The sequence below is a fragment of the Patiria miniata genome, unplaced genomic scaffold (genome assembly GCF_015706575.1).
Source record: "Patiria miniata isolate m_02_andy unplaced genomic scaffold, ASM1570657v1 HiC_scaffold_20, whole genome shotgun sequence".
In the NCBI taxonomy this organism is placed as follows: Eukaryota; Metazoa; Echinodermata; class Asteroidea; order Valvatida; family Asterinidae; genus Patiria; species Patiria miniata.
The window spans coordinates 29,685,002-29,757,090 of record NW_024037059.1 but is presented as its reverse complement, the minus strand read 5'-3'; the positions used below and the strand labels follow the sequence as shown (position 1 = coordinate 29,757,090).

The window sequence follows — 72,089 nt, the reverse complement described above, 5'->3', positions numbered from 1 at the left end:
TGTTTGTTGAAATTTCCAGGAATGGCGGGTTCCCTCGGCAGCTAACCTCGGCTCCTTGCTCTATAGGTCCCGATGACCTATTTTTTTGCCCTCTTTTATCTAATCGCTGTAAGATGTGTTTTGATCATATTTTGAGAGGGTCGGCTTGTTGTTGTTAATCATCAAGGCTCGTGTATGAGAAGTTGGCCCGCATTTTTGCGTGAAGTAGGTCTGAGCTAGCTTATCTTAGTAGTTTTGTTTTGATTGATAGACTGAGAACGCCTTAATTTCGTTTTGTATTTTACACCTGTCATTTATTGTACGGTTTTAATACCTCAGATACAGACGACCCAGCTTACTTTTTAGATAGTTTTCTCTTGTGAGACTCGTCCCCTTTGCCCTATAGTTGTGCACTGTTAAAAATCCCTGGTCACATTTCGGATCTGTTTTGAAAACACCCCCCTCTGTGTCTAACTGACAACTTTTCGTGTAAATACGACACTTTTCTTGGTCGCATTAACAGTTTTTGTGTTGCAATAACACTTTCTGGATCAAAACGCTTGGAAAAGTGACTCGGAAAGTGTCATTTTGACCCGTAAAAGTGACAGTCAAGTCTGGATTTTGGTCGAATCTGACCCGTGTCTTTTCAGAGTGTGATCACCTCTAACTTTCTTTGGACTCTGATTGGACAGATTTGACTTGTGAACCGAGGTCAGCACTCTAACGCGCATGCGTCAATGGTTTGCAATTCCTTTACAATATTAAAGGGCCCATGACTGAGATAAGTTTTTCTTAGGAACACATGTTGTGCAACTTTTTACTCCTCTTAAATGTATGAAAACTATTTAACATCCCTTTTTGGTTACTTGAAAAGTGCACTTCTTTAAACATTTCAAATTGTCCATGCGTTCCCGACAACTTGAGGGCGCTGTTGCTGTGATGTCATTTCAGGAAGACACTGTTCAGTTTAGGAGTTTTGTGTTCAAATTGTGAACCCAAAAAAATTGCTCATTTAAAACATTTGTGAGAAAAATTGGCTCATTGGCTTACTGTTATGTACTGACACAACAACGAATCACCAAAAAATAACACCAAAAGTTACAACAAAATATCCAACATTTACAACAAAATATCCAAAAATCTGGCAGTGGTGCTAAAATAACTGTAACAGTGAGGTTTCTGCCTGAAATGACTTCACACTTTTGCTCTTGAATATGAAAATTGCCATAAGCATAAAAACCGAAAAAGCACCAAAATACCCTCGAAAATGGGAAAAAGAAAATTGAAAATAAGGCTAAATCGGACACAAAGGTACATTTCGATATTACATTTATAAACATTACATTGCATGAGCCCTCTTTATTAGGAAGAGATATACGCTTGGATATGCCGTCGGGTATGTACGAGTATAGAAAGCGTCATCCATTAAATCATTCAGCTTGGCTTGAGTTGAACATGATTGATGTTAAACGACAACTGTTGTATGAACAAATAGTAGTAACTAGCTTTAAAAAAAAGCCCGAGAATCGACATGTTAATAAAAGGGCACCATCACTGCAAACTATTAAAATGTATTAAATGTACTACTATACTCACAATATAAACTGGCTCGTTTTTGTCGTTGCATTTTATGTTTACCTTTGTTACTTTTAGCTTTTGGTTCTTTTTTTCACTGACTGACACAAAATAGTGTCAGTATCATGTTTTCATTGAAAGAAATACGAAATATCTATGTCGTTTCACATTGTCTGGAATTCTGTGGGGTTTTTTTTTCTCCACTTGTCAGACTAAGTTGGAGTCAAAAGTACTTGAGCAGTCAATCATGCATGTTTAAATGGATCATATAACCCGTTCCAAAAATTTTGAGTTCTTGTACCAAATTAAAAACCATCTTAGTTGCCTCTTTGTAAGGTTCCCCTCTGCTCAGTTGAACTATAATGTATATCCAGGCCGTCATAAACTGCTTGGACATGACGTTTGGTTTACTATTTCTAAAATGAAGTGTGGTTTGGTGAATCGTGAATCGACGCGTACAAGAATCACAGGTTAAGTGCGGTTAACCACGAGGTCAATCTCTGGTCATTTTAGTTTATTTAGTAGATCCCCACTCACATAATAAGCGTAGCACCCCTACTTCTACCAAAAGGTCAATCTTCGGTCAATTCAATTTCTAAAGTAGATTTCTGTACTCACAATGTGAAGTTGGCGTCACGCCCCTACGTCTGCCTTTGCATCTCCTGATTGGTTTACACCCGTGTGACGTAAGCTAGCCAAGTCAGTTTCTGACCCCCGATTGGTCTAATCTTTTCTGACGTATGTCAGTCACGCTAGATTCCTGCCGCGTATTCTCGGTGGAACCGCAATAGCGCGCCTCAACTTTGAAGATGCAGGGTGGTGCAAAAAGAAGGAAAGCCACTTTTGACAGCAATTTTCACTTACTTGTTGAGTATATTACAAAAATTCGATTTAATGGTATTAAAATATTGATCTTTAAAAACTAAGTGACAAAAAAAATGATTGCAAAAGCATATTTTGTCGTGTGCCCGGCAGAAGGGCATATGTGCATATGCCCTTATGCAATAGCGCGCAATGACCAAAATGTTCCCAGCAAAAGGGCATATGCAGAAAACTGCCGCCATCGGAAATTTAAACATTTTCGTCAGAAATTAATACCAGTTGTTCCAAAACTTATGATCCATACATGTGACAATTTTTAAACTCATACGATATATATTACGTGTGGGGGAACATTGGATACAAAATGTGCGCGGGGGAACAATGGAACCTTTCAATGCAATTTTCTTGAAAATGATTTTTTACGTCAAAATGCTCATATGGCCTTCTGCCGGGCACCTGATGATTTAGTCTCTGAGACATGGTAGTTTAAAAATTTAATGTGCCAAACCTGTTTGGCCGCGGACGGGTTTATTCCATTCGCTTTGTAAGGTCGTTGAATTGTAAGGTGAGGGAACCAGGCTAGCTTGCTTGCACCCGTTCACAGATGTGTAACCGATTGCAAACAAAATATGGACCTAGCTAAATTTGGTAAATTGGGGGGGGGGGCAGTATTTTGAAAAATATCATTTGTTTCCAACGATGGTCGGCCAACCATCGTTGTAAAATTGGTACAAAAATTCCACTTTTCTTGAAAATGACAGCACACCAGGTGCCATGATTTCGTAGGATGCTTGAAACTATTCTTCACTTACAGTCAAGTAAGTTATTTAATAATAATTGGGTTTTTTTTTTTATGTTTGCAAATGTTGTATATTACCTTTAAAGCAGAAAGTCGAAAATTTCAAGTAGGAAGCAATTTTCAAGATGTCTTTTACTTCGAGGGATTGGCTCAAGACAAAAGTCACAGTGTATCAACCTTTCACACCTTTATTGGCAGATTACAGGGGGCGTTACTTTCCCCCTCCCCTCAATAAATGAAGCCCTCAATGACTCAACTGAACTCAGAGGGTGTAATGTCCTTTGATGGACCCCGTCTCAGCTCCTGTGACGTCACGGACAGCCAGGAAGCGGAGATTGGCCATCCATCTTAACTGTCTCCTCAAGAACCGTTTGCTGGTTTGTGTCTCTGCGGTCGAGGACCTCTTCTCCCCTGATGTCCCGATCGGTTCGGCTAACAATCGTGCTTTATTTTCCCGCGAAGGAGAGCGAGAAAGCTAAAGTGCAGATAGCACAAGGATTTGCACTTTAAGTGTTCAACGGCTGTTGCATGTTTCGCATCATAGTCAACTCAAGACAGTAGTTTTCACGGGTCTCTACTATCAGACGGGGTTTGGGGACAGTCAATAAGGTTAAATCAAAGGAAACAACATTTGCAAACATCAAAAAAAAAAAACTACCAAATTTGTGTGAAATACCTTACTGGACTGTAAGTGAATAATAGTCTCAAGCATCCTGTGACGGTGTACGTGCTGTCATTTTCAAGAAAAGAGAAATTTTGTTTGTATCAATTTCCGACGAGGCCGACCATCATTGGAAAAACTGACTTTTTCAAATCCTGCCCCAATTTACCAAATTCGGTTCGTCCACATGTTGTTTGCAATCGGTTACATATCCATGAACGGGTGCAAGCCAGCTCAGAGTCTGGTTCCCTGACCTGACAATTCACAGTTGTCTATAAATTGCTCCATTCGTCTGAAGTAGGGTCAGGGAACCAAACGACACCAACAGCATTTTTTCCTTCGTTTTTCCTGCATCTATGAATTAACACAAACTTTGAAAAGGTCAGTGCGACAATATTTGCTATAAAATGCAAACCCACAATCCATCCATTTCTGATAATTACAGCAAAAGCAGAAGTTATATATTACCTTTAAACTATAAACGAAACTATTGATTGTTGATTGTGTAAATCCTGTGCTGGTCACTTTTTATTAGGGTAATGAAGGCAATAAAGACATCAATGACAGGAAAATATGATATATAATATAAGAAACAAAGGTTGTAAAAATACTTTTAGATATGATTGAGTTTGTTTCTGCATTCAATAGGGGACGTTGAAAAATCATGACAATAGGGTCCCCAATTCCGGAACAAAACGTATGGGAGGTCTTTCTAAAAAGTTAAAGTACAAACGAAAGAGGGACAATACATGCAACAGGGGTCCCCGATTGTAGGCAAATAGGCCTACACAAGTCTTGTGTGCGTTTAGCGCGTAGAATTTCATCCGGGCATTCTACATTTTTTTGTGGCAAACCGTTTAGTTGAACTTTAATCGACCCCACCAGCTTTTAACACCATATTTCATCCCAGATGGATATGGTATTCGATTCGTTCTGCCACCCTGATAATTTAATCATCGTAATTTGCATGGACTGTCGACAATACATGTCGTCCACCTCCATCGGCCTCGGTGCCGTTACCAACCGCGAGTCACGCGTTCAGTCATCGGGGAGCCATTTTGGTCAAACTCGCTTCATTCCCCTAAACGCCCCTCCACACTCGATCTTGTGTTAGTGCGGAGCGGCCCTTAGCACCCCAGACTACCTGGCTACATCCCAATGCATTACGTTGATGGATGGTCGTGTATCGTCCAGATACAATACTCTTGGGTATGTTTACCGTCGTTAAGTGGAGATTACTTTTCTTCAGTTAATCTGGCAATCTTGAGAGCTATATACAAATATTATTTATAGTAATTGATTTGACATTCTTATAAGATATACGGAGGCCTTGTAAAAATGGTTCAAGTTTCTAATGAATGTCCTCATTCTCTCAAGTAGGGGACGGAAGCTTTGTGTATGAACTGCGGAGCAACGTTAAAGTCGCAGGTAAAACAAAATAACGGAAGAATGAAAAGCGCACAAACCCTTATTCAATTGATTAAGATTTGTCTATATCTATAGAACTTTGTCCAAGACCGGGATGTGTTACCGGTACATGTACACATTGAAGTGACGTCATTATGACGGCATCACATGTCACGTGACGTCACCTTCAATGTGTTTTTTTTCTAAGGCCTATGACTATAGAACTATTTGGTTTAACTTGGTGTGTACCTAAACCGGGACTCTGTGTGATGTGACGTCGTGATGACGTCCATGTGACAAACACATTTCTAGTTATTCATTGGAGTTTGGACGGCTTTCCATGCATCTGATCTAGTACACAGTGGGTCGGATTCGGCCCGTTCAATGGTGTTACTGGGTAATCCTACACGATAGAACTGCGCGGCTCGCTTCACATGTCTACAACCAGTCTAAGTCACAACTGACAGTCAGTCAGTGGTAAAAAGATGACACTGGCCCTCTGGGACCAACGAAAGTACGATGCGAACAAACCGAACACCTTCGGGTGTCCCTATACAACCACCCCACCAGCCTACAATCTCAAGTGACAGTCAGTCAGTCAGTGAGATAGGTACAAAGAAGATACTAGGCTGGCCCTCTAGGTTCGGCAAAAAGTTCGAGCACAACTTTTTTCCCCCCGAGAAGTCGAGATGTAGTGTCAAACTAAAGAGCACAGACTCAAATTCAAGTCTTGTGACTAGTATTATTAGATGTGACTCGGGACTCGGACCGGACAAAATGATAATATACATCCCTCCACGACAAGCATGGGAGGTCGCCTCATTTTCCGCAGTCTATTAAAAAACGAAACAAGCTCCGACACCGCACGGCTCTTTGCCCTCCAAGGTGAGCCGTGGGAGGGTGGTCCGTGTCCTCTCCGCGTGATGGGACGTAACAGCTGACGACGACTCTTCGTACTTCTTCAACTTAAAACGAGGGGACGAAATCGATGCCACTTCACTCGTTAAATGGTGTGATGATCGGAAAACCGTACTACGATTATTAGACAATTAAAGATGTACTGCCATGCTCTGTATACGAATTTGACTTTTCTCTCTTAATGCATTTCAACTTGTATTTTTAACTTTAAAACCGCGCTCATAAAATCTCATAACTCATAACATCGTCCAAATAAAGCCGTCTACTTTTTATACGGTCTCCCTTAGATGACGGTTAAAGATGTACCGTCCCTGCTATTTTGCGAACATCCGGAAAGTGTACTTGTTATTCCCATTTTGCTTGCCATGGTGACGCAAAATAAGACTCTTTATTCCAGAGTGATGCAGAGGTCAACATTAGGGTCAACATTGATAGGGTTTAGAATTCAAGGAAAAAATCAAAGCGACTCGATTGTTTAAAAGGGTACTGTGTTTTTACCCTGTGCAGATGTCCCGGATTCTAATCTAGATTTAGTCTCCAAAATATGTCTATGTTTCCTTTTATTGTGTTCAATGAAAAAGTACTTTTCAGTACTTTTCATTAAAGTATACAGTTAATCATTCTCGGTCCTGTGAAAGAGGTGTGAAACCATTCCGCTGACTGGACAACTGATTCATTAGCGGTATTGGTCAGTGGCCAAAGACTTGTTTGAAAAACAAATTAATATAACTAACATGACAAAAATTTTCACAATTTTGCAAATTTAATTTAATGGCGTAAAACTCACCTTAAAACTCAAGTGTAGTGTACTCGTTGATTCCAAATACAACTGAGATTAAAATCTTATGAATCAAGATTAAAACATTATTTTTACTGTCAGATTTTTTGTTTTGAATATGGGAAACAATTCAACACTTTTTCCCCAGAAATATCGGTGATTTTTTTTCTATTTTCCTTTTCAATCTTTACTTTATTCGTGGAGGCGGGAAAACGTTTTTTTTTCATTATATTTATTAATGGATATTCATCAATTCGTAGACCGTTAAATTGCTGTTAGTGGAGGAAAGCTGAATTTTGTGATCTCTTTATTAAAATAGGCACGACTTGGGAATAGAGAATGCAAATTACGTGAAATGTTCAGAGATACTAATCAATAACATGTTCTTTATCCCAATTATATATTTTTTTTTACAAAAGGGAGGGTGCCATTTCTTTTTCTTTATCATACTGTCACTTTATTTTTGACTTGCCATGTATTCATATTTTCATCTGTGATAAACACAAATTGAGCTACTGCCATAGTCACACAAAAATAGAGTCTAATTGCCTGCCTTGTCTCCTTTCTAAATGTCAATTGCGTTTGCATGAGTCGAGAGACTTTTGTTCCATTAATCGCTAAATGATGTTTACGGCCATCACAATAAACGATTGAAATATTGGCAATATGTTGTACTTGTAAATTACTAAAATATTCAAGTAAATCGCTCGGCATAGTAGCCGATGCGGGTGATACGCTGGTACAAAACACAAATAGGCGTGCGCACGCAGCCATGAATCCTAAAAGTACATCTCGCCCATCACATTCAGTTTGTGACAGCGCCCTTCTATTGTGTCGGCCTTATTCTTAATGGCGATGATGACGGCGGGCAGATTAACAGAAGATAGATCAGGCAAATATGGTTCATCGATCTTCTATAGTGTATGTAATGGTATTGACATTATACACAAATAAAGTGGCATTACATTTCAGCCTAAGCCAGGCCTCTCTGGCGACCACCTCTCAATTTTTGGGTCTACATGTACAAGTCTATATTCCACGACTGAAATTTTAAAAAATAAATCAATATTTTCTTGCTCCAATTTTTTTTTGAACAAGGAGGTCCAATGTAAAATTGAAGCTGCTTTTAAATATCCGTTAGTAGTCATTGCTGAAACCAAGGGGTGGCTGTGGAGTTTAGGGTCCTGTAACAGTTTAGTTTAGTTCCTATAACAGATGAAACATCCACCTTTAACTTTTTACTTTTGTCAAGTTTCAACATTGCAAAAAAATAGTACAAATTGCCGTACTCCTATAAAGTTTAGTTTCTTCATCAGATTGACACTTTATAGTAGTTAAACAATATTATATTTAAAAAAATATGTTTTTAAAAAAGTGGCAACAATATATGGAGTTCATCAAATAAGGTTTTCCCCTTCTTTAAATTAGGTTGTTTCCCTTTTTTAAAATTGATTGGACAATAACAAATTCTGTTGCCATGTTGTAATTTATGGTATGAAGCAAACATGAAGAGCACTCGCATGACATAATTAAGCAGGTACAGGTGATTCCTAGCTTTCAATCACTTCCTTCACATCCCCATCAACATCATCATCTCAAGGACAGACTGTTCAGCTGTAATTAGTGTCTTGTTTTTTTATTTAGATTATTGTTATTTATTATCCGCGGTCTCGGTCTCGGTCTCGGTCTCGGTCTCGGACCATTTCGGTCTCGGTCTCGGTCCGCCTTGAAGGGGTTGGTCTCGGTCTCGGTCTCGCAACTTCAGGTCTCGGTCTTGGTCTCGGTCTCGGACTATCCGGTCTCGACTACAACACTGATTTTGACACACAAAAGCTGACGAACTCGAACTTCTCTTCTCCAAATTGGAAATAAACACAATTACTGTAGCGCTGAACGCTAAAGCGTCTCCCGAGTATTAGATTCTTTGTCAGAAACGATTCCCACCTGTCAATTGTATACAATTGCATGATTAGAATTTGAAGGAGGACCGCTGATTGTTATTAGCTTGTAATTCGGCCACGAATGTGTAATTAAAGATATACTGTTACGTGGTCTCTAACAAATTGGATCGTATCTTGAACGAAATTTCAATTTGTGTGTTTTTGGAGTCTGCAAGTGTTTTTGGAGTCTGCAAGTCTCTGAAAAGGCTTGTACAGGGTGAGTAAAAAAAAAGAAACCCAACTGGCAGAACCAATTTTTGAATGAAGTTTTGCCTGTAGCACCTTTGAAATCTAGGATAATAAAGACCAATTCATAAGCTTTCTTTTAGTACAAGAATCATTCAAATCACTCATGTAATTTTCAAGTTATGGAATTTTGAACACAACCACCGTTTTAACGTCTGTCCACGGATCACGAAAAAAAGTGAAGTGTTCTTTCAGCGAAACGAAAACAATTCACATGCATCCCTATGAGAATTGTTTTCATTTTGCTTAAAGAACATTTACTTTTTTGTGATCCATGCACAGAACTTTAAAAATGGTGTTCCGATGTTCAAAATTTCGTAACTTGAAAAGGACGTAAGTGATGTGAATGATTCTTGTTCTAAAGAAAGCTCATTGACTGGGCTTTCATATCCTAGATTTTGAAAGTACTACAGGCAAAACTTCATTCAAAAATTGGTCCTGCCATTTGGGTTTCCTTTTTTTTGTTTTACTCACCCCGTACATGTATTGTGATTCGCTTAAACTTCTCTAGTGAACTACAAAATTAATGACCAGTTGAGTTATTGTCTGGCCACTATTAATTAATCATTTCCAGTTGACTTTTCAACTTTCGTGTTGACTTATCGAGTTTCGAGTACTTTTCGGACTCTGGAAGTCAACTCGAAACTCGAAAAGTCAATTCGAAACTGGAAAAGTCAACTCGATACTCAAAGAGTCAACTCGATACTCGAAAAGTCAACTCGACACTCGAAAAGTCAACTCGATATTCGAAAAGTCAACTCGATACTCGAAAAGTCAACTCGATACTCGAAAAGTCAACTCGATTATCGATACTCAACAAGTCAACTCGATATTCGAAAAGTCAACTCAAAACTTGAAACGACAACTCGACACTCAAACTAGCCTTGACCAATGCTGTCAAGCCAAGCTTTTTCCCTGAACTGTCCGGCAGCCGTTTTACCCTTCTTGTCACGGCAACGTACGCCGCTCGCAGCCCCCAGCCCCTGGCTAGCTAGCTCCGCTTGCCTGTACTATACTGCGCGCGCGATGTGCTCCTAACACAAATCCGCACACCGGACGTACGTACACGTACATGTACATTGTACATGTACATGTGTACATGTACAGTATACGGTAACCATGCCGTGGGAGTCACACGGAAGACAACTGCGACTGCGTATTGGTTACTGCATGGGGTGCACGTAGTACGTACGTACGTAGGTACTGTATACGTACCGGCAAAGCGCGCGGCGTACGTGTGCCGTGACAAGTACATACAGTACAGGCAAGCGGAGCTAGTCAGGGGGCTGCGAGCGGCGTACGTTGCCGTGACAAGTAGGGTAAAACGGCTGCCGGACAGTTCAGGGAAAAAGCTTGGCTTGACAGCATTGGTCAAGGCTACACTCAAACTAAAAGTCAGCTCAAAATTCGAAATTTGAAAAGTCAACCCGAACTCGAAATGTCAACCCGAAACTCGGAAAGTCAACTCGATACTCGAAAAGTCAACCCGAAACTCGAAAAGTCAACCCGAAACTCGAAAAGTGTACCCGAAACTCGGAAAGTCAGTTCGATACTCTGAAAGTCAACTGGAAACAAACTAGAAAAGGCATGTAACTCGAAAAGTAAACTCGAACAAGCAGCCCTCATTTTTGCCAGGGGACGGGGAGTGCGATGTGTCCAGGGATACGATGCGTGTGTGACAGTCGTTTCGCCCCAGGGTCGTTATGGGGCGGGCAAGCTTGTTGTAGGAGTGTTTAGACTGTGAAACGAGGCGTGAACTGAGCCGCTGACTGATGGGGCACACATTGAACTACTTACGGCAAGGCTAGCTGTGTGAATCACGCTGACATACCATCGGTAGATAACCGGGGAATAGGCACTAGTACTAGTAAAACTTTCGTGAAAAAAAAACACCAAGCGAAACAAACAAACAAATATAAACAAAACTTGAAAATAAATAAAGTCGTTATTTTGATGGAAAAAAAGTCTGGGAGAGCTGTTCCCATAGCGTACAAAATTATATTTGACTTGAAGTCTTTTCATGCATGGAGTCTACAGAATGGGCCAGACTAGCTCATTCATATTCATAAGTGTTACGAGGTACTCCTATACAATAGCACTACCCGGTTCTGTACACCATACAACCAGTCTAAGTCGCCAGTGACAGTCATTTAGTCAGTCAGTCGGCAGTTAGTCAAATACAAAGAGTACACTGGCAATATCATTGCAATATCCGTGAGTACAGCGACATTAGCGTAATTAATACATGTAGATTGGGAAATAATTTGCACCAATTGACTTTGGTAGACTGGTTCCGACTCCCCTAATATGAGGACCGGTAGCTAGTCCCCATTTAAAGCCATTGATTGGATCACATCTGCGCGTGCGCAGTATGATTTTTTTATTTTTCAAAATGATGTTTCAAGCTTAACGCATGAATGACAGTTGAACACATGGCTATCAAAAAACTGACTCTTATACCATATCCAGTAGGCAACATCGCTTGTGTCCCCACGAAGGCAACTTCCAAGCATTTCAACCGCATAGGTTTCAAATATTCAAAAGTAGCGTCCCTCTCTTTATTGATAGTTGCCAGAGATACTTTCGAGTTCAGCGAAAATCGAAACTCATCACCCTACAAACTAGTGGTAGCCTTGTTGCCATTTTGCAATAGGCTGGTTCTGCGCTTACATTGCCGTTGCGATTTTGTATTCAGGGGTCGGTAATCAGACCTAGTTGCATTGTGGGTATATCTCCTTAGTCCTGCATATGATTTGCATACATTAGCAGGAAATAATCTATATACTTGTCCCTATACATTCGAAGTCCGAAGGACAATGGAGGGACCACCGTGAACCAGTCTATTTGGTTAATTCCAGAGTTGACTCGTCCTCAACTTTCCGAAAGTTGAAAATAACAAAGTCATTGAAATGTCAGACAAGGTGGTATGTTTACTCGGCCGTGAGCCTTTCAAATATCGACCATCTTTGATGACACGGTGAGGTTTAATAAATAGAACGAATTGTGAAATCAGCGGTAAAGTAACAGTTTACCACATCATTCCAAAGGACGGCAGAAACATTTTCCTGATTGAAAATTCCACGCACTATTTTCACAGCTGTGTTTGAGTGTCCTCTGCAAGTGTTGTTGCCTTTAATTGTGTTTGATATATAAACAATATCTACATGGTGCCTCGAGTTATAGCTTAAGTGGGGTGGAGGTTGTATTTAGAAAAGCATAATGCACTACTTCACGCAGTGTAAGTCTACATTGACGGTGGTATACGAGTCCCTTTGGGAACGAGTTCCCCAAACTGTCCAAACAAGAGCTGCATTTCGGAGGGTTAATCGGCAAATTAAATCGCAATCAGAAACAATTACAGTTTCTAGAACTCGTTAATTACCGCATTTAGCGGGATTTATGTGTCCCAGTAGGGTACCTTGTTTGGGGAGTGTAATAAAACACACGGTGGTATATACAGACTAACCCTGCTGGATGTACGGACCGTGCGTCCTTCAGCGTGTTTAGCCGAGCATGCACGCGGGGAAATTGAGCGAATTCCCCCCGTGCCATTTGGTGCTAATTTACGGTGGAACAATGTTAATGAAACCAAACAATGACATGTCGTGTGAAACTGACAGCGCCTCAGTGGGGTTACTGGGTGAGAAGAAGGGATCGTGTGAAGATGGTCGGTTATTATGAAGTGACTAACAACTGAAAGTAGCTGACAAATGACAATCTTTGTAAAGATCAATGTGGATAAACATGTAATTCTTGAGGATGGACGTTTTATTCTGTACGATCTTCTAAATTCTGTGCTCACGCGCAGTAAATTTATAACTGAAAGATGCATTGACTTCTAAACTTCCCTAAAATTAATGAACGAAAACGTGATGCTTTGGCACACCAGGTTGCCTACCTTTTGAGATTTGAAAAAATGAAATTAAAACGATCAAAACTTTGAAATCAGCTCCAAAAATAAAATGTTATAAAATATGTATACTGTCCGTACTACTTCTAGTACTACCGAGTTTGATGAGAGAAATGATGGCTCTATCCCATTCAGAGACGCCTCTCCTATAGATTGGCTTGTGAATAAAGAATGTGCGTAAGAACAACACCATTCGATGGTGTGATATTGTGTGGTTCATTTCTTCAATTGAGACACATGAGGGGGTCTCAAAAATTGGGTAGAAATAAGAGGGAGAAATCAATGGAAGTTTTGACCCTGGCCAAGTTTACCCAGGTAGTGGGTACGTGGGTTAGGTTTTACCTGAGGGCAATAGTTTTACCCCGAAATCATGACAACTTTTATTTTATCGCTTTTCCCCCTAAAATATGAAAGTAATGTCAAACGAAACGAAATGGCCGCCCATGTTTAGTTACTTTGAGGTCCGACAATAATTCAAATCAACCAAACAAAAAGCCTTTTTAACAGAGGGATGCAGACGCCCAAAATGGGAAAAATACTCTTTTCATTGAAATAAATAATTACACATAGATGTTTTAGATCAAATCTTTGCATTGTCTTCATCTTGTTCTCTTTTTTCCCCTCCACTTTTTTACCCTTTTTTTCCCTCTTATTTTTGAGAGTGGGGAATACTGATAAATTCAATATCCCCCAAATTCTATTTTCGTTTTGTGTACAGCTACGGGAATAGAACTCCATCGACTCAGGTAACAGCCGTCGTCTGCACAACAACAATCCTTCACTAAACACTGCCATATAACATTAATACCCCCAATTATGTATTAATTATATAAGGCAAGTGCTTCGCTGGGGAGGTTTCTGCTTCGAGGTGATCAGACACGACGCAGCCGGTCGGCCAGGAACTCCCGCATTTCCCGGGGTTTTCGGGCGAAATACACGGGGAAGCTGAGTCACTCGCCACGGTCCTTTGAACTCTTTTCATTCACGAAAGGGGAGTCAGGTTGACGCAGTGGTTACTTTCCTCGCCCTCCACAACTATGGTCCGGGTTCGATTCCTACCAGTGGGGTTTTCAGTCCCTACCTGATTCCGTGGGTTTCCCCAGAATATTCTTCTGGGGTTTTCCTCCCACCTCTAAAACTGTAATTTCTTCTCATTGTCTCCTCTCTACAGGTTTCTTCAGGCTTTCGAGCTAGCTACAGTGCCTAGGACACTTTTGATGAATCCTTGGTTTCATTACCAGAAAGAAATAAAATAAATGTTTCTTTGCGCTACTAGAATCATTTAAATCACTAATGTAATTTTCAAGTTTTGCTGAAAGAACGCACACTTTTTTTGTGATCCGTGGACAGAACCTTAAAACGGTGGTTGTGTTTAAAATTCCATAACTTGAAAAGTACATGCGTCATTTGAATGATTCTTGTACTAAAAGAAAGCTGATGAATTGGGCTTTCATATCCTAGAAAGTGCTACATGCAGAACTGCACTAAAACAATAGTCCCGACATTTGGGTTTCGTGTTTTTGACTCGCCCTGTATGTTTGTGGTGTGATGGGGTGTGAAACCACTTTAAAGTTTCAGACCTCCGTTCCTTCGACCTTTTCACCTGATATTCTTTCCGATGACTTAGAGAAGATTAGCACTGCACACAAGCCAGACTTCCCTACTCCCTGTCAACATTAATGCAGGCAATTTGTTAAGGACTGTCTCTCTACATCACAGTATCCGGAGGAGGATTGGCCAGACACAATGTTCGTGGCAGGTACTTATTAAGTGAAAATCCTGCCTTGCACTGTCCAGTGATAGTGCCTGGGGCATTTTCCCGCAATAGACTGCAAGGTCTGCGTTCGAAGGAAAAAGATGAAATTTTGGCGGTCAATCTGGCGTAAGGATGGACACTTGGCAATGTAACAACTACATGACATTTATAAGTCAATGGTGTAAGTGAGGAGGACGCCCTGCCCCGCCCCCTTTCGAGGCCTGCCCCCCCCCCCCCGTGCCCCCTGCTCAGATTTGTGTAGAAGGCAATTTAAATAAACCCGTTTATTAATAAAAATCCCATTGAGCCCTGTAGCCTAGTTATAGGCCGTCACTGCATTAAGTTAATTTGTAAATTGCTCATCTGTAAATAAAAGGACTTTTGAAATGTTTCGTTAAACCTTTACAATCGACCCACGAGCGCCCGTTTGTGATACAAGCCTCTGTGATACATTATGAGGGTTCGTGGTAACCTTGATTTTGGTGCAAAGTCGAGCTTTTATGAGGTAAATCTGTTTACATTACTTTTTTCCAAATATTGAGCTCCGATACATTTACACTTGTTTTCCTTATTTTGAAAGTTCAATAATCAAGGCACGATAAGAAGGTATATTCACGGATCTTACCGTGATCAGAAGCATAACAGAACGACGAGATGAAACCAAATTGCCCTTAAATCCGATGTTTTCCGGTCGGGAATAATGGCAAAATGTTCAGAGGAGTGCATGCGAATTTCATTCACTGAGCTCGATTAGGCCTTTGCCGGCGAAAGCGACATAGGCCTACATTACATGTACAATGATATCATTGTACTTGAGTGACTTCCAAACGTTCGTAATTACTTTAACCCGAGCAGAGAACCCGTCCCTTTAGCTATTACCCTAACCCAGTGGCATAATTAGGTCCAATTTGCAGGGGGCACTGAAGCCTATTTTCTTGAAGGAAGGGTATACACTCAGAGGTTTTATTCCCCAAAAAGGTATTTTTGGCTTCGTCAAACTCTGAGCCTAGGTCGTGAAGGGTGGGGCAGGCCACTACGGGGAGGAGGGCGGGCTTAGTTCCTCCCCTTGCCCTCAGTTACAACTTACATACATCACTACCCTACCCCAAAAATAAGGCTCACAAAAAATTGATCATTTTACATTTTACCCCCTCCCTAGAATTTCCCAGGCTACAGAGTATTGAAACAATTATACAGTGGTTATACAAAATGAAAGAAGGACGTGTTAAAAATGAACAACGAAAATTGCACTCGGACTTGTAGACATTAAACTCCGATGGGAACGACATTGACCGTGATTATCGGCAGTCAGACAGCGGGGCAATCGACGCTAGCCCTCCCATCAACTTGAGCCGAGCAAACTCGGACAAGCGGAATGGTAGCCTATCAACGCTGCCGCCCGGGGCGAATCGGTGGATTCTATGTATGAAAGCATGGCCGAAATCCAGGACAAATAGGATTGTGTGTCAATCTTATTACACGAAACAAGGAATGAAAGAATTTCAAATAAGTATCAAGTTGAAACTGAGGTAGCGGTGCTCCATTTTGTGGTGAAGATTAAAAAAGAAAAGGTCCCATGTCGTGAAATTCTTGGACTGCATTGAGAGTCTCTGCTTGGCCCTGCTTATTTAAAATGCGTGTTTTGCTGGATAAATTTTGTTCGTTAACCCTTACCGTTGATTATAAGAATCAGATTCTTTTACTTGGCATACAGATTTTGAGTATACGCATACATTGTATCAAGCGAAAGAACCATCCTTAGCCTTCATTTCGTGGGGTTTTTTTTATAATCAAAAGGTTAGAGGCAAAACGAAACTGGCACAAAGTTTTTTGAAGAAAGCTTTGCTTTTTTTTTATTGCTCCATGATTCAATTCTTGAACTTAGATTTGGTTTGAACTTAATTATTTGATTTAAAGGAAAAGAATATTCCAATTACAAAGACATTTCACATATTTTCAGAGAAAAAAAATTAACTGAAGGTCTGTTTTTATCGGCCTTTAGATTGAGTTGATGGATCTTAGAAATGCATTCTGCGTAAAATTAAATTTGCTCAATTGCATGTGCTGCGCTTACTTGTTGATAACCATTTTCGCAGTTTTTAAATTTCAATGAAGCTTTTTGTACAAAAGTCAGAAGATATCCAGCAGATATCATATTGAAACCATATGGAGATATGTCTCCATAAGATTATGAAGAAGGACCATTCTTGTACATGGATGACCATGGAGCTATACTCCATGGGATAACCGAACACCTGAACACAAATTTGGTTGACAAATGAATTCTTTATTTACAACCGAATAGTGGATGCACTAACCTGTCATTAGACCGTTGGTTTCGTAATCTCATTAAAATTATTGTCCCAAGTTATCTTTTGACCGCATTCTGACAACTGATTTACGCAATTATCTGCCCGCAACCATCCATGTTGTTTGTTTATTTTCTCTAACGGAAGGGCAAAGTAAACAGACAGTAGTTTAACGCAACCACACCAGACCCAGATAATCCAATCCTCATAATCAGTCCCTTCCGTCTGGAGACCACTTGTTTGTTTATTTCGACTGCCGTAATCAACAGCAGTGGCTATATAGCCGGCAGCCATGAGGTCTCCAAGGGTGCAAGCAAGTAGGCCCAAAGTTGCCTATACGCGGGCCAAATCATGATTTGTATGCCTTCATTTTGTTATTGGAGCATTTTTATGGGCCATGAACTTTAGGGTTTGTGAAAAAGAAGGGTGGAAGCCGTGCACAGGACTGCGACATTGTATTTCTGTGAAATTTGGATGAAATCAGGCCCTATGAAGTATGATTTGCTCTATTTTGCAGTGGAGCGTAGGCATCATTTTTCAAAAATGGCGATGGGCTTCATGGCTTCTTTTAGGGTTGATCGTCTTTGGATGGATTTTCTCCAAAAGTCATTGGATAACCACCCAAAAATTTAACAGAAAATGAAAGATGATGAAATAAGCTTTAATTTGATGGGTGTCCAAAACTCCTTGGAGAGTTGTGAGTAGTTTTCCTGATCTTGGGAAATGGCGGTATTTATCACTGAGTTCTATGGCAGTTTATTTGTTGGCCTGCAACCCCAATCAAGTGGTTGCAGACCAAATTTTGGATTCTTAAGGCTCTGTGGTGCGATCGTAGACAATTTCTGACCACTTTAAGCAATATTTGTGACCAAAAGATCGTAATTTAAACATCATGATATTTGGAGTCGATGAATCAGCTAAGCTATAGAATCAAATATTTGCTACAATTTTTATTCGGGGACGAAAAAGTGGGAGGCACAGGTAAGTGGGGGGGGGGGGGGGGGGGAGAGCACATTCCCACTGATTGACGCCCATGCATGACTGACACACGACTGACTGACTTTACTGACTGACCGCGCACCAGTTTGCAAGTCCCAAATCCAAATCATCTGCCACTCTTGTAATGACTGACAGAAGCAGAGATAAGAGCTTGTTGCCAGTCAAGATGACACTAATAAAGTGTGAACCACCTTCTCTAATAATTGTTGCCAGACACTTAGCGCCTACGATTTACGCAGGGAACACATCGTGTTTGTTTATTTTGTCCTACAGAACTAACAGACACTCTCAGCGTAGAGCAAGGAAAGGAAGTTTGTGATATGCATATGTAGTAGGTATATGAAAATAGAAAGGGATGTTTTTCTTTAATGTGGGACTCATACCCTAAACTGTACCTGTGTATGAAAATGTATCAGAAAACTCTTGTTGGGTTAAATCTGCAGTGTTCAGTGGGTATTTAGGGTCCAGGGGGCGAGATGCTTCTTATATATAGGGTCTCATTTTCTAGAGGGGTCGCTCAATAATTTTTGCCTTCCCAAATTCTGAGTGGGGACACCAAAAAAAAGGTAGGGGGGGGGGGAGGCCACACGTTTCACAAGCGTTGATTGATGAATAAAAAGGTTACCACCCCAGTGACAAAAGCGGGGCTTCCTACTGGTCGGGAAAAGCGCTTGGTGACGTCACTTATAGTGATGTCAAAGTGTTGTAGGGATTGGCCAAATTTCTTTCGTTTTAGTTGCACAAATTTAGAAAAACGACCAATAAAAACTCGTGTATTATGTATCGAAGGTTTATTCGTGACGTCGATGGTCCGATTGTGATGTGACTTGCCTTCTGGGAAACGGCGTGGTCGACGCTACACGCCGACATACAGAGTGCGCACGGTTGTGATCAGAACTTGGCACTTTTTATCACATTTTTATTAATATTTGAAATGAGTTTAGAGTACATAAAACCCATACAAGTCGGAGCATAGGTCCCTTATCTACAATATTTTATAGAAATCATTGGATGACATGATTGCAGAACGCTAATTTTGTGACACTTTCGGGCCTACCGTTCACAAAATGGACACCGTAATGGTAATGGTATTCCGTAATGAGTACCAGTGGTATTTTTGTCTGTTGAGGTCGAAAAAAGTCTAAATAATTAACAAAGGTGTCAAAGGTGTACTTGTTTACACATTCAAATTGTGGACTTTAAACAATAGAATAGAGGACAATAGGGTTCACGATTGACCGAAGGTCCACGATTGACGATCGTGTACAAAACATATGGGAGGTCTTCCTAAAAAGTACATGTACAAACAAAAGAGAGAGGTCCACGATTGAATATATTTACACAATTGTGTGCTTGTGTATAAAAGCTGTGTTGGTAATTTGTATAACGAGTCAGTATGCTGATATTTTTTCAGTTGAAATTTCAGGTAACAACGAGTTAGAAAATAGTTGAAAGTCAAAAGGACACTCCAGAATTATTTCAATGCTATACAAAAATCACAATTCACTGTGATTCACATTATTCAGAGAAAATGGGTCCACCAAAATCCCTCCTAATTTGATAAATGCTCGCTCAGTGGAGGTGGCAGTTCTGCTTTGTCTCAAGCTATGTACAAGGCTGATCTGTAGGGGGGACCTGTGATGTATCAACTGAAGTCAACGACACGATGTCTGTACATCGCAGACTAAATAAGAGTGCAGTCACAGTGTGAAGCGGAACTGAGATTTTAAGTGTTCCATGAATATAGGCCAAAACTACTTTTTAAATCCTAAGTGCTTGAAATTGAATCTTCTTGGATAGACTCCTGTTCCTAAGTGTTGGATTGAAGGACGGCAACCACTCAAATAAGTCGCCATGATTCGCGATGATGATCGGACTTTGGGTATTTTTAGTAACGTTACACGATTACGAGTTTGTGCTGGAATAATTATAGTTTCAATAAAGGATGATTTAAGGTCGGCTAAGGGCGCAAGCAAGTATAGGTAAAAATAGGTTAAAAATCCGCCCGCCGAGCTCATTAGTAATTGTTATAGATTCAAATTATTTTATATGAGAGATTTCTGAGAGCCATGGAGTTAGGGATTGAAGACATAGGGTACTGTACCTCTGGCCTGGACTTGGGGCTTCCAATTCTGAGCATTTCGGATGCAATTGGGTCCGAAAGTGGCGCTATTTAGCCATGTTGTGGAGGGATCCTTTTTCAAAATGGCTACTCTTCTTGGGAAATATCACATTAAAGCCTGACTATTTCTCAGTCCACTCCTATTTCCCCATTCCATTTGGGTCCCCTGAGATCCAGAAGTACAACCATAAATGGCAGGGTGTAAATTTCACTTGGGCCTCTCTCACGTGGACATATATAGGCATTGAATAGGCATTGAAGTTGGTGAAATCACAGGTGAGAGTGGCCCAAGTAAAATTTACACCCTTTCACTTACACCCCTAATCGATTGTATTTCTGGATCTAGGGACCCAAATAGAACGGGGTAAAAAGGAGTGGATTGAGAAACAGTTAGGTTTTATTGTAATATATAATTTCATTGAAGAAAAAAAAACATTAAACAGTTTTAATTATTATTATTTTTTTTAATGTTGCACTTTTTTGGGCACACTCTATAGAACAACGAGTACTGGTAGCACATAAGACTCGCGAGTACTCGAGTACTCAGCGGTAGTACACACATTAAATGTACAGCGGTAGTACACACATTAAATGTACAGTGTACTTGGAAAGACTTCTTGTCTTGTTGGATATTACTCCGACATTCAAAATACTCCGACATTCAAAATACCATGTTACATGTCCGGTACCTGTCCGTTGTCATTATTAACCCCACTGGCAGATATAGGTCAGCAATTCAACCCCCCCCCCCCCTTCCATGACAGAAGAAAAGGACGGTGTGTAGCACAAGCAGATACGAAGTGTCAAAAGTTGTGACGAGCAAATGTCTCCAGTTTACTTGTCGTGAATCGCGGCCTGGAACGACTGGATCGGATCACCGCTAAGCCCGTAATTTGTCCGTTGATTATGCTGGAGATTTGCGGATTAGTTTTTGACAATGACCACGCTCGGTCGCCCGTGCACATGCAAAGCTGCGACATTGAATTGAACTGTGAAGTTCAACGCTTGGTCTGGTCTCCGAAACACTGCTCGTGGTACCAATACGATCGACGGTGTATCCACTTGAGAAACTATAAATCAAAAAGTTGGATAAAGGAGGGCAGCAGGGGACCGTGTCCTATTTGGAGAGAAGAAAAGTCACGTTGCAATACAAAGTTGCCAAGTTGGTCTGACCATGGTCTGACTAGCTCCCTGTAATTGTAAACACACATCATGCACAGTTCACGCACAGTTCATGCACAGTGATGGTGCAGTCATGTTTGGAAAGCTCATTCCAACTTGGCTAATTAGGGTGCACTGAACTAATTAAAGTGAGAATTTCTACGCTAGCTCATTAGCATAAAAAGTGCCCCCAGAACTTCTTTTGGCTTTAAAAACGGTGGAATTTTGTAAATATACCCAAGGATCAACTCCCTGGTTTTTTGGGCTTCCATCTGAGGGCAAGCTTGATAATGATAAAAATACGGATGAAAAATGGGTCCTATTTGCCTGTGAAAGTGAAAGAATGCCACTTGTAAAAATGGCTACAGCTTGGGAACTATCACTTTTCGGGAGGTGATTTTGTTTGGGTGTGAATATTTAAAAATGTAATTGGCTAATTTACCTAAAATTGAAAAAAAAAGGAAAAGATGAAAGAAAAGACAATAATTAAATTTTTGTTTGAAAAACCCCAGTGATGTTGGCTTGCATGTTATTTGGCCCTGAACTTTGTTGATTTTACACTGTTTTCAATTGGGCTTGAATAAGTACAGTGGATCATATAAGATGCTATTTATAAATCAGTGGTACTCGCGTCTCCAAAGGTATAAGTAAGGTATCGATGGAAAGCTGGTAAACCAACCTTAAAGATGCAACCTGGTGAGTCGGCTTGGCATAGCGGACTGGCGTACTTTCCTCGCCTTCCACCGCTGTGACCCGGTTCGATTCCTGCCCGGGGCAATAACGGATTGGGTTTTCAGTCCCTGCCTGATTCCGTGGGTTTCCCTCAGAATGTGAGTTTTTCCTCCCACATCTAAAACCGTACTTTCTTCACACTGCCTTCTCTTTACTGGGCCCCATGTCAGATCAGTGGATTCCACTGAATGGGCTACCCAGTTAAAATAAGAATTAGAGGAACGTATATATATACAACATTTGTTTTTGCTGTAATTTTCAGAAATAAATGGATTTGGAGGAATAGTATGTTATAGCCAATATTGTTACATTAGCTTGTTTCATGTTTTCGGTTCATAGATGCTGGAAAAACAAAGAAAACCAACCATGTTCTTGTAGTCTGGTTCCCTGACCCCACTTAAGATGAAACGGAGCAATTTATTGACTTTGGGGAATTGTAAGGTCAGAGAATCAGTCTAGCAGGCTTGTACCCCTTCACAGGTGTGTAATCAATTGCAAAGCCAATGCGGAATAATTAAATATGAAAAACAAGGAGCAGGTTTTGAAAAAAGGCCAGTGTTCTCCAACGCTGGTCGGCCGACCAGCGTTGGAAATTGATACAAAAATACCACTTTACTTTAAAATGACAGCACACCAGGAGCCATGATTGTACGGGATGCTTTAGACTGTCATTCCCTAACAGTAACAGTCCAGTAAAGAATTTCGTGATAATTCGATCATTTTGTTTTTCGATGTTTACAAATGTTGTATCTTCCCTTTAAGGAATTAAATCAAAGACCATACACTGGCGTTGTTCAAGTTCATATTTGTCACATCTAACCCGTTATTTTTGGATTAACTTGTTTTGTAGACTCTCTGTACAAAGTTGCCTCGAATGACGACCTTCAGTTACCTGCACACTTGAGAATTCTTCCGTCACAGAAAAAATAGTTTGATGCACAGTCCTTGCCCGAGGCCGAATAGAACAGAAATTATATTCTGGTCCGTTTCACAACAAATCAACTGTTTAGACAATCGTCGATTAGTTTCCGTGGCAACAACTCGGTGCCACTCCGAGGAAAAGTGACGGACGAACTGTGACGGAAATTTGGACACACCATGGACACACTCAAAGGATGGTGAAATATTCCAATTTCATTTCGTTGTAGTTTCTCAAACTTTCGCGACCAAAGGGCCGAATGAAACTTTTCGACTTTCGCATTGCACCATGGGGATGACAAACAAGCAATGCAGTGTATACATAAAGCTATGGGGGCAGTGAACCAGCCAAACTTAAATTGTTTTTTGGGCTGCCGGATAGCAGCCCAACACATCATCATGTCTCTCACTCTTAAAGTCCGTTAGTTAGTAACAAACGTTGGCATTATCTATTGCTACTACATGTTTTGAACGATTTCAACCCAACTTTGTCAAACGTTTCAGTAACTCAGCCCCAACAAGTTACATGACCAAACTGGGGTCAAATGTCATCATGGGGTCACTGATGGGGTCAAAACAATTTCTTTACTCAAAAGTCTACCGGTACTCCTTCCAGAAATTACATGGCACAATCACGTGACTCATGCATGAACATGAATTCGTTGGCCCGCAGCTACCGAGATATTTCCGATTGAGCATATTTTTCTTCAGTAATTTCCTAACATTAACTGATTATAAATTCATGCAAAGAATATAAGAAAATTTAGTTTTTAAAGTCTAGAAGTAAAAGAAGAAATAACCTTGATTTTTTTTCAAGGTACCAGTCGTCAGGCCAAGAGGAACGATTGTGATTGGTCAGTGTTGAAAGCGTGCGCTTCAAATCTTGATTCTGATTGGCTAATATTGGCAGGGATATAGTTCCCCAAAACTTTATTCACTTTGTTTTCTTTATTTCTTCTAAATGACAGAATGTCTTCTTGGAATCATAAATCCCCGCTAAAATGTATAAAAATTGGTGGAAGAATGTTTTCATGTTTACTTGCCGGTGATGTTAGTTGATACGATGGTGTATATGCGACCATAGCTCCATGGTGCAACTAGTAACATGGAACAAACACTAATATTACCTGCTAAAATGTACACTTTCGGGGTTACAGTGCAAAAACCTGCACAATCATCATCAGACCTGCCGTTTTATGTAAAAATGTATCTTTATACTTGTGTAGAAACACAAACAAACCTGTAAAACTCCCTGAAATTAAATCATGTTAGTACGAGAGCGCTATGTCATTATATTATGAGTCTAGCTTTGAAAGCGAGTTTGGCACCCTCAAGGCCAACCCAACCCCTGCTCATAAGTTAACTGAATTACCATGGCACTACTTCGCAAACAAAATAACTTTCCAAATTTCCACAAAGATAAGAGATTGAACTCATGCAGTTCGGACCTAATTAGTTGCAAAACCCCGTAACTTCTGACCACCACTCCAAGGATCAAGCGTTGGCATAGCTCGAGCGCGCTCAGCCGGGCCGTAATTCGGGCTAATTTGTCGGCCGGACGCTCCCTCGGTTGGCCCGCGGTGTACGGTTTCCTCCCCCGGTGTCACTACATATTTGTTGCTTGTCGCATACTTGTTCCGTCCCCGGGCACTGTTAGCAAATCACTCCAAAATGTTTGGGTAGCTAAACAGACATGCTGACATTTTCCTGTCTTCTCCAAGGGTTTACACCTTTCTGTATGCATTCATGTTTGTGTCTGGGCCAAGATATTACCACAAGGAACAGATTGTGCTCCACTAGTGATTACACTTAAATGTGCAATTTCTCCACGAAAAGCAGTTGTAGTACGGTTGTTAGGTGATGGGATTGTGCCGTTGATGATACTACAAGCATGGCATTTGGCACACAGTCAGAGTATGTCATGGGAAAGATATTTGGCTATATAGGGCCATCGCAGATCTGTCTTTTAAAAAATAGACCTGTAGAATAACAAGCAATGGCAGCCATTTTGAAATTTTGAAAATTGCTTGTTATTCTACCTATATTTTTAAAGGACAAATCTGCGATGGCCCTATAGCCAAATATCTTTCTAAAGACATACTCTGACTATGTGCCAAATTCCATGCTTATTTTATCAAAGGCACAATTCCCCATATACTTCCCCTATACGCCCCACTATTGCTTTCGTGTTATTTGCTAGAAAATAACACTTTGAAAGATGTGCATGAGGTTTGAAAACTAAAATGTTCTCATTGTCTTCTTATTGTCTTCTATCTAAGTAGGTGTAATGTTTCCCCGCAGGGATGCTTTACCGACTATAATATACAGACATCAAACCTAAACATATTTAGGATGGAGTAACCTAACTTCACAACTGCATGTCCCAGTAAATGTTAACAAGCCAAACTTGAACGTCAAATTTAGAGTTGGAAGATATACTTGCGAGTTGCATGCAATGTTTCGTTCAGCTGCAAGTAAATTTGAAGCAGAAAATGTAAAACGAACATTGCAGTACTTCATCAGGCCTATAAGTAATTAAAGAGTAACTTACGTGGCACCATTCAATGAATTTTCCTAAAATCCTTTCACCATCTATACATTTGCACGTGAGCAGGAATTTAAACTTATACTTAATATATAACTTATACCAAACCAACTAAGTTATACTAGTAATACTATAATTTGACACGCACTAGTTTTGTACTGAGCCGTAGACCTAATTCCACACAATGTTCTAATGCAATTGAAGTGCCGTTACGTACAAAGTAGTGTCGCAAAATCTCACCAATGTTAACTGACTAGAATTAAAACATTCTAGACTGCAAATTCATCTGAAGACGACTCTTCGCATAATCTCATCATCGCCCAAACCACCGATGCATGCTACACTGTGCACTGCACACCAACCATCAATTAAGTCTAGTGTTACAACTTCGGCACCGATAGAACATCTAAACGTTTCTATGACCTGGCAGGCATCCACGTGGTGCTGATACGTATTGGGCACAAGTTGGGAGTCTGTATGGGTGACTTGAAGATGTAAGTACCAGGCAGGGCACGGAGCGTGACAACCGCCCAGTCTCACACTGACCGCCCACCCCTCTCATCGATCACGCCTTACTGTTGGGTATAAAAAGACCGTCGTGGGTAAAACCTCAAGGCCAGTTGGTCCATCAACCTTGCTGGAGATGGGATACGAAGAGTGACAGAACCTCAAACTTTCTTCAGTCGTATGGACCATATTCGGAGCTATCATCTCCGCAAGTGTGAAATGAATTTGACCAGGACTTACATGTCTTCGAAGATCTGAGATGTCTGTGTCAACGTTTTTGTCTTAAACATCGAGCTATCATTATTTTTGACTACAAGTACAACTGTATACAAGAGTCAGAAGGAGGAAAAATCGTCACTGAATGGAAACTGTTTAAATTTGCCATCTCTGTTGCTACATTTGGACGATTGTAAACAAGGCATACTAACTATTTGGAGTCATGGAAAATTCGAGACAATTAGGCAGCTATACCTGATGCCCGACAATTAACTGAGGCTGGTTGTTTCCATGCGCATGGAGAAATCCTCTTGAATTTTTGAAGCAGCTTAGGATAGTTCCAACAGCGCCTGAGATACATTGACAGTGATTAACGAATAACTCTGAGGATAAACGAGAAATCAGAAGAGGGTCCACACAAACGACATAATCCAGGCAACGTGCTGCTGACTGCGTCTGCTCCCTCAACTGATACCGTGTGACCACGGCTGACTCCGCTCAAGGTTCTCGCCTAGCACCGCTATCCATCACCCAATACTCCCAGGACTTACCGCTTGTTATTCTCACCAATTTCAGTCTTTTTGCTCCGATGCTTCGTTTGCGAGACCGACCCACCAGAAAGCAGGAATCATTCACGGACTTGAACAACAACAGCCAGGGCAAGAGTATGAAAGAGGAGGTTTTGTGTTTGAATTCCCCCTCGGACTTGACAGAAATCGTGCTACATAGTCCGGGGGCGAGCTGCAGTCGTACAACTCCGCAGCGGGGTAAAGCGTGCAAACGGCGAGGTGGGGGTTCTGGAGCGGGTGCCGGCGCATCGGGCCGACGGGGTAGCGGCGCGAGAGCCCCCATCAAACCCATGCAACGGAACGCGGCGAACGCCAGGGAGCGGTCCCGCATGAGAGTGCTGAGTAAGGCCTTCGGCCGGCTGAAGACCAGCTTGCCATGGGTTCCCCCTGACACAAAACTGTCCAAGTTGGACACATTGAGACTCGCATCCAGTTATATTTCCCACCTTAGAAAAATACTGGACGGCGATACATTGGATGGCACGATGGTCCACCCCTTAAATTTGGTAAGTTAGAACAAAATAGCCCATATCTATCTTATCTTGCAACACTGCACTCGTGTACTACTAGATCTGGATTTCTCGGGAAACTATATTTTTTACCCATTTTCATTTCAGTGATGCCAGTACTAGTAGTCTTATAATTTCCATTTTAATTAACTAGCCATAAGCGATTTGAACCAGCTTTTGATTCGCATTAAACTGTGCCAAAATATACTTGTTTCTTTTTAACAGTTTAAGTACTATAAATATCTAGTGATAACTAGGATTAAGGATTTGTTATAAACAAAACAGAACATCTTTAAATTTTCCCAGCAAGTAGTGTGCACGCTTTTACTCTTATTGATACTGTTAATTGAAATTGGTAACTACGGCGACTAGTTTCTTTATTTTGTGTTGCTGGAATGGAAGCTTTCTTATAAAAAAAATGCTTAAAAGTTCTTATTCCACACTGCCCATTTCATTGAATTACAAGTTGGTCGCAGTTGCAGTTTGGTGCTTTAGGCATTATGTACATTATTTGTTTTTGTCAATTCAATTTTATTCAATTCAATATCACATTTATTTCCACGCTTCTAATTCAACAAAAATACAACAGCACATTAGGCAAACAGGTATGAAATACATGCAAGAAGTGTAAAATCATTTAAAAATCAAAAAACGTTTGTCATTGTTGTCTTTGCAAAAAAACACACGAAGGAACTATATTGATACGCGTCATTTTACTCTTAAACACGACATCAGAGATGCCAGATTTACTGTGAATTCATATCAGATGACGAACAAAAAAGTACAGTTTATTTGAATCTAATTAGTAAGTGCAGTAAATGATGTAGAAAAAAAGTCCTCGGGAGGTTTTCGTGTACAAACCTTATGGGACACGTTGAGAGAAGGTTAGAGTACAAACAATAGGAACAAAAGTAGGGATATTAGAGGTCCTCGTGATATCATGACGGGGGCGGGTGGAATTGTTTATGCATTCAATAGGCGATAGGGGACGTTGAACAATAGAGGACAATAGGTCCACAATTTCCGAAGGTCCACGTTTGACGATCTTGTACAAAACATATGGAAGGTCTTCCTAAACAGTTAGAGTACAAACAAAAGTGGGACAATATTGTCCCACTTCTGTTTGTACTTTAATTTTATCGTGGACCCCCTATAGGTGGTCCACGATTATAGGTAAAATACACACTTGTCTGCTTGTGTTTTATGGCACACTGTGGTATTTTCGTAGGCCCTACATTGTTCGTATTTTAAGGTTTCCGAAGTGTTCGTTGGCCCTAGGTAATCCGGGCCTGCTTGTATTACAATCAGTGCCTCTTAAAAAAGATGTGGTTAATAAAGTACCTTTAGACGAACAATGCTGTCGGGTGACGAGGAGAGACAAACATGAGGTTCAAAAGTCTATGTTTTAATGCTTGAGCAATTCCTGAATTCTTAAGCAATTGGGGCGAAGCTGTAATGACATCAAAGACGGCTTGTCACATCCATTAGCCTACTTAGTATTGGAATTTCAGCACCTACAGCCCAGATTTAGCTTTCATTATTGTGTGCGCGCTTAATTGAATTATGGTAATTTTCGGTGTTGATTGATGACACGACACTTTGATTGGAGTACGGAGACCATGGTGAGACCATGGTGAGACCCTCTTCTTCAAATCGTTATATCTCAGTGAACTGGAGAGGGTAATCAGGCGTACTAGAAGGCAGGAGAGCGAAAATTTCTCTAAATAATGTCTTAATGTAAGAAATTGTGTCTACGATCTTGTCAAATGCTTGTAGATTCCACGACCATGATGACACTGTTCTTCTCCTTGCTATGTGTTCTCGGTGTATAGTCTTAGTTCAAGACGGTATTGTTTCTCTCGTGTGATGATGGACTTTAAATACAAGGTCATGGCCATGTGTATTGAGTTGCGATGACTGTGTGATGACTATCACAAAATGGGCTCACTGCGCGGTTGGGTTGAAACATCTCCATGGTGTCTTCAATGAATTTTTAACAAATGGCTTATTTACTAAGGACGTGAAGGCACATTTGTTTTGCTTACAGCTTCATTTTTGTCGACTTAAAGATCTGTGAAAACAACGAAATCACGGTTGCGTTCAGTCGAGTCTCGTTAATACAAACTCGTTCGGACCTAGCCAAATTGTTTTTCTTATATCAGAATTTTGTATTAAGAGGAACATCAGTCCCATTCATTGTGCACATAAATGCACAGTCGGGACCAAGGTCTTATGTTTGTTATAACCAGAATTTTGTATTAACAGAGTTTGTTCTAACGAGAGTCGACTGTAGTGAACAGTGTTACTGGTAATTTGCCAAACGATGGCATCGTTTGAACCCAAACGTTGGAGCGACTGTGTACCACAAAGTTAGCGAACGGTCTTCCTATAATTTCTGAAAATACCGACTGAAATGGTGTCATGCATCAGTTGCTGATGAAATTTGCCACGAATTAAATGTACCCAAATGAACTCTAATTTCACACTCACAGGCGAATTTTACTTTCAGTTGCAGAATTTTTGGTGAGTCTTTTTTTAAAGGCTATTTGCCACAGTGGTACTAGCACCGGCCGTGCGCTCACATGTTGAAACCATTTTGGCGTCATTGCTCCGTGTCTCATGCAGCAGCAGCACAGCACATTCAGCATCCATCTTGTGTCCAAGTTTATATATCTTTGTCGCAACACTCCCTGCATGTCCACTGGTATGCGCTTGCCTTGGCTGATCAAACTTGTTTTGTCATGAATAGCAATAATCCATGTTTTTTTCTTCTCAGGATTTTTTTTTTTTTCATGTTTTAGCCCAAATATTTATTTTAATATGTGCATTTATCCTTTGAAGTATTATTATGTATGTATATACATGTATACATTTTTTTTGGGGGGGGGGTGGGGGGGGATTTTGGGGGGGGGGGAGATTCACAAAGCCTTATAGAGAAAGTATATAGAGAAATTGAACCTCGTAGAGACAAAAAAGGCGGATCCAGGGGAGGGGGCCGACGGAGGCTATGGCGCCCCCCCCCCCGCCCCCAAACCCCCCATTTTTTTAGATGACGTCGCAATAAATGCAGGTACTGCGCACACCACTATCTTTTCCTTAAAAAAATAGGTTAAAGTTGTCTCAGATCGCACCACAGAGCATCTAGAATCCAAATATTTTTCAGGCCCTAAAGCGGGCACCGAACTCAATGCCGTAATTTTGGGACCCACGTTTTGGAATTTTTTGGCCCCCTAAAAACATTTTGTTCTGGATCCGCCCTTGCGCAGAGATAATTCTAAATTCTGGGACAATTTCGAAACTAATTGAAACAAAATGGTTTGTAGAACAGCGATTTTCACCAAGGCCATCCCACGTGTGATTAACAAATCTCTTTCCCGGACCGGGCCGGCCGTGAGAATTCGAATCGAAAAGCGGGTAAGGGGGACATAACTTTTGTCAATTTTGGGAGTTGGTTAAAATACACATACTAATATATAAGGTACTTTTTACTAGTACAATTACTAAGTTTAATTAATAAAATCGCCGTCTGGCTTCTTCTGTTTTTCTTTTCGTTTTCCTCCCCCATCCCTTTTGTCATGGGGGTTCGCCCATCGCTTTCGCTACTTACGTCTCTGCAACTTTCGGAAGAGTTGCGGCGAGTTAACTAGCTTTAGCGGGTTACAGTGTGTCTGGCCGGCCGGTGCCACAGTGCGCTGGGCCCGTGTAGTGCCCTGGCCACAAGCTGGTCAGAGGGGAAAGTATTTTATTGAGTGTCGTTTTATGCTCTAACGAAGACCATAAAAAGGGAAGTTTTACAGCTTCAGGAAATGTTCCAAACTTGTTAGTGAAATTTACGGCCGGTTGTTTGTGCCATAACTGTCGATTTGAATACATTGTAGGGATTGGAAAGCCCTGTTCGATGTATACAGACAAGATTAGTTTCAACCAAGCCATTTTCTGGACAATTTTTATTTTTTTCAGCAGTACCGTAGATGCAAATTGGTTTTAAGATTCAAAAACTTATCGCGGTGTCAAGTTGGTTTACTTTCGGTTGTGTTTTGTTTTGGTGGAGCCACAATGCGAGGTTTCAAACCAGTAAAAGCGTATACGATCATTTGCTTTTCATGCATTTTGTTGGTTTCCAATAATAACACCACTCAAAATACCTAACCTGTTTAAATTTCAGCTCAGTGGATGTTGTTGGAACTTTTTTCGAGGGAAAAAAGGTGATAAACCATGCACAACCTTTTGATCACAAAACACGATTTCGTTAATAGTACTCTTTATTTCCAAAAATCAGTCAACTGACTGATCGTTGGAAATCACCTACATATCTGGATTTCTTCTAAATGACAGCAAGCCAGATGGAATAATTTCAAGGTTTTTTTTAGTACCATACGCTCTTTAATCCAAGTAAATTTGCCCCTAATAATTCGCTGGGTTACTTTTGGGATAAATGCCAATGGTCCTAAATAAACCTTTAAAGAATTGGACATGCGGGCCAGACAATAAAGCGTGTGATTCAGGGAGATTTATATTTATTAAAACATTGGAGTAAAGAGAAAAACGTGAACTTTAAATATCACACGGGAGCGTCTCTCCACAAATATCAAAGTCGACGGTCGTCCTAGAACTGTCTTTAGGTCGTAAACCACCCGAACGTGCTCGACGTGCCTTTAGCCTGCGATCCAGAAGCCCTAACCAACAACTTCATATTTGGGTCTTCAAAAATACAAGTCAGAAAGTTTGTTTTCAAATAGTTGACCAAAATTACATCAAAATTGCATGTTTTCAGTTGTGGTATATAACAACATTTCTCACTGCTTAGAAACACCGCGATCGCGCAGCGGACTTTCACTGCCAGGCACCGGGGCGGTGCGCTTTGATTTCCCGGTGGTCTGTTCCGATTTTTTACGGTCCTCTTTATTGCGTCGCGTGGACATTTATCGTTTTCTGACTTTGGCGTGTAATCAGGTTTTTATTTAGCGTCTGTTTAACTTTGGTTTTGGGCTATTGGACACGTCTGCCTATGAACTTGAGGGTGTACGTGTACTATTGGTGCCATTTGTGTTTACATGGAAACACTTTTGGTCTAATTTTTGGCGGAATGAGGGGAGTTTAACGACGTTGCCTTGCACTGATCTGTGACCGCATTGGAATTCCTTATTTTTTCAGTATTAAACCTTGATTATCTGAAGTGTTTCACAGTCTGCGCTAACTCTATTCTCTTTAAATAAAGGAATGCATACGTATGAAGAGTCGAAACAATCACATATATTTTTCGAAAATGATTTGTGTATTTCTAAGTGAATATTCTGGGCATCGGGTATTGTATTAACATGCAAAATGAAGAAATATAAGTAAGCCACGGCCTGTATACACAATTTATGTATACAATGTATATGTATTTGACTTGAAGCTTTGCATGGCGGATGAGATAAAATTGAGGACATTTTCGGGTAACACAATGTGGAAAGAAATCTCTTCTTGGAAGAAGTGTGGTTCTGAAAAGAACCGGTTGGTTGAGTGTAGAACTCGATGTTTCAGACAGTGTGCTCTGTCCGTCCTCTCACTTCAAGAAGAGATTCTTCCCACATATGCATAGAGTTACCCGAAAATTTCCTTTATTTTGATTTATGTAGACATAAGCACTTTGGTAAAATGTGACCAAATTTTACTGCAATTTATGTTCTGCTTAGGCCTATATCAAAACCTGGTTTTTTATTTATTGAGAATTGAATTTCGTTGAGGTCTCCCGAATTGCTGGGGCAACTGTTGTTTGTCATCTCCAATAAATTAATTGCTGCATGTCGTGAATATACAAAGATTTATGAAATTGTGAACAACGACGCGCTTGTGAAGGCAACATCGGCTTTATACGGTACTCGAGTCAAGAGGAAGCTCTTAGCGAGAATTCTGGGCCGTGGGTCAAAGTTCATGTCACGAACCAGATACATTCAGATTGAGATAACATTCAGCGAATCGACTTCTACATCGATAAATTGTTAAAGATTTTTTATTTGTAGCAAAAATCATGATTCTTTTAAATCATGCACAATCTTCCAAATTTAAAGGTAAAATACAACATTTGCTTTTGCTGCTATTTTAAGAAATGGATGGATTTGAGGGTTAATATTTCATAGCAAACATTGTTACACTGACCTGTTTAAAGTTTTGTGTTCATAGATGCTGGAAAAACAAAGAAAGAAACACTGTTCTTGTAGTCTGGTTCTCTGATTCCCTTTGCAGACGGAACAGAAACATTTATATAGAGTCGGGATTTGTCAGTTCAGGGAACCAGACTAGTTTGCTTGCACCCATTCACAGGTGTGTAACCGATTGCAAACAAAATGTGTACTAACGAAAATTGGTAAATTGGGAGCAGTATTTGAAAAAAAGCAATTAATATTTCCAACGATGACCGACCGACCATCGTTGGAATTTGATACATAAGTTCCACTTTCTTGAACATGACATCCGTAAACTTTATAAAGCGATTTCAAATCATGTGATATATTATTTCATCACATAAAAATATGTTTCGTGGTAAGTGGCTATACTTGGTCGCAGAAGTACCCAGTATCTGCAACTCGTATTTATTTTTGTTCGTCAAGTGATTCTCTCTGTGTTGTATTACATTAATCCATATTTTTTGCCGTCTTTCTACGCAGACATGGCCATTTGCAATCAGCTCGCGACCAATCACCACGGATGATGCGTCTGAAGAATGTGACAAGGAGATGCGATCGGATACAACCAGTGACGTCATGTCAGAGTCGCCATGATGGGCCGAGTGACATGGACTAGTCGGTGAACTGTGATAACCGACAACATATCCAAAACTGAACTTGTGGAATTCTTTGATCCGTGATCTGATGAACACACATACATGAGCTGGCATGCGTACGTTGTAAACGTACCGGTTTCTGGTATGGCGCTTGTCTCATTGAGGCAAGCTTTACTTTCTTTTTCTTCAAATGTCGGCGGATGTTGCAGATGACGCTTCGATCCCCTTAACACTTTCAAAAATATCCTTCAGAGTGGAGCTTGAGGTGACCTCAGTAAGGCCATAAGGCTTGAGAAATTTGCACCCACTTACGATCTCGACCGACACGAACATTCTTCGGGAAATTTGGAGAGAGAAGACAAAAATCGGAGACAACGGTATCGTCAGAGTAGACCATACAGCGACATCGTGCATGAGCTGCCAGGCTGGTCGTTAGTCTGCCACCTTAGATTTTGCGCTCATTATAAAGCGTTTACAGGTTCAAGATACACGACCATCGCTCCCTCAGTCTGGCTTCCAGACGCACAATTACAGAATTACAACACCGTCTGCAAGTGGTGCAAAATATATGGGAGCCCAGAGTGGCGACATAAAGCTAATACTCGATCGTATCTCCATCTAAAAACAGGTTAAAATTGTGCAGCAGCAGGATTCCAGTCAAACCAGTGAGTTTGGCGGTTTTGAGACATCATCTTACATTGAAATTTTGCAGCAGACGCGCATGGATACGGCGACGCGCGCAGTTTGTTTTTGACCATGTACTTGAAGGCGAAGCGAAGTATATGTAATTGAAGTATAATTGATTGAAGCAAAGCTTTACTGAATTGCTTTGATAAAAGTGTTTTTTTTCTTACTGTTTGTTCTCAGAAAATGGCGCCGTTGATACAGCCCCCTCATTCGGTCAAAAATATGACCCATTGCAATGGATCGTTAAAGTTTGTATATATGAGTAACCACAGTGACGTTCGAAGGCACAGTATTTACGCAAGGAATTATTGTGGCCTTTCTCCGATGTGTATATGATTTTGGCACCAACCCTACTTGCGAAAAATAGCTTGGGACACTAGCTCTGCTTGATGTTGTCATTAAATGCATGATTCAGAATTGGAGGTGACTAAATTTTACACCAGGGGAAAATAAAAAATAGGCCTGGGCCTATATGACGCATTAAAACGTATGTGATCAATACGAATGGAAAGATTCACTCGAATTGATTAGTGGCTGATTTCACAGATCTCCCTAAGCACAGAAGTGCTTAGAACAGCAAATGACTGCTCAGCAAAATTGGTTACCTTTTCTAATGCCATGCACCATGTATTAACTTGTGACTTCTTGTCAGCGGATATGGAGACATGTCTGCAGTTGCAGACATCTCGAGAGGGCGCTGTTACTAAGCGCCGATCATTTAAATTCATGCTTGATAATTCAGTTTTATTATGGAAATATATTTGCAATACTGTATGTGGCATCTTACCAAGCATCATTCTCAGTTTCTTGTGAGCATTTCTGAGCGTGTAATGCTCCGTCGATAAAGGCTGAGAAATTTGTAAAAAATTTGCAACGGACTTCTTGGTCGGCATACAGAGTTCTATGGAACCTTTGGAATCTATGTTATGGAAGAAGAATATTTGTTTTAATGAGATAAATATTTTGATAAGGGGATCAGTCATTACTCATTGTAATACCTCTCTGTCTTGAATACTGTATTTTCATTGGCCTAGAACGATGACGTGTTAAGTTTATAAAATGTCATGGCACACTCCCTGTGGGATATCACGTAGGTGATATCCCATAGGGAGTGTGCTAGCTATGACTTTGTACGTACGGAACGTACGATGTGAAACGCTTGTATCGTTGGTACCCGCGCTAATTTCACCATGGTTTTACACCGTGGGAGCAGCGAACTAGCAGACGATCAGCTGTTTCAAGCACGCGACATGCATGTGAGTTGACGTTCGATTGTCATGGTTGTTGTGTTTAAACGCTGTTTGTTTTCGTGATGTTTACATCAAAATTCAAAGAAACCAAGACAGAAGTATAACAAAACGCCTCTAGACGAGGGGCGGGTGCTATGCGCCCCTCGGGTGTCTAAAAGTCATATCCCACATCGCAGCAGTCAACAATTGTTAATAATGGATCTCATTCACGAGGTAGCCATTATTGTCTTATTCCGTGAATGTATTTCATGAATTGTTAACTGTTGAATGGGATGGCACCAGACTATTTATGCAGCCTTATTTTACTTTCATTTTTTTTTTCAATCTGGCTTGAAACATTAGGGAATGTTTAATTATAAATTTTAAATTATTCATTGAAGCAGACTGGAATTATTTAGTAATGTACTTGCTTTCATTTCTCTTCGCAAGTTCCAAAAGATTTAACCTCAATTTCAAATCAATATGGCCGACTCGTGAAAAAGGCCCATTGTCTTTTAATTAAAATTATGTTCTTTCAACTATTATATATCTGGAGGAAATTGGCAAGAGTGTGAGAATTGCATGGTAGCCCCCTCACTGTTCAAATTATTAAATCGAAAATGTCTGTAATGTTCGATAAGTGTGGTCTAATTTTTCAAACCGAAAGTCTTTTTAAATGACATCACAGTTTTGCTCATGAATATGGAAATTTGCGTTTAATATAAAAACCAAAATGGCACCGAAACACCAATGAAAATGGAAAACTGAATATTGAAATAAGGTTAAATTGGACACAAAGGTGCATTTACATTGACTGCATTTTAATAAAACTATATTGCATGGCCCCTTACATTAAAATGATTGCTTGTGTTTTTTTCTTCACCAAACAAGATTAAAATTCAGCAACTCCATCAACTCTTTATTTCACTGCTTTGAATTGAGGAATTTGAAGGTGACATTTTCTTGCCTATTCTCACTATATTTTGAAATGTACCCGAATGTTTTAGAAATTAAGAAATTTGAAACCTAATTGGTTCATCATGCATCGAAGTAAAACACACAGCTCGTTTTTAATGTAAACTAAGAAATACCGCTTTGCTTTAAAAGAATGCACATTTGATGATTTTGTTCATTATTTGAGCAAATATATGGTTTTGTAAATATTTGTAAAGGTTCAATAAAGTTGAAACGAAACTGATGTGTGCATTCATGTGTGTTCAGAGAATGTGTACAAAGAGTGAACAAAACTTCTCTTCATTTTTACGAACGATGTCCATACTCCAATAATGGAACCTAGAATACATGCAGGAAGAGGACTTGAATGCTGAATGGACGAGGAGGAACTGTAGATTCGTGCTAAGAATGGACGAGGCGAAGGCGAGTTTATTCTTGCGCGGATCTACAGAACTTCTGAGTCTATTTTCCGACTTATTTATTTCTTAAAACAGCAATAGCTTATGCAAATGAAATAACTGGTGACCACAATCTCCACATTTGTGAATAAGTGTAGATTCGCACAATCTGCAAACTCGTCTCCAGTGCTTACTTTATTTTCAACCTCGTATTTTCAACCAAGTAAGTTGGCAAAACGAACATTGGAAATAAGGTTATAAAATGGGACACAAAGATGCATTTTCAATGACAGCATTAAAAATTGCATTGCACGCATACGAGCCCTTGAAAGAAACAGTATTATTTTGAATTACTGGTGACTTTATTTTACCAAACATGAACTTGTAACACATCCATTAGAATGGAAGTAACTGTTGCTGAATAAAAGGCTCAAATATGTGTCTTCCAATCAAGCCTACACGTAGGCCTGATACAAAAATGGCTGTCGGGGGGGGGGGGGGGGTGAAACATCGCGACACTAAAGATGTGGAAAATCGATTGACCTCGCTCCAAACATAGAGACCTCTTGACAGAGCAGACCTTAGATTGCTCTTGAAAAGATGAATCAAAACTTGGGATTTATGTGGTAAGCCCCTCTTGTAGTGTTACTTATGTTAAAAGGTCACAGCTAGGTCATCAATTACGATTCGCATGACTTACAAGTGCTCGCTGTGGTGATGCTAGAAGGAAACATAAGTGCATGTATCCTATAATGGGGGGGGGGGGCTTCATTGGCAAAGTATTCACGGTTGCATGACGACTGTTTAATGACGGGAAGAGTTTCACTTTCTTTTCTATGGTGAGAGTATGGGGTTATATTTTAGTGCATGTGTTTATGCCAGGGACATTATTCTTATGTAAGCGTCCGATACTAATTACACAAAAAGGGGGTGGAGATAATGAATTAATTGAATGAAATTAGATTGATTCAACCCAACCCAATCAAGTCTATCCCAACCCAGCCAACAACCTAACCTAACCAACCTATATCCAACCAGTGTTTTATTTCTCCATGATCCAACCCAACTCATTTTAGATTGAAACAAAAAAGATGTTCGTCGTTGTCAGCGCTGGGTTCCAGTCACTTATTGTTGTAGTAGAGGTCCATCAACAGAGGGCGCTTTTCATAACACTGACGATCCGCAATTTACTTAATACGCGCGTGTGTTACTGTCTTTGTACATGAAATTACATTGTTGGGGCGTTAAGGTAGTGTATGTATATACGGTACAAATACTACGACGATTTCAAAGAAACAGCGCCTTTTCAATAAAGACATAAGTGTGTTTGGGACGACTGCAGGTGTACAGATTGTTAGCTAGAAATCTTCCTCGTTCGTAATGCATGCATGGTCGTCAGAGCCAGAGGGCGTTGTTCAAGACAACTGACTGCACTCTTCGGCAATCATCGGCCAAACATGACAGGAGAGGGCGCTGCCCGTCGCATTTGTCCTGAGTTGTTTCAAGTAAGTGCCACGCCTGAGGTAGGCTTCGTTTAATTCAAACGACATTGCATGACTGTATGACCAATGCTGGTAAAATCTGGTAATCTAGGTTAACCATGTCGCGATGCACATTGAATGGAGACTGTTGAAAATCGGTAGTAAAATGTTTTTGATTTGTTTTTCATCTTCAACACGTAGTTTTGTTTTTAGAACTTCACAGTTTGATAATTTCTATTAATAAGAAATACCACTCCCTTTGAATTATGGAAATGACATGGGGGTGATTTTCAGCGATTTTGAAATTTTTTGATATTTGTGATGCTGCTTATGATTAAAATGTTCTGTACAAGTTTTCAAACAAAAATGTCATGGACAAGGTATTTTAAAACACTTTTATAGAGGCATGTCATGTCACAAAATGACACTTTGTTCAATAATTTACTCTGAAATGATGCAAACTATAGCATGACATTTCGGACAGTCTGATTTCAAATTGTGATACTTTTGCTTTTGAACATCCAATTTGAAGAAAAAAAACCCACCCAAAGCGTCGTTGAAGGAGCCAGGTCTATTGCAATAACTCAAAATTGACTTCCTGCCCACAGTGTCTAATTTTGACATACCACGTCATATATGCAAATTGATGATAACCATGGGTTGGTACTGTGTGGAAAAGGCTTACCAAACAAAAGCTGGACCGTGGCTTTCCAATTAACCGTGTGCATAACCCATCATGTGCATGTCAAGACATTATTGGTCCCCTTTACAAGCTATAAAGAGCAGGTCACCAAAAGATTTGACGTCGTGTTTACAGTGCTCACAACATTGTGTTTACAGATTCCACGGGGCAAACTAAGTGGTATTACGCTAAGACTTTATGTCAAGTTGACTTGAGCATCTCCGAAAATGTGGTACACGAAAGAAATAATAGTCTTTGATGTCCTCCTGTTTACACACTGTATTGGCTGTGCCATTCCGCGCTGTTGCCAGGGGCAATTCAAAACAACTTGCGAGTGACTTTCTCTTTTTTGATTTGCGCGGGAAAACACTTGAGGCTGTTAATCTTTGACTGCTGCGTGTTGATTCAACGAAGCGCGCTGAGGCGTTACTGGGATATGTCAAGTAAAACAACCGTTGTGGCTTCTGAAAATATTCATTCTGGTCGTGTTCCCTGATTCTCTTTTTGCTATTCCAGGGAGGGTCAGTCTAAAGTCATCTTGGTACTAGATTGATTCACTAACTTGCTGACTAAGGATGACTAAGGATGTACACATGCATGTAAATAGGACTAAACCCATCCGCCGAGCTCATGAATAGAAGTTATACCCTCAAAAGATTCTATATTAGAGAGTTCTGAGAGCCATAAAATTGGGGAATTGAAGAGATATGGCAATGAATCTCTGGCCCGGACTTGGGGCTTCCAATTCTCAGCATTTTGAATGCAATTGGGCTCGAACGTGGCGCTATTTTGCCTTGTTGTGGAGGGATCGTTTTTCAAGATGGCTGCTTTTCCGCTTTGGGAAATAGGGATCGTCTTCTTTGGGTGAGAATTTCTCGAAAGGTCAATGGTCAACCCACCAAAAAATGAAAGATGACATGTTGGTCGTCATTTTTTTTCTGTGCAGACTACCTCTTGAGAGTTCTGAGTACTTTAAAAAGAATTTTCAGAATTTTCAAATTGCTTGTTATTCCACCTTTATTTGTTTACTATAGGACAAAATCTGCGATGACCTTATACGTACATGTCCATTGTATAGCCAAATATCTTTCTCATGACATACTCTGACTGTGTGCCAAATTCCATGCTTGTATCATCAAAGGCACGTTAAGCTTGCTGGCTTGGATGAGTATGTTTGTTTGAAGCTTAGTTTGTTTCCGCGACCTTTTCGATGTATTCCTCTTTAGAATTTGCATTCTGCTGAATCATAGTCCACCTAAAAAAATATCTGATTGCGCCTTTCTTTAGTATAACGTGATAAACCGTCGATATTAAAATTACGAGTTTCTATGGCAACACTAACTAGATTATTCTACCCTCTTTTTTTCTTAAGTAAGAAATTTGGTCTTTTGCCCTTTCCATTTATTGCAAATCAAATGAATCGAAATCGTGTATTGAGGGGAAACAAAGTATTGTGACCTGCTGTTGGTGTAAACAAGATACGGCCATGAACGGCAACAGACACCGATCAACCTTATCTATCGATCAGCAAAACACTTGGCTTGAGTTTTATGACAATTGTAGGCAGCGCTCTTAGGTGTATTGTCATTATTTTTTTCATAGGTCATCAGTCATGATATCATTTTAAAGGGTTCAAGCGATGACTTTTTCTTAGGAACATGTTTTGTGCAACTTTCTACTCCTCTCAAATGTATGAAAACTATTTGACATCCCTTTTTGGCTAATTGTATTGAAATGAAAACTTCTTTAAACATTTTAAAATTGTCCATGCTTTTCCGGACAACTGAGGGCGCTGTTGCTGTGATGTCATGTTAGGAAGACACTGTTCAGATTAGGGGTTTTCTGTTCAATTGTGAACCCATAAATTTGCTCATTAAACATTTGTGAGAAAAGTTTGCTCATTGGCTTACTGCCATGTACTGACATGACAACGAATCATTAAAGAAAAGAAAGTTTACGAGAGCAAAATATCCAAAATGCTGACAACTTTTGATGCTGAAATAGCTGTAACATTGAGATTTCTGCCTAAAATGACATCACTCTTTTGCTCACATGAATATGCTGGGCAATTCGAATTAGCATAAAAACCAAAAAGGTATACCCTTGAAAATGGCAAAGCGAAAATTGGAAATAAGGTCAAATACGACACAAAGGTGCATTTTCAAGGATTGCATCAAAGTAAATTACTTTGCATTGGCCCTTGTGCGGACGTGTAAGAAACCACATTATGTATTGGTGCTGTGCGTAATATTTATGTGACACACAACGTGTATCGTACATTGAATGGAAACGACAGGAAATCGTATGCTTACTCCCAGTGTCCGATGTAAACAAGCGAGGTTTTTTCGGCTTTACTTGGGAACGGAAAGACATAAGGTTGGTTTCCTCTCAACTACATGTTCGAAATAGGATAAGTTAACAATCCTAAGCGGACATTTTCGGGGATTTCAGTACTACGCCATGCAGTTGCCCCTTTAACGTCATATGTGTTACAAATATCGCTTCCATGCTTATAAACCTTTCGTTTCTCTGTATGTATTGACTTTTACCCCAGCTACTATCTATTAAAAGTCCTGTATTTCAGCACCTCAGCAAACCCTTTGAAGAATACACTGTTTTGTGCTTCGTAAAGGTTTTTTTTACGCGCTTGAATTATCTAATTAAATATGTACAGATTCTGCCCTCCAGCTGTGAAGTTTTCCCTTCAGACATCGCTCGTAAAATGAAAGCAATTTAGCGCGTGTGTGTATGTGAATTATCAGACTGTTGAGGCTTTGCATATATAAATTTACGACGACACAAAGAGGCAGTATTCTGCTATTGAGATGTCTGTTGACCTGAGCTATTGACATTGCTTTGCCTGCTTCTGTAACGCCTAGTGACAAAGTACACGGTACTGCAGCCAGCTATTTTGTGCTGTCAACTATTATTAGTGACGCACAATCTCAATCGTTCTGCTGCGAATTTTGATTTTGATTTTACAGGATGACACATTTTGTATGTGCCACTGTGAAAACTCATGTTTGTGATGGGGGCTTGTGTGCAAGTTAGTGTGTGTTCGTGAGCTGATAACTGGACCTAATATAAATCGCAGTTTAGCGCCAATAATGTTGTTGCTATGATGATTATGAGGCAATATGTATGCAGTAAATGTGGTTCATTTTTTGTACCGTCAGAATTCGCGGTTAAGCTGCTCGGCTAGCCGTCGACATTTCTAGAGATGAAACCGAATATCTGAGTACCATTGAGGAGAGAGAGCCAGTCGGATTGCCAGTTGCTAAGGATGAGTAGGTCTAGCATCCAAACCAGTGTTGAGCATATGTAAAGTCTCCATGCAATACCAGGCATTGCGGACACACGTGACTACAGCGTGCCAGTGTCTATACATAGAGTTATTCTGCACACACGGCACGTATAACACTGCAGCACGCGTACAGCGCTATTTATTATCATCCTGATTGCAAACTCCGTCGAGACAAAACCGTGCACCGTCTACAGAGCCTTTCCCGTCGCGTCAGGAATATTATAAACGTGGGGGAATCGTCACCCAGTCATATTCCTTCGTGGATTGTGACCGAGTCAACGGCCAGGCGATGTATCGCTGACAATTATGATTATTTTCACCTGGGTGTTGGTGATGGGGAGCCCCGTTAACAATCGCCGTGAATTCTGTGGGTGATCGTCAATCCGACCTCCGCTGATTCTGCTGCGATAGTGGATTTTCTCTTTCAGCTCTTTTGTTTTTGTCATTCTAGAGTGGCAACAATCACGGGAAGCCTTCTGAATTATGCATCCAGGAGATTCTACGTGGACGACTGTGTGTAGATTATTGATCAAGCGTGTCTTGTGAATCTTTCATACCGTGGATTGTCGTAAATATCACCGGGAAGCCTGCCTCATCATTGCTGCGTCCAGGGACTCGTGATACGTCTGCCGTCGCTGAGGTAAGTTCAGTTTCATCGTTATTTCTAGTAATATCGTCCTCTGATTATTTTATGGTTTTCATGATGGATTCCCTACTCATCCGCGTCGACTGGGAAGCGATACCTTTAAATTTATCTCAATACTAGCATTAATCCATTGTAACTTGAATCCATACTGCGAGTGAATTTGTCTACAAACTTTTAATTTTGTTGCATATTCAATTCGGTATTGGGCCTACATTGTGACATAATTTTGTGTTGAACCAGGATGAAAGATATTTCATCCTGTTATTTCAAGGATTATCGTGTTCGTATTGAGATACGAAAATGTGGTGATCATGATCACGCATTTAGAAGAATGTTTGCAATGTCTTGAGCAGTACATGACCAGTAATGTCTTGGCTCTGCTATTTGTGACATTGAGACTACACATGCGCAGTCATCATTTAAACAATCACCCATTTTATGATTAATGTTCACATCCCAGTGTATAAATATATACCATTGTCGGCTGTCAAGTTTGTTTCCACACAAATGATATATACATTTACATGTACGTGTATATGCCTATACGCAGACTGGCTAGCACTTCATCGACACCGCATCACAATCTACATAAATTGTGGTTTAGGGAAATGTGCGGCCAGATTGTAAAATATGTGTACAATCAATGAGCCGGCAAATTTGAAGTGTCAGCGTGCTAAAAACATCAAGTTTAAAGGTATATTTTTTTCGCTTGATGCAGCAGAAGCTCAAAATCTTAAGCATGGTGCACAGTGACCTTACTAATACTAAATACTAACCTATGAAGTTTTATCTCAGTGGCTGCTCAATAATTTGAAACTTCTTCCGAATGATACAATTTCATTCAGAATAATTTTACAGGTGTATTTGATATCCTTACTTTTTTCACTTCAAGCAAGGCCGTTGTCACTAAATATTGGTACTTTATATGTGCTTTTCCAGGTAATTGCAAATTAGTTTTCACTGGGCTTTTATTAAGGGCCCTACATATAATGTTTTTAATGCAGTCCTTGAAAATGTATCTTTGTGTCCCATTTAACCTTTAGTTATTTTCAATTTTCATTTTGCCATTTTCAAGGGTATTTGGTGCCTTTTTTGTTTTATGCCAATGCAGAGTTCCATATATTCATGAGCAAAACTGTGATATAATTCCGGGCAGAAACTTCCTTTTCAAATTTTTTTCTGCTTAGTGCAATGCACTTACACAAAAATTAATTATCACAAAAGAAAACAAATTTATTACAGCAAAATATCAAAAATTCCGACTTTTGGTGCTGAAATAGCTGTGACATTGAGGTTTCATCCTATTCATAAAGGAAAGGAAAATCTAGATACAACAGTAAAGTATCCTAAATTCTGCCATACAACTTTTGCTGCAAAAAAATAGCTGTGACTTTGAGGATTCTACCTGAAATGACATCACAGTTGTGCTCATGAATATTGAAATTTGCATTGGTATAAAAACCCAAAAGGCATCATGAAGCCCTTGAAAATTACAATATGAAAATTGAATATATGGGACGCACATGTGCATTTTCAAGGATTGCAGTAAATACAAATTACATTACATGTGCACTTTAACTTGAAGACACAGGTGAAGAAATGAATAAATTCATGTTCCTTACACACGGCTGTCACAAAAAGTAGAGCATTTTGTGACGATCCCAAGAAAGCAAACACATGACCATTACACTCTCAAGAAAGGTTCCCAGGTGTGGCTTGATTTGAATACGTTTACTTTGTAAATGTGTGTCGAACGTTTAAACAGACAGCAATTAACCGCGGCCTTTTTTGACACATTATGTCGGCGCAGCTGTTGTTAACATGCATGACCGGCATGACCCTATCCTATTCTAGCCCCTACATCAAAAGGTTAAATTATAAAACTAAACAATTAAACTTTGCAAATTGTGTTTCGAACTCCGTTAAAGGGACAACAGGGCCTACATCTTGGAATTGCGCCCACTTGGGCTACACAACGCATCATAACGAAATGATGTTTATTGGAAAAAACATTTAAAAGTAGGATATAAACCTCCACTCAATATTTTTTTAAATTGGCGGTTTTGTGTTATTCTTGCGAGAACCATGTAGTCAGGTGGCTTAGATCTAATTTTCGTCAAGATCGTGACCGACTGGTCCAAAGCACCAAACTTGGCAGATGTATTGTTATAGACCTATAGAAGATATTTAGAAGGGGTGACACCCGAAATTCTTTTGGGAAGGGTGCCTAATTTGCATAAATCGTTAATCCCTGCCGTGTAATATATTTATTCCCATATTTGGGTATATTTTAATTTTTTATTTTTTTGAAAAGTGTATTTTGGGGATTCTACTTACTTAAATAACATATTTCAAAGCATATAAGTGACTTAATAATTATGAGGACATAGTAACGATCCAAAATGGCTACTATTATGCCCTAAATTGCGCACATTTACCTTGTCCCCAGATATCATCGATTAGTCTTGCCAAACATCAGCATTGATGAACTTCAAATTCACCACGTAGCTTACTGGTACAGTTACCCTATTGAAACCTTATGCAAAATCATGCGAACAATGAGAACATTGTGATATTTAGCCCAGAAAACAAAAACTGGGGAAAAAACGAGGTGTCCATAAATTGGGCTAACAAGTAAGGTGAAGGGTTGCCTAACATGGAAGACTGGAACAAGTTCAAGGAAATTCCCAAAATTATTGTTGAGAAAACGTTTTGGCGTAGACAAAATTATTGTAAACAACAATAATCTCTTATTTGGGGGGGATTTTGTTGAACTTGTTCAAGCCCCAGCGTTAACCTTTCCGTAGTAGCCCAATTTACGGACACCACATTTTCTCCCCTTTTTTGGTCATTTGGGCCAAACATCAAGATGATATCAATTTTCACATGATTTCCCACTTATTTTTGTTAGGTTAACTATGGCAGTAAGTACCTTTGTGAATTTGAAGCTCATCAATACCCACGTTTGGCGAGACTAGTTGATGATATCTGAGGAACAGGTAAATGTGCGTAACTTTAGGGTAAAATTGTAGCCATTTTGGTAATTTACTATGTCCTCGTAATTATTCAGTCACTTACATGCTTTAGAAAATGTTATTGAAGTAAGAATATGCAAGTAGAATCACCAAAATACACTTAAAAAAAAAAAAAAAAATATACCCAAATATGGGAAAAAATATATTACACGGCAGGGATTAAAGATTTATGCAAATTAGGCACCCTTCCCAAAAGAATTTCAGGTGTCACCCCTTCTAAATATCTTCTCTAGGTCTATAGGAATCTATCTGCCAAGTTTGGTGCTTTGGACCAGTCGGTCACGATTCCGACCATATGCCACCTGACTAATGTGAGAACAAATTTCAGGGGTCAACGTTTTGACTCTTAAAAATCGAGTTATTGAGTCATTTGAGTGCTAGTCGTGAATGCGTCACATTATGCGGACGTGCGAGAAACAGCATGATATGTATTGATGCTGTGTGTATGACACACGCAACATGTACCGTACATTGAATTGGCACGGCTGGAAATACGTATGCGTATGCCACAAAATGTCCGCCACGTGCGATGTAAACATCCGGGTTTTTTCTTTTCTCGGGAACGGTAAGACAACAAGTTGGTTTTCCTTCAACCATCCTTTGAAATAGGATAGGTAAACAATCCAAAATATGAAATTTTCGGGGATTTTTGACCGTAATCCCCTCTAAACGTTTATAAAGTTTAACACTACCCTTGCGAACCTATAAACGGTGATTATAGTACATGTACCAGTGTTGGAGCAAAGGCTTTGACCATCAAGGCCAAGACCAAGGCCAAGGCTTTGACCCTCAAGGCCAAGGCTAAGGCCAAGGCTTTGACCCTCAAGCTTCGAGGCCAAGGCCAAGGCTTAACCCTCAAGGCCAAGGCCCTGTTTTATGAAATGACCACTGTTATAGAACTAATTGTAGTCACATGAGTGACACATCATCACGCAAGGGCGGATCCATAACACAATTTGGGGGGGGGGGGCAAAGAAATTTTGGTCCCCCCCCAAAAAAAAGTGGGTCAAAAAATTACGGCTTGGGCTTCGGGGCCCGCTTAAGGGCCCCGAAAAAATTTTGGATTCGAGATGCTCTGTGATGCGATTTGAGGCAATTTCTGACCATTTTAACCGATGTTTTTTGAGGAAAAGATGGTGGTGTACTCATTGCCAGCCTTTATTACGACGTCACATAAAAAAAGAAGGGGTTTTTTTTTGGGGGGGGGCATGGCCCCTTTTGGCCCCCCTCGATCCGCCCTTATCATCACGAATTGCTCGTTACGAAGAACAACATTTCTTTAATTGCAATCAACATGCTCGCATAGGCCTACACCGTTTTATGACTGCACTGTATCTATTAAATTTAAGTTCAGGTCTTCAATATGGTTTAACTAAACAAAATAATGATTTACTTCTATATTGACACACAATTCTCCCAAGTGTAACAAAAGGGGGATCCAAGAAACTGATTTGGGATATTTTTATTTGCTGGCCCAACATGGTCAGAAATATCAGCATTATCTAAAACAGATACATGCAAATCTTTAGCACTTATCAGGGAGACATATACAACCAATCAGATCTATTCCATAGTTATATGCAATTAATTAAAGTGATCATCTCATTAGCCCCTCAAGTGTACGGAATATTTTGCAGCAAATCTACTACAATGGTAACAAGTTGTGATGCTACAAAAGTGAAAGTGTGCCCAACACACAAATCTATAGGGTGCTTCCCTCCTCCATGGTAATACGATTAAAATGGTAACAGCAAAATTTCGAACAGATTTATCTGGAAAATGCAACAATCTATGGGCCTTGAAGAGCCTTGACTCAAAATTGCAAGGCCCTGAACCCTCAAGGCCAAGGCCAAGGCCAAGGCTTTTGCCCTCAAGCCTCGAGGCCAAGGCCAAGGCCCTAAAATCCAGCCTTAAGGCAGCCTTAAGGCCAAGGCCCAGCATCAAGGCACTACATCACTGACATGTACATGTACATGTACAATTGTACATGTACATTTACATACAAGTCTGCGCGGGCATATTATATGCATTTATAGGAATGCCATATCGCTTTAATAGTTGTACACTTTTCACCCATCTATTAACGGTTTTATCTTGAGAAATATTTCAAGTCCAGCGCTCAACCGACCTGGAAGTGTCCGCATTCCTCGCCTTTAATCTTACAACCAGCCGTTATTAATGTGCCTGCTTGATAACTGCCATGAGATATGACCTTTAACCCATGGTTGGTCTGCTTTAACCTAGCATGCAGATGCTATAGTGAAGATGAAATATTGCATCTCGCTGTGGAATATTCACTATAGGTTTATAAGAAGATTGCTGCCAGATGCAATAGAGATGATAGGAGCAAGGACAGTCTGAGAATCCACATGTGCCAAATGAGGGATCATCTCTCTGACACGGAAGGTCGAACGAGACGCTGAAGATGATCTTCAGAGTAAAAACACATTTGTAAACACTAAATTGTACCCAATTTACGTCATTGGTGGATGTCAGTGACATGTTTAGGCATAGCGCGGAAGCCTGTTAGGAACATAATTATAAACTGTACAAATAAATAAGAATGACTTATCGGGTTCACGTTGAAAGACAGGATGGATTAGTCCTAACAATCCCAATCTAGTCAAACTCCAACACCAGGGTTTGTTGGAACATGTTGGAGTGAGTTCTGCACTAGTAAACTGATTATGCTTTTAATACATGGGCATACCACCATAATCAGAGTACAACAGTTTGGGTGTAGAGTTTACCATAATGTTGTTAGATTTTGCAGGAATGAGGAAGGATCCTAGTAAATCACTCAATGGGGTTAGGGTGCTTTCCTCTCCTTTTTGCACATGTCCCAGAAAATAAACATGACAGAGAAAATAAACATGACAGTATATATTGACTGGACTTCTTACTGTTATTTCTAAATAGCACTATATCGAGTTTTGGTATTGTTCAAACAAATATTATCAACATGTCATAGAATAGAAACGTGGGAATAATACAAAATGTGTTTAAATTCTATACACATAACAGTGATATCTGAATCTTTAGCTCTGGTCGGAGCTTCTACATGTCACTTGGTGGTCGGTTTTGTCTGTCTGTGACCTGTATGCCCCCGGAAAATTGACCAAAAGTATGGTGTTCCATGTGTCATCGGCGTCGCATTTTTCCGGCTTGCATTTTTCAGATCTGGCAGGGATCATTTTGATCGATATCATGCAAGACTTTCATGCAAGACTTCTTGCAACACGGCCAGAGCTTATTGTGCTCTCGCATTTGTTTTTTGTAAATTACGAGAACGACACCTTTTGCCTACCGAATCTGGACATGTGACAAGTCCATTATGTGTGTTTGGGCGTGGTTGGCAGTTGGAACCAATGGTGAATGTTGTCCAGCCTAATATCATGTGGATCTTCCTCCGAATCTTCCTTGCCGATGGGTGTTGTCTACCTTGATGCAAAACATGTATTTTGTTTACGAAATTCATCTTGGAACGCGTTTAAAAAGTAAATGTCACAAGGAACTTTCAAGTATATGCTTTGCAGCAGTACACGGAAATGTTTTATGGCGTAGGCAGTTTATAATCTCCTGCTGATTCATTCGGGCTTGAAGAAACCTGTTTTTCCTAGAAATTCATTCCCGAGACCTAGAGAAAAGGAGTCCATGCGTTCAAGCTCATTATTCATGCTTTTGATGACGTCAATCCCTCTGACGACCTGTACAACAAACTGCGCGAGCGACATGACTGTTATGAACTCCAATCAGTGAAAGTAGTCGTTGCGATGACATGCCTGTAAATTGGGGAGCGGTTTCAAAGCATGTCGATGATTGAAAAGTTGTTTACTCATTCTGATTGGTTCGAAAAAAGAGTGATTTATGAAAGTCATTCCTACAATAATCAGGCTTAGAATGTGCTTTTTAGTTAGGCAAGATTGTAGTGGCTAATCAGTCATATCGTAGGAAGCGTCTGTGTGCTGTAAGTCATGCACGGTTTTGAATTTCAGCTTGAACTATAAAGCCCAGTTAGCTGGTGAAGATAGCAGACAGCCTGATTTGTTTTCAAGACATTCTGTTCGAGCCATGACCTAGAATAGGAAATATCATTAAGGTCATTCGGTCAGGTTACCTAGATTAACGATATATGTGCATATAAGGATAACAAATTCCACCAATCCAAGGTTAATTTACCGATACTGTGCCGAACTAGCAGAAGTTGAGAGAGTTAGACAAGCGGTCAATGAGGTACAAAAAGAACAGTAAAAATCGCTGTAATGTGTACAGTGGTGTCATTAACTCTTGCGATGCTAAATAAAACGCACAATACCCGTTGACTGTGCACAATTCACATTGAGCTCCATGCTTGTCCAATTTGGATACCAGTGACATTTAGGATACGTTTAGGCCAATAAAAACTCACAGGTGATGTTATAGCGTGATACGCTAACGAAGTCCCCCTTCAATGGCGAAAGCATTGTGCTAGCTATTGTCCAGATAATTCATCCTGTGGCAGTTGCTGTGTACAATAGCTTCTACGTGCTTACGGGACCTCTATGAATGTACGGTGTGGCGTCACGTGCTCGGAAAAGGTATATTTACAGGGCCGTTATACGCCGTGTTTTGCGGCCTGTGAGCCTTGCAGCTGCTACCGGGCAAAGGCTGCTGTGCATTCATGTGTGTAAGCCGGTAATGTGAGGCATGATCCCAGCGTCAAGGGGTTAATGTGGAGTTGAAAGCAAAATTGTGGAATCTGGCCCTATCTCCCAATAGTGAAGAATCCTTTAAAAATAATCCTGGATTCAGACCCAGATCCGGATCACTTCCAAAATCTAATCGATTCGCACTTGCACCAAGGACCACCCCTAACAAAATTTCATGAAAATCCATCCATAACTTTTTGAGTTATCTTGTTAACAGACAAACCAACAAACAAACAAACCAACGCCGATGAAAACATAACCTCCTTGGCGGATTTAATAAGGAATATGTCAATACCCTTAAAATAAAAGTATCTGGAACGTAATAACAGTCACGTGTTTGATTAAAATTATGTTTACTGTAGTGATTATTATGTTAATTAATGTTGAGGTATCCTCAAGGAGACATTTTGTCGTGATTAGTTATATCTATTCTTAGGGAGACACCGGACATTAAGGAGACATTTCAATGTCTCCCTAGTGTCACAACTCCTCGTTAGAGGCAAAATTTTAACGTCGCAAATAGGCTAGATCAATTGCTCGTGGTCCAAAACTTAAATATACCAACATTCGTGGGGTAGGATAAGGGAAAATTGGGGTCAGGGGTCATTAAAGTTGGACAAAATTTGTGCACAACCCTATGGGAATGTCTCCCTAAAATACCATTTCCCGTAATAATAATTATTGTTATTATTATTACCCTGGATTAGACATTTGGGAGACATCCCCATCGACTTGTGCACAAAAATTTTCAAACTTAAATAAATGTGCCCTAACCCAATATTCCCTTGTCCTTTTTCCCCCCCACGAATTTCGGTATCTTTACTAATTAGACTACGAGCAAGAAATATAACCTAATTGAGACAATAAAACTGTGCCTCAAAAGGGGGCTGTGGCATTAGGGAGACATGAAAATGTCTCCCTAATGACCGATGTCTCCCATCGTGCGAAGAAATTATGATAACGTGTCTCCTTAATGGTACATTTAGTGGAATTATGTTAACTAGATATGTAATTATATATGCTTTATCACTCGTGCATGACAAAACATTGATCAATATTCATTCAAGTTCAGACACACCGAATTTCAGTTTATTAACCTTTGTTTCTGAATATACCGTTTTTGTCTACATACGAATGCAGGCATTTCAGATATCTCCATGTACAATGCACATGCATTCGTACATCATTTACCATATATCTCATTTAAAACAAAATGATTTGGTACACGGTGCCCTGTGGAGACAGTCATGTGCAAAAGATTGTATACGTCTCCACAGGGCAATTTTTATGGACGAATACGTCTTCAAAAGGTTATGATCACGAAAAAGATTTTACTCAAAAACTAGGAATTTCCAAGGTGTGTTGATCCGTCGCAAATTGAAGCATTTTATGTATATTAAACAGAAAGGCTCATAGATTGTGTGTAGTCATTGTGTGCCCATACATTATTCAACTGTGGCCATTTAAAAAGGTGGAGATATAATTATCTTTGGAGATATATCGTTGGAAGGGTGCGTGCTGTGGATCGCAGCTATACCTATCAATCACATTAATTCTCTACGGCTCATTGGCTTTCGCCAATCTACAACTCCAGGTAAATTGATGGTGCACACGCGTTCGTGTTGGTAGTGTGAGGGCATATGGTACATTTTAAAGGTAATGTACTTTTGCAGACATTAAAAAACAAAACTACCAAATTATTTTGAGGTAGCTTACTTGACTGTAAGTGAATAATAGTCTCAAGCATCCTGTGAAATCATGGCACCTGGTATGCTGTCATTTTTAAGAAAAGTAGAATTGTGTATCAATTTCCAACGGTGGTGGGCTTTTTTCAAATACTGTCCTCACCAAATTGAGCTAGTCTGGCTCCCTGACCTGACAATTCCGTGACGTCTATAAATTGGTCCGTTTCATCTGAAGTAGGGTCAGAGAACCAGACTACAAGAAGAGCATTTCTTCTTTTTTCCCCCAGCACGCATGAACACAAAAACTTTAGACAAGTCAATATTTGCAATAATGTACTAACCCCCAAACCCGTCCAATTCTGAAATTTGCAACAAAAGCAAATGTTGTAAATTACCTCACAAAGTGATTGTTAAGTTTGAGAAGGCGGTGGTAACCCTGTACGACTTATCAACATAAATTAAAAGACGTCTTTCAATACTTCACATTGAGTAAACAAGAAAGTGTGTTAGTCATGAAAGACGATAAAACACGGCAGATGAAAATCTGATGTTGCACCATTATTCGCAACACCAAAATGCGTGTTACAACTGATAATGTAATAACCAACGGATAACGTATCACCAACCGATAATGTAACAACAATTGGCTGATACTGTATCACTAACCGATAATGTAACAAAAATTGACCGACAGTGTAGTAAATGTTACTACACTATCAGTACATTTTTGTTACATTATCGATAGGCCTAAGGACTGATAATGTAACAAAATTCACCGATAGTGTAACACATTCTACTACATTATCGGTCAATTTTTGGTAACATTATCGGTTAGTAATACAGTATTGGTTGATTTTTGTGACATTAGCGGTTGGTGATACGTTATCCGTTGGTTATTACATTATCAGTTGTAACAATGCGACATCCCATAACTGTAGGCCTAATGTGCGTCGTGCGAGGCCTCTGCTTACTGACATATACCGACATTATAACATGACAGGTATAGGTGATTAGGTTCACTTGCATTTCAGTTCTGCAGAAGCTCGTGTCGGTTCCAACATTCTTTCCGGAGGCAATTCTCTCTTGGTTGACGTCATGTTTGTCAGATACAATGCCATAGTCGCTAAGCCCACATAAAGTGCCACCATGTGCAAACCAACCCTTTGACGTCACACCTACTCTATATTTTTTAACAGCTTTGTCTCGACTGCACATTTAACACGATTCCCGTAATTGCATTTAGAGGGTTTGAGCCCACAATGTTGCACTAAAAAACAGCTGCACGCGTGTAGTAAATAAAGCCACGATTAATAGTAGAGCATTTATTTTTGGTAGTCCTGTTGGTAAACTAGATAAACACGATAACATGAAAGGACATTGACTAGTACTTTTAATAATTCCCATTCAAAAACTAAAATGTTGATTGGCTGTTTTCAAACCGGTAGGCAGAAGTTTACGACCATAATTGAGCATGTGTCCCATTGTCTTATCGCCATTATCTGTCTACATGATTGTTATATTAAGCCCACTGAAAATATGCTTGAGTGATACAAAACACAACTAGAGCTATGTCTGTTCAATGAACAGAACATATAATAGGGCTTTTCTGTAATATAATGTTTTTTGAGCTCATGCATATTTCGTACATTTGCAGTTAGGCAAATAATGAAATAAAACAAGAGCAAAGTTCCATTACTTTTTTGGTGCTTGGTAAGCCTTGCAGCTCTCTAGATGAATGCATTTTAAAGATGACGTCACATTACCTATGATGACGTAATCATGACGTCGACCCAATGTTCACCTATAATACATCCCCGTCTACGTACATACCAAGTTTCAACCCAATTGGACTTGTAGTCCTTAAATATAGGGCCTTTAAAGATGCACATTAAAGATGACGTCACATGACCCTTGGTGACATCATGATGACGTCACTTTGCTAGACACGACTTCTCTATACATGTTATGTCTTTGTCTAATAAACGATAGAAGGTAAATCTGTGTTTTTACGCACTAAATATTTGTGTAACCAATACTGATTTAAGTGGTTATACTCAACCTCCTGAGGACGAACAGGGCACACTGTCCGAAACGTCGAGTTCTTCACTCAACCAACCGGTTCTTTTCAGTTCCACTCTTCTTCAAAGAAGTCATATATATGGTTATACTAACATAATATGGTGGATCTGAAGGGATATACCAGTTGTGCAATTTGTTCACAATGTTGTGAATTTTGATCAGACAACTCAGCATACAAAATTGCCGCAAAACAGCTGTCTGCACAAAGCAATGGTATTCGCGTTACTGTTTTCTGATAACAAATCTGGTACATTATATCACACCAATCAAGACCAACATCTCTATTCTACAACAGCTGCTGTTAATAATTTTTAGTGCACAGAAAAGAAATTGTCGACTCGAAAGTAAACATCAAACACAACAACTCGTGCACTCTACCACCGTTTACAGTGATTCGTGTCATGGCAATGGTAGACAATCAAATAAATGTCACCAAAAATAGCCCAATGATTTTGCCGCTGTCATCAAAGCCATCCTTTGATTTACCGCGACGCAGCAAGCCATTTGAAAAATAAATTGTGGCATGTGTACAGTCTGTTGTAAATAAAATTTGACAATCTTGAAATGCAGACCTGTGTAAGTTGATCATATGAGTTTCAAATTCTCTTGACTTCTGTATAGCCATTTGAAGGTTCGTTTACTTTAGGAGAAAAATATTGTACTACAGGGTGAGTAGAAACAAATAAAATACAAAGTGCCCCCTATTTTTTTTTTTTTTTTTTTTTTTTTTTAAAGAAGTTCTGCCTGTAGCGCGTTCAAGATCTAGGATACGAAAGCTCAATTTATAAGCTTTCTTTTAGTAAAAGAATCATTGAAATCGCTCATGTACTTTTCAAGTTATGGATTTTTAAACACAAACACAGTTTTGTAATTTTTGTCCACAGATCACAATAAAGGTAAGTGATATTTCAGCAAAACGAAATATCATAACAATGATAACTGGCACTTATCATAACCTTTATTTAAACACCTTGTGCTTCCAATGTTGAAACAACATGCATATAATGTCAAAAGTTGATAGTCTTGCCCTGCCTTCTACTGGGCTACCCGGAGATTTATGGGATTATAGTGATATCGTATTCATGTTTCGACATGGTTTCATTTCACTGAAATATCACGTACCTTGAATGTGATCCGTGGACAACATTTTAAAACTGTGTTTATGCTCAAAATTCCATAACTCGAAAAGTACATGAGTGATTTGAATGATTCTTGTACTAAAAGAAAGCTTATTAATCGGACTTTTGCATCTTAGATCTGGAAAGCGCTACTTGCAGAACTTCTTTACAAAATTGAGGGCGCCATTTGGGATTTTATGTTTTTGACTCGCCCTGTATGGCCCTCATTTTCCCTCGATTCCAAAGGATATTTCGTTTTTCAAAGAAGAAAGAGTCGGGATTGTGGAGTTCAGGCCCACGGTAAGTCTTCAATCGTGTCCGGTCTCGACATGCGTCATGTTATACCTTGCCCTGGGCTAGTCTGTATAATCACATATATTTACATATGCTTATCAAGCAGAAACATTTAAGTTAATATGTCCTTAAGGTATGTTACCGTTACCCACGTGGAAACAAAGCGAGGCTTCATATAAACAAAAAAAACATGAACGTTCTTCTTGTTTGCAAATGACTGGAAATTTAATTAGCTACAATGTTTTTTATGGTCTACGATCTGCAATTACCACGGAATGACTTTATTGATGTGATATGACTGTATTGATAAACTATTGGCACTTATATATTTTGTTTAATTCTTAGACATTATACTTGCCCGTGGATTGAAATAGGCCAATCATTCTACTGAGCGTTTTAAAGGGACATTACGGAATGAAATCCCCGGAAATTGCATGTTTTGGATTGTTTACTTATCCCATTTCAAAAGTCTGGTTGAAAAGAAACTAGACCCATATGTCGTACTGTTCCCGAAAGACCCGGGTTGTTTACATCGGTCGCAATACGCATACGTATTTCCAGCCGTGTTCATTCAGTGTATAATACACGTTGTCTGTGGTCGCAATGTACACACAGCACCAATAAACAAAAGTGGTTTCTCGCACGTCCGCAGAATACGACCCACTGTGCCGCAGGATTCACAACTAACACTCAACAGCTCGATTTTTGGGAGTGAAAATTTTGACCCCCGAAATTCGTTCTCGCATGGTTCTTGCAAGAATAACACAAAACGCCCAGGTTTTAAAGGATGGTCGTGTAGTCTATATCCTACTTTTATAAACGCGTTTTGTTGCCCAATTGGGCGCATTCCATTCCATGCCCTTTAAGCACAAAATATATGTGACATTTTACTGGAAACATTGAAACTTAACATCCAACCCGACAATAATTATATCTGGCTGCAACTGCATTTCAATTAACTATATTTTTAAGTCAGCATTATTTTCTGGAAAATGTCTGGAGATGGAAGTCTACTTGAAACTAAAGCAGTCGGATTCGGACCTGTCTTTTCGGTACCGACATTACATATCCAGTTACTTTTAAAAATTGGTCAGTATTTCGCGAAGTAATAGCCTGTGCACTTTTTTTCTCGGTTCGAAATCTTGAAATCCTTTATCCCGGTCTCCTGCTATTTAAAATTCATATCAGTCCGCCAGAGTGATCAGTGTCCATCCGCCGCATCTTATTGGATTTTCTTGTTTACATCTTCTTTTGCTTTTTAGTGTAACTACACTTGCTTTTAGTGCTGCCAATAATCTTCCACGCGTCCAACCGATACGTAACACTAGAGCATTAGCAGACACGCACTTTGGATTTTCCTAGAATTCTTGATGTCGGCAGAGCTTTATGGTTCTCAGACATGCGATGCAGTTCAGTTAAAAAGCTGTACCTGCCTTGCTTCAAATTGGATCAGGTAAAAGCTTTCGTTTTGCAAACACAAACTTTGCTTCCTCTACGATATACTGTAGGATGACGCATGGATTCGAATGATTGGAAACACGTATAGATTGAAACTGAGATTGAAGGTTCTCTCGTCAGGTGAAAACAGACGGATTCGCGTTTCATGTTATTTTAAGATCCAGTAAATATCAGAGACATTAGAAATTGGCCATTCAGAAACATGACGGTGGTTGATAGGCCTACAAGAATTTTCATGAAAAAAAAATTACATTAAATGTTTAATGTTCATTGCACTGTCAGTTTTGACAAATTTAGATTTGAAAACTAAGGTTTGACCAAGCTTGATATCTCGATATAATTAAAAGCACTTTTTTCCCTCCAAATCCCAGCTTCATAAGCTCAGTTGATGTGCACAAAGGGTGAATATTAACAGAAGAATGCACTCCGCTATCGTTGCAAGAATTATACAGTTCTGTGTATATAATTGTGTTACCTGACTACAATCAATGAATTCTCGCGAGTATGTTTCAGGACTAGATCTGATTTTATACACAGGGCCTACGCTTTTATTATATGCTTAATGCACACTGTCATTTAGTTCACCATTTTCCTTAGAACCAAAGAGAGCATGGTTTCTCTCGCATAATAAGGATGTCTTTGCATTATTTAAAGCACATTTCTTTTTGTCGTCTTCATTTAAAAATAGTTCTTAAATAGGTTGGGAAGAAAGTTTATACCGATGTTTTTCCATATCCGTTGTGGGTTCAAAAGGATCCATGCGATGAATTTTTCTTAGGAACACATTTTGTGAACCCAAAAATTTGCTCATTGAAAACCTTTGTGAGAAAAGTTTGCTCATTGGTCTACTACCATGTACTGACACAGCAACGAATCACCAAAGAAAAAAATGAATGACAGCTAGCAACACTTCAAAAATTCTGGCAACTTTTACATTGTATGGGCCCTAAAAACATGTTCAAAACAACGAAATAGGCCTACTTCGGACATTTTTCAATTATCTAAACTCGCTAATATAGTAGGTTGTTCCTCACCTGTGCCTTTCTTAGTGTTGTTATGGTTAGTATTTGGCTATTCGTTTACAAAATCACAGGTTTAAAATGTTGAAAAGGACATTACGTCCTGGACGCGCATTACGCCTTCTGCGGACGTGTAAGAAACCACATGTGTGCATTTATGCACTGTGTAATTTATGTGACACACACAACGTGTATCGTACATGTACATTGAACAAAAACTATAGGAAAAACGTATGCGTTCTCTGTCGTGTCCGATGTATTAACAATCGGTTTTTCCGTCTTTTCTAGGGAACGGTAAGACATCAGGTTAGTTTCCATTCAACTAGACCCGTAAAAGTGTAAGTAGACAATCCAAAACATGAATTGTCGGTGATTTTAGGCCGTTATACCCCTTTAAAATTAATCGTCGGGATAAAACGTGTGTCATGTCTAGTTTTGTAGTGCCTACCAGCGCCTGCAGTGTTATTAGCATACCGCTGCGTGCACATGTACACTCAGGCGGTTTATGTTTCAGCAGACATGGCAGATCGTCTTAACAGCTAAAGTTCACGGGCAGCCCTCGGCGTGGACTTAGCGGAACATGTAGGGAGCTGTGCACCGGGGGATTTGAAGTGATGGCTCTACCGGTTGTGCATGCCGCGCAGCCTGCCTGAAGGATCGGCAGGAGCAAGATTTGCAAAACATCTTCAGAGATGTTGTTCGATGACGCCAACATAAAAAGGTGGAAATCGCTGTCAGTGAGTCATTAATTAGCAATAGAGGGCGCTCAACGACCCCATATACAAACAGGCGTGAAGGAGGTTCGTTGGTTTGTGTGTTTGTTGGTGGGTTGGTTAGTGTGTTTGTCTGTGAACATTACATCTGTGAACGGATGTTCATGAAAAGAGGTGGTCATTGGTACAAGTGAAAATCGCCGGATTAGATTTCGTTTAACCATGGCGGAGGTGCGCGCTTTCTGAGTGCTTTCTAGTTAATTTTGTGGCCTAGTTCGTATATTATTTGCAATCTTTCTTTTTAGATTAAAGTTATGGTACTAAATTGGTGCACGTGATAATTGCGATATTGTTTACTGTTTTTGTATGCAAAAGACCCAAGGCTCGAGGACTAAAAGGATCTTTTGCTCTCCCTTTGTGTGTCTGTCCTCGATCGTTAAGCAATTCAAGAGCAACCCATTCTTGTTCCGTAGTTGAAGGGACATAATGCACTCGCCTGTACGAGGTATTTGTGGGGACCAAAAAGCTGTGGGGACAGCAGAAAGTCCCCATAATTCGGTCCTAATTTGCCTAACAATATAAATCCTCTCCTTCACGCGGTGTAGGCCTACCCACTGTTTATAAATTTATACAATTTGACCAATTTAAACAAGAATATTTGATGCTATCCGTTTTCGTCGCACATTTGCCTTTATTTCGTCAAAGTGGAAGGTCAATTAAAGGTGACTTTGGCCCTGTGTATCCACACCTGTAATATTGCTTTATGCCTGCTTGTCAACATTCCGGGCCGTTGTAGCTAAAAATAACTCGAACAGATTGCTCTAAAGTTATGAATATCTTTTCACGCCTGAAAGGCTTAGTACAGGACTGTACATCCGATGTGATCTCCCAGCGGAATACCAAGCGACATTCGGCGTGTACGGTCAAGGATTATCCCATCGAAGCCAAATACTTTCAATACCGCATCACTGCACAAAACCATCCTCGCTGCTCCTGACGACCGGCTTTAATGTCGCGTCAGGGCACAGCACACATGGGACTTGTTCAGTAGCCTCCAGACAAGGCGTAGGCAGCATGGCAAATGGCAGTGCAAGAAGAAAAACAGGAATAGAGACTAACATCATCGGGGACTCAAGCTGTTATCATTTTTAAAATGGGGGGGGGGGTATCTTAAAGCTTTTGGCGATTAATTATATGCAAAACAAGACTGCGTCTTGATCTCAAGATTTTGACCATTCAGCAGGCGCCTTGTATCGGGTCTTCGGTAACCCGTTGTATTACAAAAACAAGGCAGCCAAATTGACCAATCCACAGCTCAGTCCACATTTCTGCTCGAAATGACGTCACAATTTCTAGAGTCGACTCCGATTGGCTGGCGCGCGGGGTCGCATAAAATGTGCATGCTTATATACACCTGGCACAACAAGAAACTAAGCAGTTTTTATAATCATGCTTGTTTGGACATTACTCGGTTAACAAAAAATCTGAAATATATATACGTTTTGTCATGGAAACTTTCCATGAACCCCGTGGGCATTTTCAGTGGGCACTGCAACACACAATTGAATGCAGTGATGCAGACCCCGCATTCAATTGTGTGTTGCAATAGACCATTATCATGTTGCAGCCATTTGATTTTTTCCTATTCAAATCAGTGTAACCAAAGTGAGGCTGGATGGTAATATAGTCTGGTTCCTTTTTGCACAAAACAATTAGCATTCAGTACTGTTATTGGATACAGGGAATATGACTGATATGGTGGCAGCATGATAAAGGTCTATGCCCATTGAAAATCTCGCTGACTAGTGCAACTTTTAGTTTATGGTTTCAGGAGCTTCAGCGCTTGCGCTCTTGTTAGTTCTTACACAGAGTTCCCAAGTGGAGTATCAAATAGAACTGGACATTTTCTGTCATAAAACGTATATTTCGGATTCTTTTTGTTCACAGAGAAATGTCCAACCAAGGATGATTAGAAAAATTGCTAAATTTATTTTTATGCCAGGTGTATCAGACGTTGTTACGGAGCGGGCTCCATTCCTTCATCCATGGTTGAAAAAACGGATAATACTCAGACGGGAGGGGGGGGGGGTCTGACGACTTAACTTCACCAAAGTCAATACTTTAGTTCTCTGCTCCATTAGGCATAATTGGTACTGAATGCGTAAAATACTGGGTTTTTTAACCTTCAAGTGAATAAATGTAAGCATTTTTACCTGGTACTGCGAGAACTCTTTCACTTACGGTGTTGTCGTATGGGAAACCGAACTCATACGGTATGCACACCGATGCACGTACGTCAATGACCAGATGCTTTGGCTAAATTGACTGTTTACTGTCCACTTCATTACCCCGCTGACATTTAATTTAAAGCTTAACACATTTGCCTATAGAGCTGTTACTCATTTTGATCACAAAATATGGCGCCGCTCATAAAAAAAAACTACGTGCAGAATTTCCTCCAGAACGACCTCCGTAATCACGTCATTTCGTCAGGCCGATAGAACGAAAACGGTCTTTATTTCGCTGATATTCATCTAAGGGATCTCAAGAGGTTTCGAAATGGATAATTTCCTTCTCGTCAAACATGGCAGCATCCTATCTGCCGCCAGTTTTGTTTATTGAGCGACCATGCATTATTCAGGAGCTTACCGTGGCCCACTAGTCTTGTGCTACAAATCTGAAGGGCCCTTGGTATAATTTAACCGGAGAGAGTATACTCTGTATCAAATTGGTATTGCGATACTCTTGTTTCTGCTCTTGTTGTTGCTGCCCTACCTTATTTTCAACTTCTGTTTTGCCATTTTGAATTGTATTTGGACGCCTTTGTTGTTTTCATGCTACGGCAAATTTCCATATCCGTAAGCAAGACTGTGATCATGTCATTCCGGGAAGAAACATCAATATTACAGCTATTTCAGCACAAAAAGTTGCTAGAATTTGGGATATTTTGTTGTCTCAATTTTCTTTTGTTTGGTGATTCGTTGTTGTGTAAGTACATGGCAGTAAGCCAAATGAGCTACCCTTTTTCACAAAATGTTTTCAATGAGCAAATCTTGGGTTTACAATTTGAACAGAAAACCCCCAAACTGAACAGTGTCTTCCTGGAATGACATCATAGCAACTGCTAAATTTTTAAAGAAGTGCATTTTTCATTAAAATGAATCAAAAAGGGATGTCAAATAGTTTTCATACATTTAAGAGGAGTAGAACGTTGCACAAAATGTGTTCCTACGAAAAATTCATTGCTTGGACCCTTTAAATAAATTCTAAATAATTTAAAACGGCAACGAAGTGTTAACCATGGGATTTTACAAAATAAGATGACACAACAAAATAAGCTCTGATTATCATAAAATAATAGTTTTGAGGTGACGGAATAAAAACCACACAATCAAAATGACAGATCAATTTTGTTTAAACATACCAAGAGGTTCTTCACTTAACTCTCAATTTGATTAAATATAGACAATCGTTTTTCGTATATTAATTATCTGCACAGGAAATGAGCCTTAATTATTTACGAAATTATTTATTTACGAAATTATTTACCTAATTATGTTCCTACCGTTGAACAAAATAATTTGGATACCAACCAGACACGAAATGCTTTTAAAATCACATATCATTGTCATTTCTTTACTACGGAAAGCATTTGTGCTTTTAAAGGGGCATTACGGCTTGAAATCTCCCAAAATTTCATGTTAACTGTTTTGGATTTTTTTTACATACACTATGAAGGTCTAGTTGAGAGGAAACTAACCTAATGTCTAATAATATACCGTTCCAGAGAAAAGACGGGAAAAACAACCGCTTGTTTACATCGGACACGCATACGTGTTTCCTGTCGTTTTCATTCAATGTACGATACACGTTGTGTGCGTCACGTAAATTACACAAAGCACCAACACAAAAATGTGGTTTCTTACACGTCCGCAGAAGGCGAAACTTTACGGCTGGAATCACAACTATCACTGAACAGCCCGATTTTTTTGTTGTCGCAAAAGTGGACCCCGAAAATCGTTCTCGCACAAATAACACAAGGATAACACAGAAACACCCAGTTTTTAAAGGATAGTTGTGTGGATGTTGATATCCTACTTTGAAAAGTTCTTTCCGATTAACATCATTTCGTTCAGAACGGGTTTTGCATGTAATAAAAGCTTAATGGCAGTGCGCGTACATATTCACCGTTGTACACAATATTGTACACAATACATCGTATTTAATTAAATTGGCCTGCCCTCGTTTATGGTCTACGCCTTGACAGCACATGCGACCTCGACCATGGCCAGAATTAACGCCATTAAACGGTCCATTCCAGTGGAAGTAATCCAATTATATTATCCCTTGCGAATACCCTGTCAGAATTGCTCAACGTTTGTCGCGTCAGTGTAATAGGCGCGAGCCCTAAACGGTTTGTCTTTTTGATGGTATCATCATGTGATATCATCATTGATATCATCAATTTTGGTGTGTGTAGGTAAAATGGTCGTTGCGCGCTCGCGGAAGTGCTGGGCATGATCAAGGATGAAATGAGATAGGGAGATTTAATTAAAAGGTTTGTGTGGCCTTTTATAAGCAGGTGCTTTGTTGTCTATTCTCGGACACGACCTTTGCGCAGTAGATCAGGAAAAAGGTATTGCTGCGCAGCTAGTGTGTAGGAATGTATAATGCACATAATGAGCCGAAAGATGGTGGTGTCGAGGTGAATTTTAGATGTAACCTGTTTCATTTTGAAAATGAAAACAAAACAGTTACATAATTATAATGAAAATGTTCCCCGAAACTCGATAAAATGGTTGTTATTTTAAAAAAGGAGCAATTTCACGATTAATAAAAAGATGAAAATGATGTTCAAAATCGATTCCAAGCAATGCGTGCTGATGAGTGTAATGTTTGCTGATTTTCACAGACATTTCATTTGAAGGTCATAAAAAAACCCTGATAAAAACCCAGAATAAACAATCGACGAAAACAGCGGATTAAACAGTAGATTCGTTTGACAAATTAATAAACTTGAATATTAGTTCAGATGCATAAATAAAGAGCTTTTAATAATAGTAATAATACAGTATTTATAACGCGCACTGTCTGTGGAATCCATTCAAAGGCGCCGGTCGATAGATGTAAAGAAAAAAAACCCTCAATTATTTGGAAAAGCCAGCATGAAGAGATGTGTTTTGAGTTGCTGCGTGAAAGATGTGATTTTTTTTGTGTCTCTGATTTCAAATGGCAAACGGTTCCAAAGCCGAGGTGCAACATTTGAAAAGGCTCTGTCACCGTAACTGGCAAGGCGAACTCGGGGAAGTGAAAGGAGACTGCCAAGTTAGCCAGATATGTGCGTTGTCATTACGCTGTCCGTGTAGACGTACTAAAAGACGAAAACGCTTAAAACATGATGACGTCACACTTTGTTTACATTTGCGCTTTCCTGTGAGAGCCAGTTAGGGGCAAGAACAAGCAAACTCCATAAACAGCGTACATGTAAACAAAGCGTGACGTCATTCTTTCTCAGGTTTACTAGACAAAATAATACGGGAATAATTAAAAGAATGTTTTGAATGAGCCTAAATTGGAAGAAGTTTTTAAGCTAAAATCTTCGGTGCTCCGTTATCCGCGACAAGAGAGTGCAATTAAGGTTTTTTTAATGGAAAGTAAATATTTGACAATGTTGAAGAAATTATTCAACACCATAGTAGGACTTTATTCCAAGCTTGCAATGGTCTCAGAAATTATTTTTTCACAATGTCGATGAGGCCGAATAAAAAACATAACATGTTTAGCGTCCTGCCTTTTTGGAAAAGAGGAAGGAGGAGGCCCCTTTTTTCCCAAAACGACCGGCCGTGCAATTTTTCAAGATGGCCGCCAGCTTTTGTTTTAAATTGCCACCACTTGGACTCAGGAAATGACATACCAGCTTTACAATGGGCTAGATGCAACTTATCTTTTTTTCGGTTAAAACAAAGGGGGAGGCGGCCTACAAAAAAGGAAGCGGGCGGGGACGCAAAACATTTTTTTTTCCTTATGGTTTGACGTTTGTGTGAAATACGAAAGAAATGTGATTAAGCCAAACAGAATCAGAGCTAGGAGGGCACCCTATTGGCATTGTGCGGTGCAATAATGGTCTGATGTTGGTAAGCAGTGTTCAATTATTTATTCTAACGAAAGGGCATCGCGCTTTAGCTGGCCTTAGTGGCTCCGTTTTACGTCTACCCCCGATAGCAAATGGCTACACACTGGGTGGCCGCTCAATACTCACCCGACAGCAATGGCAAGCGCAAGTTGTATTGGGGAATATTTCTGCCGATTGAATCGCACTTTGCTGCATGCTGAAAAGAATTAGTTGACCTACAAATCGACCGGCCGTTCTAAGCAATTCATGTACTGGTGTATAGCCCTACCCTTCTTCTTTTGCTATTTACTTGTTTTACTGAAAGAGCCAGCATACACGGACACGTCGATATTTTATTCTGAGATTTTCCCGTCCGGAAATTGGAAAGGCGATCAATTTAGGAACGGCTCTGATTTCTGGCCCGCCAGAGGAGTGAATTCGAGGAGAGTGCAACTAATTAATGTCTGCCTCTGGTAACATGAATTGATTGAAAGTACGTATCGTATTCCTGATAATTAAGTCGCCCAAGACTCGGTTTTGCCACGAGGACGAGGGCATATTACGTCCGCCAAAAAGGAAGTAATATTTTCATGGTATTGTGTTGGTTGGTTGGTTTGTCTGTTAACAAGATAACTCAAAAACTTATTGACGGATTTGCGTGATTTTTTTTTGTAGGGGTCGTCCTTGGTTCAAGTACAAATCGATTTAGTTAAGTGCTCTTGCAGGCAACAAAACAAAAACAAATCACATAGGGATGTGTGAATAAGACTCTGTACTGATGACGTCACACTTTGTTTACATGTGCACTTTCCTATGGAGCCAGTGGGGGCCCATGGTCCACTGAGCACCATAGGAAAGCACACAAGTAAAAAAGTGTGACGGCATAATGGGGCTTATTGTTTCGTTCTGCTTAAAGAACGCACACCGTTTTATGATCCGTGGACAGAACGTTAAAACGGTGGTTGTGTTTAAAATTCCGTAACTTGAAACTAACTTGAAACTAAACTGAGTGATTTTAATTATTCCTGTACTAAACGACATTTTATGAATTGGGCTTTCATACCCAAGATTTTGAAAGTGCTACAGACAGAATTATCGGGACAATAGTCCCGATAGTTGGGTCTCGCTTTTTTTTCACTCACCCTGTACTACTGATTTGTCAATTAGGCCTAACCCCAAGATATGGCTCCAGCAGCAATAAATAGCATTCAACTGCTATAGCCTACAACCATCATTGCCATAACATCTTAGCTTTTCGTAGTGTCTATTTGGTGTCACAGCCGAACCATTCATTAATTGCCTGTTAAGTCGAAGGGAACGAAGCCACTTTTGCATGTAGCCCGGGAAGATTGACCCGTGGCGAGTCCCAGTCAACCGAAGAAGCTGACCTACATATCTCGTGCGTTATAAGCCAACTCGTTATAATTGATTTATTTTCCCTCATAACACGCCGGCATAAACCGGGGGGAGGCCAGACTATCATAGCTAAACCGCCGGCTAAGCGTGTCATTTTATCGAATTCATCCAATTATCGCTGCCCATCTTTCGTCATTATACATGCTGCTCTCATTCGCAAGTCTACGTGGGGCAGGAAAAGGACAAGTGGGAAATCTGATTTATTATAGACAAGATATGCATCGAAAGTGTAAATGGCGATTTGTGGAAAAATCGATGCTTATTAGATTGATAATAAAGTTGCACTTTTTGCAGGACAGTATAAATAGGTCCGAAATTGCCTACGCCGGCCAAATCACAATTTGCATGCCTTCATTTTTTATTGGGATGTGGGCCATGAACTTGAGGGTTTGTAATAAAGAAGGGTGGAAGCCGTGAACAGGACTGGCAGCTCGTATTTCTGTGAAATTTGCATGAAATTGGGCACTAAAAGTTCTCAATTTTGCAATGGAGCGCAGACATCATTCTTTAAAATGGCGATGGTTTCAGGCATTTTTGGGGGGTGATCATCTTTGGATGGAATTTTCATCCAACAGTCATTGGTTAACCAAAAATTAAAAGGCAAATGAAAGATGATGAAACAAGCTTTATTTGATGTGTGTCTCAAAAACCTTGGATAGTTTCGAGTATTTTTCCCTGAATTTCGGAGTTTCCTGCTCAATCCACTGTGCCTTATTTTCAGTTGTCTGCTGAATCCAACGGAGTCAAACCTGGCATTATAATGCGGTTCAGTTGCCTGCTGAATCCAACATTTTGCATCAGGAATGTACACAAGGGGTTTAGGCCTACTGCTCAATTGGATCCTGTTGGATTCAGCAGGGTTAGGGTCCAAAAAACTAAGAGGTCTGATATTCCGATCTAAACAACATATTCTTCAGAGGCAACAAAAAATAATTGTTAACTGTGTACAACGAGTTGCCAAAAGAGAGCGTGCCTATCGTCATGGTTCGTCATGATGAGCTGTTTACATGTTGTAGTTGCATTCAAAGATGAATAATGTCACAGTATGTGCATCACAGTTGGATATATATGCTAGTTTATAAAGTCATATTATGTATCCATATAGCTTCATCAGCGATTAACATGAGGCTGTGATAATATCGTATCATTTGCCCTTGTAGCTCATTCTCCCACGTGGATTCTGGTACATAAAAGCAGCTGCCCGCCAAAAGTAGAAAACGCGGGAAAGGGAGCACGCGAGCACGCGGCATAATTACTTCCCGCCAAAACAATCTCGGCGGGAAACTCCCAGCGGGGCATTAATTTGGGATTCTCTGGCGATCGTCAGGACTGCGGCGCGTCAACACAGTGCTTTGGGCACCGCGACTGGACATCAATTTACATGTTCCGGGCCTGATTGCTAATATGGATTTCTGTGGATGACAAACTAGATATTCTTACCACTTCTGTGGACTTTTTTGCCTATCTAGGTCGGCCATCATTAGTTTGAGGATCAGACATTCACGTGTGCAGAGCCACGGTCGATGGCCTGATATATCCTAGCATGCAAATTTTATGCGACCCCGCGCGCCAGCCAATCGGAGTCGACTTTAGAAACTGTGACGTCATTTTGATCAGAAATGTAGAGTATTGACTGGTCAATTTGGGTGCCATGTTTTTGTAATACAACGGGTTACCGAAGGCCCGATAGAAGGCGCCCGCTGAATGGTCAGAATATCGAGGTCAACTTTTTTTGCATAATCCGTCATCGGCACCACGAACTGACACTCATGCGCAAGTGGGTGTCAGTTCGTGCAAACCACGTTATCAACAATTTCGGTTTCACGAACTGACACCCGTTAGTGCGCGCGCACATCGGACACTGACGCGAAATAGAACGATTTTGGTTTTCACGAACTGACACCCAAGCCTGTTGTGGTAATTCAGTACGGAGAAATACGCTTTGAAAGGTTTTACATGAATTGAATCCGTCCATATACTTGTGGGATTACACAAACATTTAATTAAAGTGATCCAGCCGCACAGTGGTTCGCACTCTCCGGACGTGTAAGAAACAACATTTGTGTATTTGTAATGTGTGTAATTTATGCACTGCATACACAACGTGTATGCTGCATTAAATAGACACGACTTGAAATTCGTATGGGTATTCCACAAAATGCCCGTCACGTCCGATGTAAACAATCGGATTTGTCCGTCTTTTCTTGGGAACATTAAACATTAAGTTCGTATCCTTTCAACCAGACCGTTTAAAATAGTATAGTAAACAATGCAAAACACGAAACTGTCGGGGATTTCAGGCCGTAATGCCCCTTTAATGCCTTGTGGGATCATTTGCAATTACCCGGAAAAGTACCTAACGATTTAATGACAGAAACCTTGTGAAGATAGGACTGGTACCAATACCCTGTGAAATTATTCTGCCTGAAATGGCATCGTTTGGAAGAACATTAACATTGAAGGTGGTTCAACAATAGGATGCACGCGGGTACACGTTTCGAACGTGATCGACGGAATCCAGTTACGAGACCAAAACAATGGACCTATGACATAATGACGTCACGCTTTGTTTACATGTGCGCTTTCCTATGAGAGCCAGGTGGGGACGATAGGCTGGCTTCCCCACCTGGCTCCCGTAGGAAAGTACACAAGTAAACTAAGCGTGACGTCATTTTGTCTTGGATCTATTGTGTATGTTTTCTGCTTTCCCAAAATGTACTTCAACTTCAATAGGTAAGTTGTTGTGCATCCTGCTAAATATTGTGAGCAACTTTGTTGCAAAACATCCTATTTAAACTGTAAGCAGCAGCGTATCGGGGGGGGGGGGGGAGGGGGGCACCTTGCCCGGCGGATTTTTTTGAAAAATGTTTGTAGTAACTATTTCCATTAATGGTTATAGAGTTTTTACATGAACCAAACAAACCCGAAAACCAAGCTCCAAAACCATTGCAATGCGCCGTGAAAATTGGCATATATTTAACAGTATGCACGAAAATGGTCAGTTTTGAAGAGCGTCGCCATTTGGAAGATAGGTACCCCTTACCACCACCACCACCCTGCTTTTCGATATTACGGAGGCCAAGTGTCCGGAGAAAAAAAAGAACATGTCTATATTTCGGCGCGGATGTACAAGTGCGGTTGTCCCCCCCCCCCCACGTCAAAATCCGGATAAGTATGGAACTAAATCACATTGACCGTCTGCGAAATCTCGAATTCGATATTGAGAAAAGTTATCAAAATGTACAAAAGCAAATTATTTTCGCGATAATTTAAAACTCCACGAAACCGGTTCGTAGGTGATACTGTTTACAGGAAATCGGCGGGACGTCGTGGGAGGCATGTGGCGTTCTATTTCTGGATATCCCCTCCGATTTGACGTCATTCGGAACTGGCCGTTTGTGTGTGTTCTTTCAGACGTCCGTGCAATATACGCACAAGTAAGCTTTCTGAAAATACATCGACTTCTTGGGGCGACTGTGTTTAATATGTAATTATTAGCATAACACGTTTCGTCTTAGGCCAACTTAATTAAAGACAAACCAACCTTTATATAAGTTCACCGATTTCTCTCTTACCAATTTTTTTAAATGGCAGTTTCAAAGTGAACGACTGGGCTGTGGGCCGATCCTTGCACGCTAACAATTCTGTCTCGAAGGCCCCCGTCAATGGCGATTGACTTGTGCTAGCTATTGTTCAGATAATGGAGTTAAATGTGACCAAAAGGTGCATTTTCAAGGATTGCACTAAAAAAAAGTATATTACACGGACCTTTTAAGACAATTTGACAGTATACAAATCGTGACCAGAGTTGTAACGAGTCACTGATTTATGTGACTCAGTCGAGTCGAGTCATTTTAAAGAAGTGACTCGAGTCGAGTCGAGTCATTTTAAAGAAGTGACTCGAGTCGAGTCGAGTCATTAGGTCAAAAGGTCGAGTCGAGTCGAGTCGAGTCAAATATTTAGCTCGAGTCAATTTGAGTTTCGAGTATTTGAACGCTATATATACCAACATTTATAAAAGGAGGCCATAGGTTTAGCCAGGCGTTCGAATCCCAGAGCTTTATAGGAAATCGCCCAAAACCAATGATGAAACAGCGAATTAAAAAATGTGTTTAAAAATCTGGTTCCTGGAAAGTATTTTGTGCGTTCTAGAACCATGAGGGTGGGAGTCTGTGACACGTTGTATATTTGTACATGACTGCTATTCGCAAAGTAAAGTGAGCATAACTTTTGCACCGTAAGTCATTGCAAATACTTTTCGCAAAGTTGCGCTTTTATTTTTGGGACTCGAGTCTTATTAGCCTTCGCTCGAGTCGAGTCGAGTCTTCTGATGAGGGACTCGAGTCGAGTAGAGTCATTTGCTCGCAGTGACTCGAGTCGAGTCGAGTCATTTACCCTTAGGGACTCAAGTCGAGTCGAGTCACCAAAAAGTGTGACTCGAGTCGGACTCGAGTCGAGTCATTGACTCTAGTCATTACCACTCTGATCGTGACTTGACTAGCGTAGGCTATTTTTGGAATTACTGGTGTGCACCCGTAGCATTTATACGGCTGCCCGCCACTACACTGTTAAATTTACAATGTCCAATAATACTTCCTCATTTGAAGGTAGTTTGTCGCTTTGCTTCACATGATTTCCCGTTTTTCATAAATCGTTTATTGCTGCTTGGGTCCGTCTGGATGGAAGTTTGTTTCAACGAGCACCAAATGGACAATTTGCCACGAAATGAAATTCGTGTTGTATTGGTAACTGAACTTTAGCATTTTGATTTAAGAAGACGTAAAACTTGTAGGTTTGCATGATGTACTCGACATGAACAAAGAATGGGAGGTTTGCGGTAACACCATGTGAATGATATCTCTCTTGAGTTGTGTGGTTCTGAGAAGAACCTGTTGTTATTACTCGACGTTTCGAACAGTGTGCTCTGTTCGTCATCAGGAGACTGCC

At 40.1% G+C, this 72,089-nt stretch overlaps 1 protein-coding gene across 1 annotated transcript; it reads left to right on the top strand.

Moving 5' to 3' along the window:
• Positions 1–26,096: 26,096 nt before the first annotated feature.
• LOC119727191 (transcription factor 21-like) lies at positions 26,097–34,366 on the top strand. Its single transcript, XM_038199052.1, has 2 exons — positions 26,097–27,375; positions 34,029–34,366. Exons 1-2 carry the CDS (start codon positions 26,890–26,892, stop codon positions 34,140–34,142), a joined length of 600 nt encoding a protein of 199 aa, XP_038054980.1. The 5' UTR covers positions 26,097–26,889; the 3' UTR covers positions 34,143–34,366.
• Positions 34,367–72,089: the final 37,723 nt, after the last annotated feature.

Bases quoted from the DNA above. Each gene is read 5' to 3' on its own strand.
- LOC119727191 (XM_038199052.1), top strand. From the start codon at position 26,890: ATGCTTCGTTTGCGAGACCGACCCACCAGAAAGCAGGAATCATTCACG. The intron at 27,376-34,028 runs GTAAGTTAGAAC...CTTTCTACGCAG, and splicing joins TGGTCCACCCCTTAAATTTG to ACATGGCCATTTGCAATCAG.